Source organism: Phodopus roborovskii, unplaced genomic scaffold (genome assembly GCF_943737965.1).
Source record: "Phodopus roborovskii unplaced genomic scaffold, PHOROB, whole genome shotgun sequence".
Lineage (NCBI taxonomy): Eukaryota > Metazoa > Chordata > Mammalia > Rodentia > Cricetidae > Phodopus > Phodopus roborovskii.
In genome coordinates, this window is record NW_026126482.1 from 13,485,514 (window position 1) to 13,557,602 (window position 72,089).

The window sequence follows — 72,089 nt, forward strand, 5'->3', positions numbered from 1 at the left end:
AGCTTGGCTATCTCATACCTGCACGAAAGCCCTTCTATTTCTCGTCCCTTATGTTCCTGACACTATTTTTTTTTTTTAACTCTTACATTCCTTTTAATCCTAAACTGATTTTACTGTGACATCAGGAGTTTAAGGCCCACCTTAGAAACAAGTGCTGCCTATTTCAGAAAACAAACACTGTCCCCCCAAATAAACAAACAAAAAGTAAGACAATATAAACTACTGTATATGTTCATATTTTCTGCCTTTATTGAAACATATTCTTAATTAACACATATAAGAAAAGTAGCTGAGCAAGCCAGAGAAAGCAAGCAAGTAAGCAGGGCTACACAGAGAAACCCTGTTTTGAAAAAACCAAACAACAAAAGCAAGTCTCCCCCTGTGCCCTCCAACATGGTGACAACTCATAAAGGCTGTATCCCCAAAGTACCTGGAATGACTTGCAGCCAGCTCTACAGAGCAGAAAGTCTGTTCTTGCCAGTGGTCCTCTCTACTTGTATAACCATAAGGACCCTTGTAGACCATGTACATTTCAGGAACTTAAGAATTCTCAGTTATTTACTTCCTGGCTCTTAGACATTTTGTTGACTCCCAGAGTCTTAATAAATGTCTTCCTAGGATGCTTCAATTTGTAAGAAACTGCTGCTACTCAACAGCATATTTAAACAGTCCTCATCCTCCACCCACAGTTTTCCCTTATTCTTAGCAAATCATGTGATTGGCTGACCTTGTCATTTGCTAGTCCGTTGGCTGGGAGCATAGGGCATCATAGTGCCACATAAGACTGCACACCAGAAGTGATCTCCCTAAAGCAAGGAAGAGAATGGATGCTAATGATAAAAGACTACAAACTCCCCAGGAGGAGGATGTACAACTGTTGTGACAGCATACTGCCTACTCCTACAGTTTGCTATTCTGTGCTCTTGTTTACATCCATGAGTCATACATGCTATCCTTTGGTAATAACTCATCTAAGTACTTGAACTATCATCCTCTTCCTGACCAGATTCTTTCAAGTCTGCACAGAGATTTAGCTCAGTTATCATTCCCTAGCAAGTCTTCTCAGGTGAATCTCTCTTCTTCTCTAGAATGGACCCCTTCTCATCCACACAATCCATACACATAATGTCCATATTATATGTATACTTGTCAGTCTCCTCAAAGGCTGATGTAGCATAGGTATGTAATAAGCATTGTTTATTAAAGCATGAACCCAGTCTTGCTTCTTAAAAACCCTAAATGCAGGCATTATTCATGCCTTTGGATAGTAATAAAAAATACCAAGTCAATTTCAATTCTTTACACTTGACCAAAAATGTTTATTTTGCAAACACTGTATTGATAACTTAGTGTGAATTTTTTTTGTATTACATATTTATATAAGACCTGATTCCTGGGCTACAAGATGGTATTTTTCCTTATACTGTTTCTTGATTTTTTTGTTTTCAAAACAAGGTTTCTCTATGTAGTCTGGCTGTCCTACAACTATCTCTGTAGACCAGGCTGGCCTTGAACTCATAGGTATCTCAGAGCTTGCCTCTGCCTCTTGAGTGCTGGGACTAAAGGCAGGTGCCACCAATGCCTGGCATTGTTGATTCTTGTTAACTTTAGACAGAGTGGAGTTTGTTAACTGAGCCTATAGAATTTTATGCCTCAGGCTTATGTGCTTCCAACACTGTACAACTAATTCAAACTGGACCAGTCATTTAGTATACCTAAAACTCCTCTATGTTCTAGTTTGTCACCATTTACATCTATCAGTGTTACATGTACGGTGAAGCTAGTGATGGCATGAATAGGAATATATGTAAAGCACCTGGCACAGGGTACCACAGAGTATACCTTTTCCTAGCAAACTGGTCTGCACAAGACAGACTTATTTATATTGAGTTAATGGAACCAAAGATGAGCAGACAGATTCATCCCTCCCTTTTTGGATATGGGATTTCCTTCAGCATGGCAAAGTGCCTAGCAAAGGCATTTCTCAACTACACGAGGCCATGCTGCTGAGTTGGAGTGCATGAGATCTATAACGTGGGTGGGCTTCTAGAAAAGTCCTTTATTAAGGACATGGTGATTGATGTTCCATTTTGACCCTTGAACACAAATTGGAAGGAAGGATTCTGGAGCCCAGTCAGCCACCGTTAACTGCAGGGGGCTTGTTCTCATGCATGGGTTCGACTCCTGGGTGCAGACCTGGAGTCCCAAGAGGCTAGGATGCTGGTAAGGTTTGGAGAAAGAGCGGTTAGGCACTGCGAGAGAAGGAAGTGGCTCTGGTGTTAAGAACAAAACAGCTCTTTGAAAGTAGGAGAATTCATGTTTATCAGACAGACTAGTATACCCACTCCGGACGATGCTCTGGAGGGACAGTTTCACATACTACTTATGGGTTTTCAGCACTGGACATTCAATTGCTACAGCACTGGTGGCTTTACATTGTTGCCGAAGTGACTATTTGCAGATGCTGTTTCATGACAACCGAGCGGAATTTTCCCCTGTAGTTTAAGTATGTTTAGAGAAGCAGATACTGTAGCAGTCAGGGCATTCTTGAGCAGAGTGGATGGGTGCAGGCACAGTTGCTTCACCAGATAGCCTTGGAAACCCCTTCTTGTGACAACCCTCTACATAATTCAACTTTTCCTATTAGTACAGTTCTGGGGCACTGGTTTATATTTAAACAGTCACGGTGCAAGTCAATACTTCCTTTGTATTAATTTTGCACTTTAAAAACGACAGATGCATAGTCGGGCTTTTCTTCTCTGGGAGCTGCGATGGAGCACGTGGCTCTGTCCGAGAAGCTCCTGTGCTGTCCTCGCTGCTCCTTCCTCACCCGCGGACTCTGCATCGGCGCCGGTGGGGAGTCGCTGCCGCCACGTTGTAGGCTGGCAACCGCTCCCCGTCAGGGCCCTGAGGGTCCTCGGGCTCTCCCGGCCCAGGCCGTGGGAAGACCGCGCGACCACCCAGCCCCGAGACCGGCCTCCCAGCCGCGCGCGCAGGTTCGAAGCCCCTAGGAGCCATCCCTAGCGTCACGGGCCGCCTCAAGCCTCCATTGGCTGGCGCGTGTCACGTGCACAGAGCGACTCCGGCTATTGGCTGGCGGGCCGGGAGCGCGCAAGGCAGCGCCGGCGGCGCGGCGTCATCGGATGCCGGGCCGCGGAGTGGCCCGTGCGCGCGCCGAGGGGCGGCGTTGTGTGGCGCGCCCGGCGGGGAGTCAGTCCCGCTGCGAGTGGCGCGCCCGGCGGGGAGGCCGGGCCCGGCGAGCGGTGAGCGGTCGCGGGGCAGTGGGCAGGCCGGCGCCGCGGAACCCGAGCAGCGCTTGGGCCGGCCTCTCCGCCCGCGCCTCCCGGCTCTAGACGTTCGAGACCGACCGGCCGGCCGGCTCCAGGGCTCCGAAGCCGGAGAGTGAAGCGCGCCAAGAGGTTCGGAACCTGCAGCCAGTTAGGCGCCCGCCGAGCGGTCCCCTGACGGTTATCCTTGCGCGGCGGGTGACAGAGGGAGGCGTTTCGTAGGAGCATCCCTAGGGGCGGGGCGGGGGGGGGGGTCCCACCGGGCTGCGGGCGCCCCTCTGTCCTGCTCATTCCGGCTCTCGTGAGCAGTTGGACGCCTGATTTGTTTTAGTTGAAATCTCTTGAATAAGAAATATCGGTAACTAATTTTTCATTACAAATAACACCACGTAAGACAGTCACAAGCTGGTAGTCAGACTGCCACTTTGTGATCTCTAATTCAGACCTAATTCTGCTAGTGAATGAGTCACTTGACCAACTTTTCCCTCTGACATGCATCCTCAACATTGATGAAGATGCCCCTGTTGTGCGTGTGTGTGTGTGTGTGTGTGTGTGTGTGTGTGTGTGTAGTCTTATATAATACAAGGTTTGTGGCCTGTCACAGCGCCACAAAATAGATACACAGTACCTGTGGTATTAAATTTTAATGGAAAAGAAAATACAGTAAAGGAAGAAAGGCGGGGGGGGGGCGGGTTGAGAAACTGCTCTTTAGGGAAATAACTTATCAAATACTCCCGCAAGGGTTGTCTGTGTTAATGAACACTAGCTATCACTGAGAGCTGAAAGAACCTGAGATGCAATTATCCTTGTATGCACATGTAGACACTCACATATACCCTGCCCCTCCCTCACCTTGTACACATCAAATCTTACTTGATTGTAACAAGAAAGTGCCACTCTAGTTGTTGTTGTTTTTCTGTGAGCGAAGGCTTGGGTCACTTGCCACAGTCAGAGCTAATAACTGAAAGAAATAGGTTTTAAACAGGAATATATAGCTCCCCAAACCACTCTCCCAAGCATCACATGGTTCTGGATTGCCTGTTCAGCTGTAGCCAAGTACCCAGGAATTCTACCTGTGGCTTTTAAAAAAGCACAGATACCCAGTTATTGCCGAAAAATTAGGACCAGCCGGGGATTTGCATAAAACCCCAGAGTGATTCCCATTTGGTAACCCATAGTGCATTTTAGCTATAACTAATCCCTCACCTGATTCCAGTGCTTTCATAGCATGTGCTCTGGGGACCCAAATTTCCCATCTCAAGCACTGCTCCCATTTCTTCTTCAGGAGGACGATTTTCTTCAGAAGAAAATTGGTGGTGGAATGCAAAGGTCATGGTAGAGCATGATTGAATAGCTCTCTCCTTTTGGAGAAAGCCCTGACAGTTTGAATTTGCTTTTTATCTTGAGTCAATGTGAATCACAGTCAAACCTTATAAAGAAAAGTTTAAAAACCACAGTGTACCCATAATACCACCAGTCTAACAAAATGATGCCCATGGTCTTTATATTGCCGTATCCTTGTTAGTGATGCTCTCATATCACATAAATTATTTAGTTTCACAAAACTTAGAAAATTCTCAGAGATGAGCTTGAACTTCACAATTCCAAATTGGGGGGGGGCGGTCAGGAAGTTATTCAAATCACTGTTCTCTTAAAAGCGCATTTCAACCCGTTTTCTAAGCCCAAACCTGGCCTCTGGTCCAACACTTTTTATTTTTCCCTAGTTCTAAAGAAAGCAGTGTAGAGGGAGGCTATTGTGAATACTGCTAGAGTGAGCTTGGGAGTGCAGATTACTCTTTGAAAGACTGATTTCCAACCTTATGTGTAACTCAGAGCATTGTGATAGGGAGGGGGTATCTCCCCCCCTAAAAAAAAGTAGTTATTTTAGGTAAGGACTTTTTGAATGGCAAGTCAACATAGCCTGGTTCTGACTGCTACAAAATACTGTCTCTGGTTTGGATCTCTGAGAATGGGTAAGCATGAATCTCTAGACAAGGATTCCTGTCTGAATGCTATCATGTTTATATAGCAAGGGGAGATGTCCACCGCAGGTTAAGAGAAGACCCACAATCACAGGGAGGAAAATGTCATTTTTTAATGTCTGAGTTATTTCTGTTATAGTTCAAGTGACATTGTTCTACATATACCTGTTCCATCTTGCGATTTGAAACATTATCACCTTAAATCAGCTTGCAGAATCAGAAATCAATATTTTTCTTCAAAGATAAAGTATACAGTTAAACTTAGACAATATCAGTAATCAGAAAAGAACATAAAACATCCATCATACATTCTTATTGCTGCAGTGTGTTTTCTTCCCCTGTCTTGTCTATGTGTTATATGTAGAACTGAGAACATACTCTGTGTTGTGTATGTGTAGACTGTATTATTATTATTAATTATGTGTCTGTGTAAAAGTGTGGGTACATACATGTAACGGTACATGTATTAGATCAGAGAACAAGTTTAAGAGTTGTTTCTCTTCTTCTGTAGTGGGATCTGAGGTGAGCACGTTTTAGGGGTGGCCACTTTTACACCATTGAGCCATCTTGCCAGCCTGTGTATCATATTTTGTGACATATTTTTTAAACTGATGATACATGGTAAATAACTATGTTCTTTACTTACATGACTTCAGTTATTTTTAAGCAGCTGTTTTGTTGCTAGATTTGGGACTAGAAGAATCCTGTTAATCAGTTACTGTACAGGACAAGTTCATTTTACTGCTGACCCAGGAAAAAGAGCCTTTGCTCTTCTTTCATTAATTCCTGCCCCAACCTCACTTTCCCAGTCCCCAGGATAGCAGGGTTCTGCTGGCAGCATCCCTGAAGGAAGACTTAGTCACAAACATAGTCAACATTGTAGTTTTCTTCCAGTTTTTTCCAGATGTAGTTGGTTCTGCTAGAAATGCATGAATCTGGAAGCATCCTATTTATTTAAAAGATGATGTCCCTATAGCTAAAGCTAGTAGAAGAGATGGGATTTATAGGTAGAAAAAGAAAAGAAAGGAATGAAACCCAGATTGGTTGTTAGAGGTAGCTGCAGGTAACTTGCATGCTATTTCACACAAACTGAATTCCTTCTGATTGGCTGCTGTTAACCTCTTATTTGGAAGACTGGTTCTCTACAAACCTTCTGATAATCTAACAGCTAGAACGAGTGAACAGTTGGGCTGGGCCATTGGGCCTAGCACAGGCTAAAACAGACGTTTTGCAGTTTTTAATCTACCACCCTCATTATCTGAATTGGCTATGTATATGTTGAATATATTATCCTTTTCTCCACCCATACCTCATGCTAGGAACCAAATCTAGGGCTTGGGGCCTGTTAGACAAGTACTGTATCAGTGAGCCATACTCCCAGCCACTAAGTATTTTTAACCTATTTTAATGGTCTTGGGATGTCTACAGATATCCAGGTCATCATGAGCCTTTGAAGAAAGGTGACTAAACTAACTTTAATAAATTATTTCAATCATCTTAACAAAACAATGAACTATAAAGAAATTATACAGTGTAGAAACATAAGAGGAAAAAGCTTCTCTCTCTGCCTCTGTCTCTTTCTCTGTTCTCTCCCTCTCCTCTTATTTCCATTTCCTTAGTAAGCAACAGGTTCTGTTACAAGCTACAAGTTGTTGCTTCCTCTGTGTGAATTAGTAAGCTACAGTTAAAAGGAGAATTAATTGGCTTTTCCAAACACTAAGTGACTTTGTATCAAAGTAGTGACTTAAAAACACAAAAGTCAAAGCCACCAGTGAAAAACAGCAACCCAGAAAGCTGCCCTGAAATGTCAGCTCTGAACCATGTCTAAATTGTTTAAGTGGACAGCACCCTTCTGGAGAGTAGCGAGCCGCCTGCTTTTATACAGGTAGCCACCATACCGTCTTTGGTATATGTGGGTTCGGCAGGAGACTGGGTACCACGACACAGGGCAGGGCCAAGCCTCAAAGCCATAGCAAATGAAGAAAAATGGCCCTAGCAAGCGTTGGCAGCTCCCAGAAAGTGTTTCCTGCCTGCCCAGCCCCTGCTGTAGCCAGATTGTGGGTCTTGGGCCTGGGTTTGTGGTTGCTGCAGACCTGCTGCTACTGCTCAGCTCCAGGACCTTATTCTAGCTCCTGGTAGCGGAGGGATAGAGCTGGTCCCACGGCCTCAGGCTGAGGGTGGAGGGGAAGGAAGGTTAGCTCAGACCTCAGGATCAGCTGTTGCCCCTCAGAACTGGAGTTCAGCACACGGGAGAAGCCGGAAAGAGGTAGGCAGAGCATGGGTGTGGTCTCACTGTACAAAAGGCAGGCAGGGCATAAGTGATGTCTGTGTCTGGCTACTAACAGTCATGGACTGCTGCATGGCAAGGCCCTTTCTATGCACATTTATGTTTACCTTCTACATAGAGAGTTTTATATTTGACTGCCTTTGAAGTTTAGATTTCTCCATTGTTCATTGATTTTTCATATTTTAGTGTATTGCCAAAATAGTATGCCATAGTAAATGCTAGCACATCTCTTTCCAAACTCTTCTTACATGAAGAATTTCCTACATGCTGATTGTCCTAATTAGATAGTTTATCATTATTGTTGTAATTTCTTGAATACTTTTCATTTTTCTGTGTCTTTGAGTCAGTGGCCTGTTTGAACAAGCTTACCTTCTCTATGTCCAGTTGAACACTGTTAATCGGCTGCTGTGTCTTTCTTTCTACCCAACAGCTGAGTAAGTTTCAGTCATGAGTCTATGTCCCTAATTTGTAAAGGTGCTATTATGCCACCATCTTAGCCTGACTGACGGTGCTAGGCAGGGACTGTACAGAATAGCTAGCTTTAGTTCCGTGTTTGCTTTCCTTTGGGCAGAAGCTTTTTAAAAATAGATGATAAAGGACCACAAGGGAGGGAGGGCCTTTCTCTGTGATTATTGTGATTGTTCCTGATGCCCAGGGGAGAAGTATTCTCACTCAGATTCTTCTCTCCTACCTGATGCAAATGGTTCCAGATATGGAAAGCAGAATGCTACTCATGATTTGTGGGTTTTTAAAGGGTAAATGCCCACAATGATTTAAATTGGTGGAAACATAATGCAGAATGTTGTACTTTTAGCCTATAACCTCCCATTTCTGTTTTCTGAATGATTGTTACTTAGATCAGTGTAGACCTCCTTGACAGATAAATAAACTCCTTAAATTAATGAACACAGAAATAAAGTTGAACTATTTTTTCTCTAAAATTTAAACTTCTAAATGTTTATTTTTAGAAAATTAACTTTTCTAGGTGATATCAAATTATAGGGTAAATTATTATTTTATTGTGTAAATTAATTAAGATAAAGGGTTGAGGAGATGGCTTTGTAGGTAAAGGGCATGCTGGACAGGCATGAGGATCTGAATGTGGGTCCCTAATATCCAGGAAAGGTAGATGAGGTAGCATATGATTTTAGTAATCTTAGTACTCCTACAGCAGGATGGGAGACAAAATCAGGGTAGCTCACAGCCTGGCTAATCTGGCATAACTAGCAGTAGATAAGAGTGTCTCAAACAAGGTGGAAGGCAAGGGACTATACCTGAGCTTGCCTTCTGACCTCTACTCATGCGTTATGGTACATATGTGTCTGCACACATAGAGTTTCTTAAAAATGACGTATTTAAACACAGTAAATTCTGTATTGGACATGTGGAAACGAGTCCAATGTAGCCTGTTACAGATTACCCTTCGTTCTTGTGTAGTCTTCAGATTGTACTCAGATTTTACTTCTCTTGCTTACCCTTTGAGTATCAGCACTCACTAATCTCAGGGTGTAGTCTTTGATCCTGTTGACTAAGCACTTACTTTTTAAAGCACAAAGGCTGTTTTATTCATCCTAGCACCCTACCACCCTACATCTCATGATTTTTGTGGTACCTGTCCAGGGTTTGACTGTTTATCAGATTGAATTAGTTCACGTGTGCCTGTCACATGGTCTCTCTCTCTGAACATGTACTAGTTTGTCCATGTCCCTTTTGACCTGTGTTTGTGTATATGTTCTCCTACTTAGGAAAAATATGCGTGTACAGTGACATAATTTTATGTATCAAAAGTTGGAAAAAAGCAAAAAGCAGCCTGAGTGGCCCGAGTTTTTCCGTGCATGTGAGGGGTTATGGCTGCTGGCCAGTGATGGCAGTGTTGTACTGCTCATTCTGGTCCTGGCCTGCTCAGCTCTGCCATCAGGAGCACTTTCGTTTGGCCTCTGGTCCTTTAACCTTCTTGTCTGCTAAAGTTGTGAGCCCTTGTCTGTTTTATAGCAGTACAAGATGATCTAGGCTTATTGTAATGCTATATCCCTAAACCAGTCATTTCAGCAGGGTCCCTGGGTCCCTTTGATCTGATATGTTCATCACAATTAGAGTTTCATTGCTTTCAGGGAACTGTCTGTGACTAGTTTATATACTTGTATAAACACACATGTGATCCCTTTTATTTGTGGTTTTGCTTTCCATGGCTTCAGTTATCTGGTTAACTATAGTTTGAAAGTATGAAGTGGAAAATTCCAGAAATAAAAAAAATTTAAATTGCATGCCATTCTGAGTGACATGGTGCAGTCTTGCACCCTCCACTCCTTCCTGCCCTGGACATGAGTCACCCCTTTGTCCACTGTACCCATGCTGTGAATGCTACTCACTCATTACTCACTTAGTCATAGGCTGTCACAATGCTGTGTTCAATTATATAGCAATACACGTGTACTTTGTGTAGCAGGCTAATGGCAATATCACAATGCCTGTGCCCTTTACCTAACTTCATCTAATCATGTAGGCATTGTATCATCTCACATAGATAGAATATAATAAGATATTTTTAGACAGCTACTTAACTATTAGCAGTATACCGTTAAATTCTATTTTATCAGTTATTGTTAATATTTTATTCTGTCTATTTTATAGAGTTCTAAAGCAAGTGTGTATTTATTAAAAAGAGCAGAGGGCATCTATAGTTGTTACATGCATGGTTTCAGGCATTCACTGAGGAGCCTTAAAACATGTCCTTTCAGATAAGGCAGACTATTCTATTAAGCTTACCAGGAATTCCCCACAGTGGGGCAGACTAATGCAGACCTGGTTCACTTCTCCCTTATTTGCCTGTACCTTCCTAGTCCACAGTCTGTTGCTGCTACATACAGCATCTCTTCACTGATATTTCCTATCTTGGTGTACATGGACCAGGATTGCTAACTTGACCTCTGTAAGAAACATAACCTAGTATGTATGGATACTTCTTTTTCCTCTCATAGCTTCCATTCATTTCCAAAGGTATCTCTTTGTAACATTCTTACCATCTCTTAGTGAGGTCCTGTCCTACTTTTGGAATGCAGTCAAATTCCTTTGCCTTAGTCTGGGGTCTATGCTGCAACCCATCCCCTTCTTGGTTGAACTTTTAAAAGTCTTGGATTTAAAATAACGTTAGTAGATATTCTTTGCGTTGTGAAAATCCATTGTTCTTGATAAGCAGATAACATATTTATCATGACACTAATAGACAAAATAGTTTCTTGACCCCCAAAATAATCTGTGCTGTAACTGGTCAGCCCTCTCTCCCGAAAGCCCTTGCAGAAACTGGCCAGTTTTCTGTCTGTGTAGTTTTTGTCTTTTCTAGAAAGTCTATAAATGTATTCATATGATATACAGCCTCCTCAGACTAGAATTTTCACTTAGCACAATCCCAGAACACACGTAAAGATCAGAGACAGCTTTCTTGTAGGATTTACCCATGTTGCTCAGATAAACAGCTCTTTTATTTTGGCCACAGAACAGCATTCCTTGTACAAAGTGACATTACGGCTGCCTCTGGCTTTGTGCCATCATAAATATTGCTGCTGCGAAGATTCACGGACAGGTGTTTGAGTGGATGTAGTTTTCACATCATCTGGAAACCATTTCTGGATTTCATGCAAACACTATGTTTAGCTTTATAAGCCTCTGCTGAACTCTCTTCATTTTGTATTTATTTCACCAGCAGTAAAGAGGTGTTCGTTCCCATCTATGCCAGTGCTCGATAAAGTTATTGCTCAACTTATTTGTCCACTTTAACTTTTATATTATTATTGTAATGTAATAACATGTGCATGCCATGGCATGTATGCAGAGGCAGAGAACAACCTGAAGTCCATTTTCTTTCCACATGACAGTTCTGCCTGGATTTGTGTTGTCAGGCTTATGCAGCAAGTGCCTTTGTCTGCCAAGCCATGTCATCAGCCCAACATGTGTTTTTTTCATTTTAACATGCTAATTCATGTTTGTGGTATATCATGCTTATTTTTCTCTTCCCCTCTATTGACTGTACTGCCAAATGATTGTCTCAATGTTCCTGATGATATGTCTTTCTAGATCTTGAACCATTTTTTTTTTTTAAGTTAGCAAACAAACTGAAGCATTTCATTTTGGTGTATTCATACATACATTTGATTTTACTTTGTTCTTATTTTTTCCTTGTTTTTTATATCAAAATTTTATTTGTTATTTAAAGTTTAAACAATGCAGTAATATGTGAAGGGAATACAGTATAATATATATTTTATCTCTGTTCTGAATTGAAGTCCCTCAAAGTGTGTCATTGTTCCCCTTCTAGCCATACAAATGTTATTTTTCTATTGTTTTGCTATTTTTTCACATTATGTGAAAAGTCATTATACTACTACTTGATTTTACCTTTTAAATTTTACCAAATTTCCAAGTCATTTATGTATCGGTCTGACTAAAATGTAACTTACTTGTATTTTTACTTGAGTATTTTGTGTAATAATTTTTTTAAAAATGGTTTTTTTTTTTTTTTGCTTCTTTTTAAAAGACAAGTCCTAGCTATGTTGCTCATAATGGCCTTGAACTTGCAGTTCTCCTCTCTCAGGAGTGCTGGGATTATAGACATGTTATACATCCAGCCTCTTTTTACTTAAAAATATTCCAGTTATTAATAATTTACTTTATATAACAAATATAACAATGTTTCTAAATTAACTTGTTTGTGTAAATTGTACAAGTTGGATGCATGGCCTTTGTCACTCTGTAATTTGCAGATATTTTTTTCCCCAGTCTGCCTCCTTTTCCCATTGTCTTAATGTTTCTCACTAACAGAAGTTTGAAATTTTTTTTTCATTTATTGAAAATAGATTCTTTTCTCATGCAATATATCTTGATTACAGATATATGGTCCCTCCTTCTACTCCTCCCAGTCCATCCCCCCTCCCCTCCCTTTCCTTTCTCTCCCTTTCCCTTATCCTTTCTAGTCTAGAAATGAGTAGTCACAAAGCAAATAACAAACCGTTTCACCTGGGAATATTAGCCAGTTTATTGATTTAGTTGAGGGTATGGGGCTTGCCAGTATATTTCACGATATTATGGGAATTGGCCTAGGAATTGTAAAAGGTGTTTAATGCTGACAGCCAGGAAGCAGCCCTCCATGACAAACTCTTTAAAATGTAAATACTTGCTGTTATATATGTGTACACTGCTCACCTAGTACAGTGGTTCTGAATGTGTGAGCAACACATGAAAGCCAGCTAAAAGTAAGATTCTCAGCCTCATTACCTTCTGGGCCTGAAATGAGGGGGGGGGACACAAGCAAACTGGGTTTTTATAATACTCATCTAGTTATTTATTTGTGATACTGGAGATTGTTTAAGACAAATGCTCTATTACTGAGCCATAATCCCTAGTCTACCAGGTCATTCTGGTGGGTGTTGAAGTGGCAGGTGTCTATATTGATGAGCTAGGAAGTGTTTGTGCCTTAATTTGAGGTTGGTTCAGACCTGGATAACATGCCAGATGTAGCTACTAGTAGGAAAGAGTTGGGGAATATGAAATAGCCTCAGCTATTGCTACCAATTTACCTCATTTGTTTGTCATGAAGTATTTTCTGCAGAATATGACTTCAGCATAATTCTGTAAGTGATGAAATAGGAGGGTTCCTGAAGTGGTGTTTTTCCGTGGTGTGTGACTTGCCTCCTGGGGGCCTTGCAGTCTTCCCTAAGGTGTAGTTAAAGTGTGAGATCACAGAAGCCAGTGAAGTTAGTGGTAAACTGCCAGGTAGATTGCATTTTTTTAAAGATGGCCTTCGGCCCTTTCCCTGAGGACTATAGGAGGCTGTTTGTATCTGCATCTACATAGACCTCCAGGACAAGGAGATGTGAGTCAAATATGTAGTTGACATTTAGGGAGGGATTTTAATAGCAAGGAAATATGGGCTGGGGTGGTAAGAAAACAGATCCAATCCCTTGAGGAATTAGAAAGGACACAAATTTGTCAGACGAAAGATTTACGAGAAATTAGAGATTCAAATGTGTTCAGGAAACCTCATAAAAGATTATGATGCTATTTCTTGTATTTGCATTGTTCTATCACACAATTATATGCTCTCAGTGTTGCTGAGACAAGTAAGGCATGATTATAGTTCCTACTTTATAGATGGAAAAATGGAGTTTCATGTCTTAAGTGTTGGTAGCAGGTACCCATTACTGGCTGTCCATTCATTCACTCATCATATGCTAGGTTCTAGCATGTAGGTCCAGAAGTGCAGATGTTGGCAAAGCACATTCTCCTCAGAAACTCTGTTTTCTATGAGCTTATACTATAAAAGAGGAAAGGTAGACATAAAGAGGATAAAATAAATTATGTAGTATTCTAGAGTATTTTTATCATGATCTTATTGAGAAACATTAATAAGTGAGGATGATTTAAATTTTAAGATGGGTTTTGGGATTAGAGTGACATACTAGGCATGGTAGCATATACTTGTGATCTTAATACTTGGGAGATGTACAGAGTAGGACAGTTGTGACTACAACTAGTGAACTTACATTGACACATCACTATCACCCAAAGTTCCCAGCTCACACTAAACTTCTCTTTTGTTGTTGTGCATTCAACAGATATACATGGGGAGTTAGAATCAGGAATTGCCTTGGGTCTCAGAAGAGACTTTGTACTTATATATTAGTGTTGAGACTATGAAAAATTATGGGGACTTTTGAAGTTGTACTAAATACGTTTTGAGTTAAGATATGGCCAGGAGCCTTGGGCGGTGAACTGTGGTGGATTGAATGAGAATGTCCCCCATAGGTTCAGATGTTTGAATACAAGGTCCCTAGTTGGCAGGTGTAGGAGTTTGGCTTTCCTGGAGAAAGTATGTCACTGGAGGCAGGTCTTAGGAGTTTAAAGACTCGCACCATTTCAGATCCTCTCTCTACTTTTTGCTGAGGTTCAAGGTATGAGAAGCCTTCTGCTTCTGCTACCATGTCTAGGCTCTGCCATCAGGAACTCTTATCCCTCTGAAACCATAAATCAAGCTCTTCTATTAGTCGCCTTAGTCATGGTGTTTTATCAAAGCAATGGAAAGGAAATCAATACATTATCCCATGATCAAAATAAATGAATCTTCAGACTATGAAAAGAAATGGAGGAACTTTAAGTGCACATTTATTTATAAGCAAAAGAATCTATCGAAAAGGCTTCCTACTGTGTGAGCCTAGCATTTTGGAAAAGGCAAAACTGGAGAGTGGTATGATGTTTAGTGGTTGCCAGAAGATAGGAAAGGGATGGTCAAATAGGAAGAGCATAAGGGGAATTTTAAAAGTGTAAACTACCCTGGTACTATAAGGGTGGATTTTTCTAAACCTATTGAATGCACAACAACAAAAGAGAAGTTTAGTGTGAGCTGGGGACTTTGGGTGATAATGATGTGTCAATGTAAGTTCACTAGTTGTAGTCACAACTGTCCTACTCTGTACATAATGTTGGTCATATGAGAGGTTGTATTGGGCCCCAGGGACAGATGGGAAAATCTCTTACTTTAACTCTGTTTTCTGTGTGTCTGAAACTGCTCTAAAAACATTGTCAGGGCTAGAGAGATAGCTCAGCAGTTAAGAGTACATACTGTTCTTGCAGAGGACCAGGGTTTAGTTCCCAGAACCACATGAGAGTTTGCACCTGCCCACACTCCAGTCCCAGAGGATCCAACATCCTCATCAGGCCTCTGTGTGCTCCTGTATACATGAGGTGCAAGTATACTCAGGTGCAAACACAGTAAGTAACATTTAAAATAAACCTAAAAATAATCAAGTCCAGATGCCAGCAAGATGGTTCATGCACCAGGCACTTGCTACTAAGTTTAATCCTGGGATCCACACAATAGAAGGAGAGAACCAACACTACAAAGTTGTCCTCTCATCTCCATGTGTGTGCTGTGGCCTGTGCATACGCACTAAATAAATGTAAAAAATGAGTCTATTAAAAGTTGGGATAGTTGCTATCTCATGTAATAGGGTGTGCTAAAGATTACATGAGATAAAAATACATAAAGGAATTGGAATAGTTTCTGAATGGAGTGAGCTAATATAATTTGGTTGTTATCATGTTATGAATGAGCATAAAATGTGTTTCCATTCAAGTGCCATTATATTTACATGGCTTGGATAAATTCATTCACATTCTTGAGCGTCTATGATTATTGTCTAGAATCTTACCATACTGACAGAGTTGCCCATAAGAGTAGACACAAGACCTCACATGTCAGAACGATGGACAGTATAAATGAGTATTGTGCTCCCGCAGAACTCTGGCACTTTGGAAGTGGGGACAAGAAGGGGTCTGCCCTTCCACAGGTGCCTAGGGTGTCCCTGGTGCATTCCCAAGGTGGAGTGCTTGAGCTGGGAACATCAAGGAAAGTTTAGAGCACTTGCTCAATGCAGCACCTCACAAAGTGTCTCTAAGAAATATGCAAAACACCATTGCACCCAGAAAATAGAAGGGAAAGAGATGAGGTTCTTCAGGATCTCACAACCTAGTCTCTGTGAATTCATTATGAAGTCGAGCATAACTTCGTGACTGTTCTTCTTAACTGTGAGTAATAGTTCACTGCTGTACTCAAGTTTTAAGTAGTAGGTACTAATTAGTGAAATGTGTGACTAATTCAAACAGTTGAGTCATGGGGGGGAGTGGATTTTAGGGATAAAAGAACTGTAGGATAGAGTGAGCAAAGCACTTGTCATTGAGTCAGGAAGTGAAGTTACATAATGTGTGATCACAGTGAAATGTCAGGATTAAAATTGAAACTCCTTGTTCTGCAGCTAGGCATATGAATAAATTAGTTGTGAATGGAGCTAATGTTTTCTTAAGACTGCCTGAAGCTCAGCTGTTAGTAACTACTAGCAGGACAGACAGGTAATACAGAGAACCTCTTACAAACTATTTTAAGCAAAATGAAGTGACTATATAGTGTAGGAAGGGAATGGAAAAAATTACAGTATTGATTTGCAAAGAAAAATAACAAGCATTTGCTTTGTGTCAGGCATTGCTTTAGACATGTTTACATATGCACATACACACAATCTCTTCCTTACAACCTATGAAAATGCACATATAATCCTTATTTTGCAAGAGAAATCAAAGCTCAAACTAGTTCATATAGATGGCCAGTTGAATAATTAAGATTTAAACACAGAACTTTGACTTTATAATATATTTAAATCTTGATTTTTTTTTGATTAGCGACATTTTTTCAGAGATCTAAGATTTGAGTTTCAGAGATGAGTGGAGAGATTTCTACTCCTAACACATAAATAAGGTAGATGTATCTTCTTACCTTAACTAAAGTTTGATGAAAAATGATTGGAAAATTGGAAAGCAGGCAGCCCATGGCTTCAGTTCCTTAGAGAAGAGATATTAACATGGTGATTTTAAGGTTGCACCAGCTGCCTCTCTGGGGGCTTAGGGAGGGGACCAGGCCTTCCCAGAGATGCACAGACACTGAACTCAGTGTCTGGGGTGGGGGACTCCACCCCAGAAAGTCCTTAGAGCGTTGCTGAACTGCAGAGTTTGTACAAACCATCTGAGACCAGGGAAATACAAGAAGGCAGGGAACTTATCACAAGGGGTTCTGTTCCATCAGCTAGAGTGGGAAGGCCTCTGGACATGAAGGGGCAAATTCATGGAAAGATAAGCATTAGCAGTGCATCTAAACTAGCCGGAAGTCAAGGCCAGGGAACAGCTCCAACAAACATCTCAAAGAAAATTTACAAAGAATTCAGTTAACTCCTTTAATAAGAAAAAGTCAAGACCTGCTGGGAAAGTAACCAGGATTTCCTTGACAAAGGTGGATGAGAAGGGGCTTAAAAGGGGAGGGGGGGGCACAGATGTTTGGGCAAAGGGAAAAGCTCACATTTCTAAAGAGTGAAACTGAGGCACCAGATTCCCAGATAGGGCAGATTGACAACCACAAGGTGAGAAAGGATTCTCCATGGCGTGCTATAGGCTGAGCAGATTCAAGCAGTATTCTGTTTCTCAAATTGACTTTTTATTGCTTATCTCAGACCTGTGAGATCTGGCAGTGTAACTCAAGTAATTATACACTAATGAAAATAAAGTTAAACTTTGTTTTCTTCTACACTATTTGTTTGGTTTTGATGGAGGCTCTTTGCAGTGAGAGGGCTTAAACCCAGCCTCCAGCGTGCTGGGAAAGCACACTAGCACCAAGCTGTATCCCCTGCCAGTACCCTGTATGAAGAGATGTGTGCTGCCTGAGCTCAGCTCATAGTGCTACATAGCAGCCAAGAGTTTTGGCTGGTTGTTTGGGGTCTTTTGCTTGTTCTGGGATAGTGCCTCACTACAGAGCCTCAGATTTGAGATCATCCTGCCTGCCTCCCTTGTGTGTGACCCTTTTGAGGATACCAGTCTGAGTGCTGTTCCAGCCACACACATAATGATAATATCCAGTGACATGTAGCCAGCATACTGAGCATGTGGAGAATGGAAACTGTGCTTAAAAAGCCACTATGGTGGAAAATATTACATCCTAAAAACCAAAACCACTCCCTTTTTCTGCTGGAGTTTTTTTTTTTCTTCCCAAGGAATCAAATGTACCCAAGTATGTGATTGTGAGTAGAAAAATAGGGCACAGAAATCAGATATGTGCAGTTTTGCATTTTCATTTTTATGTGAATTTTCAGTTAAATACGGGAATTTAAAACATTAAATCTAAATGTGACAAAAGGTTTTAGCAATTTAACATTATAATAATTGTAAATAAAAATGCAAGAATTTCTTTACAATATCAGTATCTAGATTTGCCTTTAATTTTTTGGTATCTATGTATGATGTGTGTGCTGTATTTGAGAGTACAGATGTATGCATGTTAAGTCACATGTGGTGGGTAAAGGACAGCCTTGGTTATAAAAAGTTATCAATGAGATAGCTTACACTCTTTTCTTTTCTCTTTTGAGACAGGGTCTCTCTACATAGCTGTTGTAGACTCACAGTATTCCAGAAGTCAGGCTGGTCTTGAACTCACAGAGATCTGCCTACCTCTGCCTCCCCAGTGCTGGGATTAAAGGTGTGTACCACCATGCCTAACTTTAGTTTACACTTCTTTGTACTAAGGTTTAAAATAGTATGTCTGGGAGTGCAGCTCAGTGGTAGTGTACTGAGTTCAGTCATACAGAGATGGGAGAGAAAAAGAAAGGGCCACATCGTTAACAACTGCCATATTGGGCAGCAGATGTCTAACATGATTAGTTAAGTAATAAAATCTTTTTTTTTTTTTAATTTTCCAACAGACAACTATGGCTGCAGGAGTCCTGCCGCAGAATGAAAAACCATATTCCACTTTGGTGAATAGCAGTGGGTATGCTGCAAACATGGATGGTAATAATCTCTTTAGTGTAATTGTGTCTCTGTGGAAACTCATACTTAATAAAAGTTATTATGTGGAAGTATCTGAAAGAAAAAAAGCTCTATTCTTCACTTCAGAAGCCCAGGTCTAGGTGTGGTTTACAACATTTTCTTTCTGTCTCACCCTTGGCCTGGTAGAATTCCTTTACAAAACCCTGAATAATGCTCTTGGCCTTTTGAAATAGAGATGTTAGAAACAGTGTTTGTCTCCTGCATTATTATCTTAAACTGAGATTACACATTTGTTCCTACCATCAAACGCCCACTTGTGAAACAGCCATTATTCCTGTTTCCTTCAGTTACATGCAAGAGTCACTCGCAAAGCATATTCAGAAGCACTCAGGCCCCACTCTGCCAGTGTGTGTGTGTGTGTGTGTGTGTGTGTGTGTGTGTGTGTGTGTGTGTTTCGGTGGTATCCAGGCAAGAAAGCATGCCATATGCCATAACTTACACTCCGGTTGCTGAATCTGCCTCTCATCCTTTTGCAGTTATGAACTAGGAAGTAGATGACGTGATTCCACTCTGACCTTGTTGGTTGTGTTAGGCAGCTTCCCATTGCTATGGCAAAATACCAAGTTTAAAAAAAAAAAATACCGAGCCAGCGAGATGATGGATTAGTGGATAAAGGCACTTGCCACCAGGCTTGAGTATCTGAATTTGACCCCAGAACCCACCCAGTATAAAGAAAGACCAATTCCTACAAATTGTCCTGTGGGCTGCATTCTTCTGTACCCACCCACCCAACAGAAGTGAATGTGATATTAATAAAATATTAGTTAATTCAAGAGAGAAAATGGTTATATGGCTCATGGTTTCAAAGGTTTCTGTCCATAGCCAGCTCATTCCATTTGGGCCTGTGTGAAGCCAAACACCATGACAGAAATATATGGCAGACGAAACTGCTCACTGTACTGGGAGCTAAGACAGGAGAAGTCAGCATCCCAGTATTTCTGTTAGGTGTATGCACACAGTGACTAACTTACACTAGAACCCACCCCTTAAAAGTTCCACTGCCCTTCAGTGGCAGCACAGGCTGATGACCAAGCTTTAAGCATAGGATTGTATGAGGGGCATTTAAGATCCCAGCCATAACATGGCTTGCCATCACAAGTCATAGCAGGAGAGATGTTAACCGTTTCCTTGGCGTTTCAGGGATTTCTAACTGTACAAGTTCATTTGACTGCTGTTGAATAATAGACTTTCAGGGTTTCTTCTCACAGTGTGGATGAGATGATAGGAAATTAAAGCAGGAAGCTCCAACTGCAACTGTTGCCTTTCATGTAGGAAAGTAAAGGAGGAAGCTCTGACTGCAACACAGGAGAGTAAAGGAGGCTCTGACTGCAACTGTTGCATGCAGCGCTTGCTGAGAACAATCAGCTCTCAGTTCATTGTGTTTTACTGGAATCTGTCCACTCTAGGAGGGACCTCTCTCACATCAAGAGAAACAGTGTTTCCTACATGGCTGAATCCCAAAGCCTTGTAGATCCTTCATCTGTCTGCTGTGTCTGGCTTTAGAGGAACTAGTACTGGTAACTACCATTTGTGGACACTTTTAATTTTAAATTCCTTCGTTTTAGAGAGAAGCGCTAAAAACCAAATGCAGCGGTAGTGTCTATCTCATGCTTTCCTTGTGGAATATTTCCCCTCAGTATCATCCCAGGCAACAAATGTAAGAGTCATGCAAGCCTCCTTCCTTCTTCCCTTTATCAGGGTTATTTTCTAGTGGATTTTTTTTTCTAGAGGGGTTTTATTAGCTTTGAGATAGGTTAAACTCATTACACAGGAGAGAACTAGGGATCTACTTGAGAGGCTGATTTTTTTTAACCTCTCAAAAATTTTAATTGAATAATTTATTACTATTTTTCTCTCATAAGTACAGCTAGTTTTTAATTTGGAAAAAGGGTAGAAAATTTACTTACTAATTTTTAAAAATTGTATTTCATTAAAGGTAGTCAGTTATATTTTACTGTATTTTATGGTGGAGAATAGTTTTTTGTTTTGTGTTGTTCTGTTTTTTTTTGAGACAGGGTTTCACTGTATAGCTTTGGAGCCTGTCTTGGAACTAGCTCTGTAGACCAGGCTGGCCTGGAACTCACAGAAAGCTGCCTGCCTCTGCCTCCCGAGTGCTGGGACTAAAGGCGTGCACCACCAACGCCCAGTGGGTGGTGAATAGTTTTTTGAATGTAGGCTAATGAATCATAGGAAAATTTAATGTCCAGGTACATAAATAAAATACTTAACTTTTAGAGGACAAAGTTAGAAGGTTCATCAGAAACTGGCTTTATAATGATACAAACCTAGATTTAAATCTTAGTTCTACCACTACCACTTAGAAATAATAATCTGAACAATACCACTTTCATTAGGGAGAATTTCAGACCTTCACAAAAGTACAAAGAATAAAGTAAAGGTCTTTGCATGGCCATGTGTGGGCCATCCCCTCAAGTACACAGTTACCAGCTAACAATTCCTGTCACTCATTTCCTCTGCTCACTTTCCGTGTACTTACAGTAGGTGTCACTTATTCAGGAAATGTCTACCTCATTGCCATAATGAAAATACTAACTCATAGCATCATCAGCTATCTAAATAGTGTTCAGATTTCTCACTGCCTCATAGCTAGGTCCTATAAATATATATCATTTATATCAGGATCCAAAGGTGCCAAGATGTTGTCACTTTTTGTTATGCATGTAAAATCTGTGTCACTTTTGTTAATGTATATTAAGTCTGTTTTAATCTTGAATTTCACTTATATCACTTCTTATTAATAGTTTATTGGCTAAAGAAATTGGAGTTTTGGCTTTATAGAGTTTGCCACAATCTTGCCTATTATGTCTATTAGATATTTCTTATTTTTATGAATATAGAAGCAAATCAGGATGACTCTTTAGTTGCCTGGAATATTACATGAGTGGTACAATGTTCCTCCGTTAGAGTTCCATCCTCTTCCTCCTTGTGATGCTTTGAGGAAAAAAAGGATATGAGACTTAGAAGTGGGATGAAAAACATACACAAAGAGGCTGAGGAGATGGCTCTGTTGATAGAGCGCTTACTGTGCAAGCATGAGGACCTGCATTCAATCTCCAGCTCCCAACTAAAAAAAGAAAGACAAAAGAAAAAGCCTGATGTAGTGATTTACAGTTGTAGCTCCACCAGAGAGGAAGAGACAGAGGGATGCTGGGGGCTTGCTGGATGGCCTAGCCTAAGCCCAGCTTAGTCTGAATGGTGAGCTTCAGGCCTGTGTGAGACCCTGCTCAAAGAGGTGGATGATGCTCCTAAGAATGATGCTTGAGGTTGTCCTCCAGCCTGTATTACATATCCACAGACAGACACACAACATGTGCACATGCACACACATGCACACATAGTCTTCTGTTCACCTACAGATCCCATGCAAGTGTTTCCTATAATATCCTGTAGTACAAATAATAAAAACCCAGAGACATATTATGATTCAAGCTGAAGATCAGAAAAGCAAGGCTGCCAACCACTACAGAGTTCTTACCTCTACTAAGGCTGGGGCAATCCTATCCTCAGCCAACGTGGCTGGAGCCTGAATGCTGAATGAGACCCTGAGTTCCTGTCTTACATTCCTCTCTAGTGTTAAGATTAAAGGTGTGCACCACAGCCCAGCTTCTGTGGCTAACTAGTGTGATTGCTGGGATTTAAGGTGTGTACCACCACTGCCTGGCCTCTATGACTGTGGCTAGTTTTGCATTCTGATCTTCAAGGAAGCTTTATTAGGTCATAAGCAATATGTCACTATAATATCCTTTAATAGCAAAATGGTCTTCATTTTTTCCTTTCCTCCTCCTCCTCTCCCTCTTCCTCCTCCTTCTTTTTCTTCTTCTTCCTTTTTTCTTTTGGAGACAAAAGTCTTGCCATATAGCCCTGGCTGATCTCAAACTCCCTGCTTCTCAAGCTGGCCTTGAAGATCCTCCTGCCTCCTCCTCTCAAGTGATTGATTACAGGCATTTCACCATAATGTCCTGGCCTTGGAATGATTTTTAAATTTCTTTCAAGGACCTTAGACATTTTCTTAGGACCTTAGTTTATTTACTGTCATGGCTGAGTTATTATTTAGCATGTGTCTGGGTCTGGATTTTCTGCTCTCTACAATGGTACCTCTGAGGTTATGCAATTTTGTTAGAAGCCTCACAGAAGTGGCCCTCAGGTGACGACCCAAGATGTCACTTTGCTCTCTCACTGGGAATGTTAAGTTTGATCATATCAGTAAGCTCATAGCTGCCAAGATTTACCCATTATAAATTTATTCTTTCCCTACCCATAGTTAATATTTCATAAAAAGATGCTTTGAAGCTGTGTAGCATGCTGTTCATGTCACCTTTGACTCAGAGTGTTTTAGCACCCATTGATGTTTTTTCCTGAGTCGTTACTGTGATAGATACCTGTGTTTGTTAAGTGGCATTCTATTATAAGGAACAATTTCCTCATTGTTTGCTCAGTTATTTCAGTGTGGATTCATATTTTGTTCAGTGGAATCTGGTCTTCCCTTTTGTCTTGATGTTTCAGTGTTTCTATATTCCACCATTCAGAGCCTTTTTGCTGTGTCTCCTCCATCCCGGACACAGAAAGATCTTTTAGCTCATTGTCTTCCAATCCTGCCCTAGCTTTGAAAGTGGTTGTTTCTCCATTTTAGTGAGGGGTAGCCCTTTTTAAAACCTAAATCTTGGGTGGGAGAGATGGCTCAGCAATAAGAGCACTTGCTGTTCTTCCAAAGGAAGTGAATTGAGTTCCCAGCAGTCACATCAATAGACACATAATGACCTGTAACTCCAGCTCAAAGGGATCTGATGCCCTGTTATCGCCTTTTTGGCACCTGCATTTACACACACACACACACACACACACACACACACACACACACACACACACACTTAAAACAAAATAAATCCCTCCCATCCAAAAAAATCTAAATATGCCCATTGCAGTTGCCATGTTGAGGTTCCCAAGCTACCTCAGGCGAAGCTAAGGAATATACACAATATATATATTGTGTGTGTATAGCCGTTTTATATCTTATATTTAATGCTATGCCTTCTCTGTGTCTGTACCTCTCTCTCTCTCTCTCTCTCCCCTCCCTCCCTCCCTCTGTGTGTGTGTGTGTGTGTGTGTGTATTAATTATATATTGAAAACTTCAATTTGGCATTGTTGATGTCATGTCCAATCCAATATTATGCTGTCATTCTAGTTTTTACCCATTTTTATAATTATTCACTTCTTCGAGAATGAGAAACCTGCTCGTATCTCCAGTGTGCTTATGTATTTACTCAGACCTTCTTTTCTCTTTCTGTCTCCTAGCTCTGCCCACACCACCCATCTCAGCTGATTCTCCTACACAGGACTATAACCACTCAGGAAACAATCTTCCCTACCAAACTCTGCTGGATAACTCTTGTTTAGGTCTACCTAATGAATTTTCTCTTTGACGATATTTTTCTAAACTAATTGCATAGCTGTACAGATAAAATAATGCAGAGAAATCCCATTTACCATTTACCTAGTTTCCATTAATAGTAACATCACAGCATCACTAGTCAGGATCCTGGCAGCTCTACCTGCAAGATAATGCCTCTGTGTACTCCCAAGGCTCTGGCAACAGCTTATTTTCCTGTTCCTGTAACAGTTACATAAGTGAAGGCTACGTACAGTATGTATGTAATCTTTTAGGATGGGCTTTTTTTGTTTGTTTGTGTTTGTTTGTTTTTCATTTGGCACAGTTCCCTTGAGTTTCGTTCAGGTCATGTATATAACAGTAGTGTATTCCTTTTTATTTCTGAAACATGCCACAGTGCTTGTTCATTGACTTACAGGGAGGTGCCTGGGATTTTTCAGTTTGGGGCTATTATGAACAAAGATGCTCTGAATATACATGTGTAAGTTTTATGTGAAGATGAGTCTCTATTAGTAGGAAATAAATGCTTGAAGAGTTTTCCTTTTAGGTCATCTGGTAGTTACATTTTAATTTTATATACAAGTAGTAAACTGTTTTTCAAAATGGTTGTATCATTTTATTTTCTTAAAAATTATGTGTGTGTGCATGTGTGTGACTGTGTGTGTGTGTGTGTGTGTGTGTGTGTGTGTGTGTGCAGGTGCACAGAGAGGCCACAGGAGGAAGCCTTGTGTCCTGATCTGTCACTCCACATTATTCCCTGAGGTGTGCTGTCATACTGAAACTGGAGCTAGGCTGATGAGGAGCAAGCTTCCTTTCTCTGCCCTCCAACCCCATCACACTGCCCCTACACCAGATCTTTTAGGTTCTGTGGATTTGAACTCAGGTCTTCATGTTTGCACAGCAAGTGCTCTTAACCACTGAGCCACCTCCCCAGACCCCATTTTCCTTTTTTTTTAAATAAATTATTATTTCATTTATGCATGCAATGTATGTTGATCATATTTTCCATTTCTCCCTCTGATTCCGCCCAATCAAGAGTGTTTGCATTTTAACTTATTTTATAATTATTTGTCGTTGCTGTGTGTGTGTATCATGCACACGTGTGGAGAAGATGAGAGGACAGAGTGCTGACATGGGTTCTCCCCTGCTGTTCTGTGGGTGTCAGGCATGGCAGTGGCTGCCTTCACTCTCTGAGCGTCTTGAGCCCCATCTTACTTTCTTTTCGGCAAAGGTCTCTGTTTCTTCTCCTCTTTGGGTGTTGTCGTTATTTAGCTGTTGGAGATGGAGACTGACATTTCTTTGTGGCATTTTGTTTTTATGGTGCTGGGGAACAAATGTAGGCTCTTGTGCATGCTTTGTGAGCACTCTGCCACTCAACAGTAGCTCCAGTCCCTCGTTTGTATTTCTCTATTGCAGATTGCATTTAGCTTTGACCTAGTAAAGAACTGAGGGAAACTAATCCCTCATATTATTGTTATTATTATCATTTATGTATTTCTCTGTCATGCGTATATTCTCCTTTGCTTTAGTCTGTAATGTCTTGTACCCACTTTCTAATTCAATTGCTAGGTTAAAAGGAAACAACGTAAGGGGGGGAGAGTTCTTTTTAATTGATGGTTTCAGCCCACGATTGCTTGGTCCCAGCACTTGGAAAGAACATGGCATGGTGGGAATGAGTGGCAGAGGAGAGCTTTTTTTTTTTTTTTTTTTTCCTTACTGCATCAGAAAGCAGAGGAGGGAAAAGCAGAATAGAACCCTGTGTTACAGAGGCACACCCCAAGGACCTACTCCCTCCAGCTAAGCCAGCCTCCCAGCGATTCCACAACCTGGCAAGATACAGCCCCTGCTGCAGACCAAGGGGCTCAAACATGGCACATAAACTTGGCCTGACACCGTGCTTGTCGTGGGCTCGTTTTCTGTGACAACAGCTCGTATTCCTCATGAGGTTCAGTTTTCCTTCTCTGAATTGGTCTTGAGTTAAGAAGTCTTAAGAACTGGTCTGTCGCACTGTCCTGGCTTGTGTGTATGTCGTGTCTCTCTTCTGGCTCACTGATCCGTCTGTCTAACCCCAAGCAGTGCCACCCTGTGGTCACTCTAGAGCAACTCTTGCCACTCAGTTTCCCTTTTTTAGTATCATTGTAGCTGTGACCTGTGACTTCCCCAGTAAATTTTAAATAAGCGTGTATATGTCAACAACAACAAAAAACTGCTGGAGTTTGTTAAGAATTAAAGGAAATTTCCATCTTTACTATATTGACTCAATCCATAATCGTAATGACTCTCCAGTTATTTAGTCTTGATTTTCATCAGAACTTTAACTATTTCAATATATAGATCCATATATATTTTAAAAGTTTATGCTTGGCGATTTTATTTGGAGTGTTTGTGACTGATATTGTGCTTTTAGTTAGCATTTTCTCATATTATTTTATCTGCAGAAATGCAGTTAATGCTTGTGTGTTGTCCTCTATCATATAATCTTCCTTGATTGAACACACTGAGTCTGAGAAGTTTTGAGACCCCTGTGGTTTCCTGTACAAATTCTGATGTTGTCTGGAGATAAGGATAATTGAATTCTTCCTTCCCAATCTGTACACTTGTACATGTTTTTGTGTTTGTCACTGTAGTCTAGAACTCCTAAGCACAAAAGCAGTAGGAGAGAAAACAGATACCCTGATCTCTTACTGCTCTTAGGGGAGAGCATGTGATCTTCTGCCCTTCCCTGTGATGTTAGTAGGACATTTTGTGTAAATGTTTTAAGTAAGTCTCCTTTCTAGCTTGGTAGGGTTTTGTTTTTCTGTAGTGTTTCTTAAAATCAGGAATAGGTGTTGGATTCTGCCAAGTATTATTTATGTATTAACTGATAGAACCATGTAATTTTTCTTCGGAAGCTTGCTGATATAATTATATTGGAGATGTTGTGTAAGTACATGTGGTGGCTGGAAGTCACCCCTGTGTGTGTTTCCTTAGTTGTCATTTATTTTGGATATTGTTTGTTTGCTTGCTTGCTTGCTTTTGAGACAGGGCCTCTGGCTTGAAGCTTGTCCAGTAGACTAGGCTGCCTGTCTCTACTTCCTCTACTCTGGGATTACAGCTACAATGCCTAGATTTTTATGTGGGTACTGGGGAATCAACTCAAGTTCTCATGCTTGCACAGCAAGCACTTCCTTGACTGAATTCGCTCCATGGCCCTATATTGACTTTTGGTTGTCTAAACAGCCTTAGACACTTGGAATAAGTCCCATTTAGTGGTGGTGGATAATGCTAGTGTGAGGTATTGCTGGATTTGGTTTGCTAATATTTTACTGAAGATTTTTTTTGCCTAGGTACAAAAGAGGTATTAGAATATAGTTTTTCTTTTTTTTAAAAAATATCTTTTTTGTACTGTCTTTGTATCAGAAAAACTCCAGCTTTATAAAAGAGGATTGGTAAATATCCCCCTATCCATTGTCCTAGAAGGTATTTTGTATAAGATTGTTACTGTCTTCTCCAAATGTTTGGTAGCATTCTTCAGTAGTCATGTAAGCCTAGAGATTTCTTTTACAAGACCTTCTTATTTATGACCCAGGTTTCTTTATTTCTACAGGACTATCCGGGTTTTCTCATGTTAAGTCTTGGTAGTTTGCGGTCTTTAAGAAGTTGTATGTTTCTTCTAAGTTGTCAAATTTATGATCATAAAGTTGTTCTTACTAGTTTCATATCACCCTTTCAGGTATATCCAGCCTGTGACTCAGGGGCTAAATATGGCCAAGAATATCTAAGAATGTGGCCTAATACAACATTGTAAACTAAGTTTTCTTTTGTGTGTGTGTGTGTGTTGTTGTGGTTGTTTGTAACTTGATCGCACTGTTCTGGGTGGGAACTGTGAGTTTTGTATATAACACATCACACTGTCAGAAGATTGGACACAAGTGAATGAGTACAGATTCAAGTGATAGCTCATCGCTTGTGTCTTTTTTTGTGGGTTGTGTCAGCTTTTCCAGAAGCTTATCAGTTATATCAATTAATTTTTCCATAAAGCCAGTAGAAAGCTGCCACTGTTTTCCTGTTTTAAAGGTTTTATTTCCCTTCTGCCCTTATTCTTACCCTTCCAATGCTTGCTCTGTTATTTCTTTCCTTATACCTTCCTTGTGACTGTGGTAGGAGCTTGGATTAATTTGATATCTTTAATTTGAGTGCTATATATTTCCTCTATTACTGTCCCATGTAATTCTGTATGTTCCATTTTCATTTTATTCAGTTCTGTTATGTAATTTCCTTTGAGACTTTCTCTTTATCCCACAAATTAATTTATACCATTGATATGTAATTTCTAAGTCTTTAGAGTTTTTTCCTGTTGTCTTTTTGTTAGTGATTTCTAGTTCAATTCTTTTTTTTTTTTTGTTCAAAGAACATTCTAAGCTTCCAGTTCTTTTAAAAATTAATGCCAAGCCATGTTATAATTATAGTCCTTATTGAATAAATTCAATGTTACATATCTACTGATCATTTCTTCTCATTCATGTTGTGATTTTCTTAATTCTTGGTGTGACAAATGATTTGTGACAGATTTTTGAACCCTATATTTTGTTTGTTCTTATCAGCAGTCTCCCTGTGGGTATTTAGCTGCAGCTTCATGTGAGATTTGTCTGCTCAGCCTCCTACCAGCATTTGAGTAGAAGTGGAGCAGTGCCTTGCATGGTCAGGTTGCCTTTGAATCGTGTAAGATTGCCTCCTGGAGAGATGAAATAATGATCAGGCACCACTACCATCCAGGGTAGATGGGCGATGACTCATGCTTTGTTGCAGGTGTGGTTGAACCTCATTTCCCTGCTGTGCCTGTGAGTCACTTTCCCACCTCCACCACCTAGAGCTGGGGGGGGGGGCTCAGCTCCCCGCTGGATCCTGCTAACAGCAGGGGATAGGAAAGGGAATGTGTGGACCTTCTCATTGATAGAAAGTTAAGGTACAGGAGCCTCAGGTTCCCTGGGCTCCATTGACCCTGGAGGCAGCAGTGTGGACAGCCAGCTTCTTGCTTCATTGTTTAGTGTGGTTTCTACCAGAGAATGTGTAGGTCTGTCTCCATACTAGGCCTCACCAAGACCAAAGTTTGGGCAAAGTAGAGTACTCACTAGGTATAATTTGCACTGCTTTCTTTAGTCTTTAGTCTCCTTGATGCTGGGTCAGGATGGAGGCTTGCCTAAGGAACTGATGTGGGAAGGGATGACAAGCTTAGTATTGACTAGTTGTGCATCAAGCTCTCATTAGGACTCGTTGCTGCAAAGTGAGTGAAGACCCCAAAGGACCACTTGCCAGGAGAATTACACCATTGTCCACTTGTACTTGATGAGGATGGGAAAATATCTGTACCCAGCCTACCACTTCAACCCTAACAGGTAACTCAAAGTGCCACATCCTTCTTTTAAACAGGATGCAGAGAGCTAGCTGTCTGATGAATCCTCTGTGCCACTCTGATAGATTTCTTCTTGCTTGCCCTTCTGATACACCTGATTGGGTCTAGTCCACCTCCTTTTCTGTAGGGTTGGGATGTTGGAGGATGAACAGCTTCCTATTTGTCCCCACTGAAACAGGAGTAAAAGAGACTATATTAGTTGTCACCACCACCACAACCACCGTTCTCCTCCTCCTCAGCAACCACTAGTCAACTTTCTGTTTCTACACATTTCCTTTCCCCAAACATTCTGTTTTAAACAGAATCATACAATATATGGTCTAGTGATTTACTAATCTTACTTAGCTTGATGATTTCTAAGTTCATTTATGCTTCATGTATCAGTACTTATACTCTCCAGTTGTGTAGATAATACCATATTTTAACTGTATGAGTTGATGAATGTTTGAGTTATTACATATTTTGGCTGCTGTAAGTGCTGATTGTACAGAGCTATTTGTAGACTGTCTTCACTTACTTGGAGTTATAACCAGGAGTCGAATGCTGGTTCATACAGTCACTTTATTTACTTATGTAGTGAGCTGCCAGACTGTTTTCCAAAGAGGCTTCTTGTCTGTCTATTATCATAGGCACTTGGAGTTTATCTGGCTGTCCAATTATATCCATCCTGGAAGGTGTGAAGAGATTTTTTTAAATAAACATTTTGTTGATGACTGGTAGGTAATGTTGTATATCTTTTCATCTATTTATTGATCATTTCTATATCCCATTTGGGAGAAATTCCCATTCAGATTAATTGCTATTAAAAACTAACCTCTATAATTTAACTGTTTCTTCTTTCATATAGGATCTTATTACTAGCTTGGGTAACTTGCTTCCAACACAAAGAGCTTCTAGGACCTTCTAAATTGGCTTGTCACACAACAAATTCTGTTTCTGTTCATCAGAGATTGCTTGTGTTTCTACTTAAGTTAGGGAAGGTGATCTTGTAAGATTTTGTTTGTTTTTGAGACAAGGTTTCTTTGTATTGCTTTGGAGTCTATCCAGGAACTAACTCTGTAGACCAGGCTGGCCTTGAACTCACAGAGAGCCACCTGCCTCTGCCTCCTGAGTGCTGGGATTAAAGGCATGCACCACCACTTTTCTTAATTCCTTATTCTCTCTGTTCTTCCATGAATATAATTTCTGTCATCAAGTTCTCTTATTTCTGGGTTTATGTCTGCTGTTGAGTTCCACAGTAAACATATTTTGCTATTTCTGTATTTCTGTGCTTCTGAATTTTGATTTGCTTATTTTAATACTTGTCTATGTTTGAGTTTCATGGCTTTCCTGAGCTAGGACGTCTCTACAGTTGAAGTAGAGCAGGACAGTTTGGGCCTGCTTGCAGCTAGGCAGAATCAAGCTTAAGAGTAATAACAAGTAAAATGAGGTATTTTATACAAAGTGCAAAATTATACATTATCTTGGTAAGCACAGTGAAAGCAAAAAGCTGACTAGGTGGTACCAACTGAGTGCTTGGCCTTTTCCAGTTGTTCCAATAGGCTATTCAAATCCCAAGCATCCAGTGCCAGGCCTGGTCATTTTCTTGTGTCTAGGGTTTCAGCAAGGGTTATTTCCTGTTCAGTCAAACCCATATGAGGTCCAGGGGAAACAGCGATCCACTTGCTTACATTCTTTTTTATATGTATAATTTATTTCTTTTAAATTTTATTTTACATTTCAACCAGTTCTCCCTCCCCTACCTCCTCCCCAGCCCATCCCCAGTCCACTGCTCCTCATGGGTAAGTGCTCTCATGAGGAGTCAATAAAGTCTGACACAATAGGTTGGGCAGGGCCAAGTCCCTCTCCCATGCACTAAGGCTGAGCATGGCATACCATGGGCTCCAACAAGCTAGCTCATATACCAGGTTTGTATCATGGTCCCACTGGCAAGGTCCCCTCTGATAGTCCAAGCTTCACAGCTATCTCCCTAAAAAGAGGGCCTAGTTTGTTCCCATGAAGGCTCTACAGCTGTCAATCCAGAGTTCATGAGCTTGGTCCATGAGCTTGGTTCAGCTGTCTCTGTAGATTTCTCCATCATGATCTTGACCTCCCTTGCTCATGTATTCCCTTTTCCCTCTCTTCGACTGGATTCCCAGAGCTAGGCCTGGTCCTTGGTTGTGGGTCTCTGCATCTGGTCCTGTCAATTACTGGATGAAGACTCTATGATGATAGTTGGGGTAGTCACCAATCTGATCACAGGGAAGCCCACTTATATTGTTAGGTACACACATGAGCACATCCATGTTTGGCCGTGCTGTTGACTTTCCAGTTCTTTACTCCTTTCTGTGATAGGCTTACTTCCTACAAAGCAACTGCTGTTCAGCTGTTAGTTCAGAATATTTGCTGATGCTGGATCAGATCTGTATCTCAATAAGCATTAATTCTAGTTTCTCCTCAACAACAACAACAACAAAAAAAAAACTTTCCTTGAACTTGAAATGTTTTCAAATAATGTGAAGACATAATTCATATTCCTACTACATGTGATTATTTGCAGACCTCTCACTGTAATTCTGGGGTCCTTCTCTTCACAGCTAAATCTGTATAAAACCCTGCTGACTGTTGCAGCCATCTCTGTCACTTGTTCAGTCTCATGTCAGCTCTGTCATCTGCCTCTGGTGTCCACTAAAACTGTTTTGGCTGAGGTTTCTGGTGACCCATTTAAAGTAGACTCTGCAACTATCTTATTTACCAAGCAGTACAGAACACAGACTCTTGAGTTTTAATTGTTTGATATCTTTTAGAGGATTTGTTTTCATTTTGAAGCAATCTGAAGCTTGTGGGGAAAGTTAGAAGTACAACACAGAGATGTTTTTCTTGAACTATTTGGGTGTGAGTTGCAGACACGATTCTCTATCGGTCTCACAAAGACCTGCTTCATACTCCCCACATCAGCAAATTAGACTGAACCATCATGGCCTTTCTTCTGTTTCTCAATGTCACTCCAGCTTTGCAGATTGCCCTACGAGTGTTGCTGACAGTCAAAGGGCCAAGTTCTGGGTCCTGATTCTTCCACGTGCTACACAGTAGGACATGCTCCTTAACTTTGATGACCTCAGTATTTCTGACGAAGACAGGCAAGTCATGTTGTTACCGAATTCTCTCAATTTGGCTATCCTATTTCATTAGGATTACAGCCAAGAAACCGTACTACTTATTGCTATAAAAGTTGAATTTAGCTGGTCGTTGGTGGTGCATGCCTTTAATTCTAGCACTCAGGAGGCAGAGGCAAGCAGATATCTTTAAGTTCCAGGCCAACCTGTCTACAGAGCAAGTTCCAGGACAGGTTCCAAAACAATACAGCGAAACCCTGTCTTGGAAAAAATGAACTCATAAACCAATATCTGCTTGTTGTGTGTATTTGTTTCTATCCTATTATTTCCCACAAGGACTTCTTGATTGTCAGAGTTGAAGAATGCTTGTTCATATATGGATAACCATACCTACCATGTATCAACACTTGTGCTTATATTTGTGTGGGTGTATATACATATGTATACACACACACACCTACACACACACACATATAAAATCCTGGTTCTATCCATTTCGACCCAGGCTCACAGGACCCCTGAATCCTGAGTGAAGTTGTTGAACATGTTTCCTCTTTCTGCTTATTTATACTTGGTTTTTAAACATGTTAAGACTCAACTAAATAAAACTTTGCACTTTGAACATTAATTTAACTCATGAGTTATATCTCCCCCAAAAGTTTACTAAAGCAAAAATGTCAGAATAAAGGTATTGGTCTTCAAAATTTTAGTATCTTATTTTTAAAATAAAAACTGTTGATATTATTCTAAATGTCTCTAATCTCTAAGGGATTAGAGAAATTATTGTGGTGTATTAGCTAAATCATAGTCGTTGTGCTTTATTAAATACAAATTTAAGACTGAAGCAAAAGGAAGATGTATCTTATTATGATTGGAGAAAGCAAGAAAAATGTATGTGCACTGAAGGTATAAATACAAGAAAGGCTGGGTGTGGTGGTCTGTACCCTAATTCCAGTACAAGTACACAGGAGACAAAGACAGAGGAATCCCTATGGGTTATAGTCCAGCCTGTTCTACATAGTAAGTTCTAGGCCAGCAAGGACCATACACAGTCTCTAAGTAAGTAAATAAATAAACCAGGAAAACCCATAAATACATGAGCGTATTGGAGAAGGAAACCAAACTAGTATGTTGGATGGAAACTAAAGGTTGGGTGCAGTTGTAAAGCTCTCTGTGATGTAAATAAAATTTACTTTCTTACTTAAAATTCTTTGCATGTTTGGGTATTTTGCCTGCATGTATGACTTTGCACTACATGGCTGCCTGGTCCCATGGAGGGCGGGGCTACATGTGCCTGTCCAATCCATGTTTGCAGCAGGCTACACTTTCGTAGGCTCGACACAGGGTTATGCGAACATGTCCAGTCAGCTCAGTTGCGTACTGTTTTTATGTTGGAAGTTAGCCCTGTTCTAAGATTTTACAGCAGAAATTATTTTTGAGGTGGTACTTGAACCATTCCTTCTTTAGTTTAGTCTGACTAACCCCCCGCATGCTCCTCATCAAAATACTTTGGATTTTTAGTACAATAGGGGACAGAGCCACTTTTGAGTTCCCTCTGTAGACATCCTTCAGTGCATCCTTCTGTTTTCTGGAATCACTCACTGACTGGCACCTCCTCCCTGTTGCCTTAAATATTTGAGTCTGCCACCTGTGCAGGATGCTATGGGAACCAGCTGAGAGCTCTGCTGGCCACTGCACTGGTGCCACAGCAGCCCTCCCCTTGCCACCCCCCCCCCCACACACACAACTACTGTGTTTATCAGGCCGCAGTGGGCTTCCCGCATTTGCCCCCTTCACACTCTGCCTGTGCTGCCCACTCAGACGTCTTCTCAGAATCTGTCACCAGAGTAGCAAACACATAGCACTTAGGGCCGCCTGCCTTCAGGTCACTCCTTGCTCTCTGGCAGTATCTTCTATTTTTCTTCTCATATAAACCCTGTGGAGCTGCCCTGTTTCATTTTAAGGACCAAGTGGGCCTTGCCTAGACTATTTCTCAGGTCACACTTTTAGGCAGAGTAGCTGCTTGTTAAATTGCTCTGTGTGTGTGTGTGTGTGTGTGTGTGTGTGTGTGTGTGTGTGTGTGTGTGTGTAGGTGGGGGGAACCTTTTCCATTTCTGTATGATACTACAGATAAAGTAGCAATTGGAACGTCAAATTAGACTTCTGTGTCTCCGTCTTATTTCACAGAAGTACATGATGCCAGGGATGTGAGGGTGGCAATTTAACAGCATAGATCAGAGCTTGGTATGTAGCAGTAGTTAGGTTTCCATCCTCACGCCACTGAAATACCATTTGTGCAGAGAGTGCAGGAGAAAAGGCATGGGCACGGCCTGACATTAGCGAGGGAGGAGGCGGACAATAAGTGCTTTGCAGTTGTTGAGTTTCTGTTTTCTTTATATCCTTTATTCTCAAACTGCCACCTCCCCCTCATCCAGTTCCTTTAAAAATGTGATACTTTAGAGAATTTTATTCAAATGCCTCCGCTGAGACTTAGAAGCTGTTTTTCTCCCATAGCAACGGAAGGCAGAGAATTACAGTTCTGAACTTTGGAAAGGCATGGCTGCTCTTAGTTACTCTCGCTAAGTTCTTTCTAGCAGCGTATAACCAAGAATCGGGTTTTCATTTCAGAAAGTAAAAATATGAAAATGTCTTCCTCGCTCTAAAATGTCTTTATTTTTTCCATTCAAGTGTTTCTTTAGTAGTCCAATCAAGCAAATGTAGGGAAAATCAGTTTTGAAAATTGAATGATCCTTTAATAATGCTGTAGGGTCTGGCATATACTGCTACATTACAATAAACTTATTTTTTTCCTGTCCTGTTTCAAAGAAAAGTAGAATTTTCTTTTAAAATACCTGGAGACCAGGTGTGAAAAGCATAAGAAAATTTCAACTTTTAATGTGTGTACAAGGCAGTGTTTTGTCATTAAAAAAAAAAAAAAAGCATTTAAAAACTCATTACAGTATTTAGGAGTCAGATCTTTTAAGTGTATGTGAGAAACAAAATAATCTAGATGTAAGAACAAACTACTTTAAATGCATATTATTCTTCCCTGTATTTGAACAATTTGTCCAAAACACAATCCATTCATGTAGGATTTTTGCCTGTTCACATCTAAGTGGGAATCAGTAGTTTCTTTGTTGGTCACTATGGAAACAAGTCAGCCTATCCTGAAAAGCTCTTAGATCATACAGAGCGATGCCAGTGTCTCAGTGTAGCTCCTCACTGAGCAAGCCAGAGCTGGCTTCTGCCTGCCTCCAACTCTTGCGTGCCTGGAGCCAGTGTCATGCAGGTGCAGGACCCATCCCGGAGGCCTTCGGCTGTGCACCTCCTCAGTGCCTTTCTGCAGGGCCGCAGGCACTCCACCTCTGACCCAGTCCTGAGGCTGCAGCAAGCCCGCCGTGGCTCTGGCTCTGCCACCAAGCTGCTGTCCTCATCGTCTCTCCAGGTGATGGTGGCTGTGTCTTCTGTCAACCGTACAGAGGGGAATTCAACTTTTCCCGAGAGAAAAAGTAAAAACTCTTTCTTATAATCTGCTACCCTTTGTTTGTATCTAAGTGTAAGGAGTGGGAATTAGGCTGTAGTTTTGTCTGTACTTTTAGAATGCTGACAGTTAATTCTATTTATGCTTTTTACTCTGCTAATGCTAAGACTGAGTGGATATGCAAGAGGAGATAAAATGCTAGAATAATTTGTGGTGTTTTTGTTGTTGTTAAAAGTATAGCTCTGGACAAAATTCACCCCCTTGAAAAAGATGAGTGCTCTCATTTTCTTCTCATTACCACTATGATATGTAGAAATGATTGCATGTGAAAGCCTTTTTAATATTAGATGAAGGGATGTACACTGACTCACATCTACAATCCTGAGGTAAAATGAAACTGTTCCCCATGTTACCCTTCTATCTTGAACCTTACTTTCCTTGTATATTCTAGAAAATTCCGAACGCCCAACACCAAAGTACACAAAGGTGGGAGAACGTTTACGGCATGTCATCCCTGGACACATGGCATGTTCCATGGCATGTGGTGGGAGAGCATGTAAGTATGAGAACCCAGCCCGCTGGAGTGAGCAAGAGCAAGCCATTAAGGGAGTTTACTCATCCTGGTAAGTATGGCTCTGGGTCTCGCACAGTCCTGCAGAAAGAAGGAAGCAGGAATGCTTGTGAGCCAACAGGCAGGCAATATGAAGGGGCCCTTGCAACCACCCCTGGGTTTGCAAAGTAGAAATAATTATGCTCAAAGCCTTTGCATTCAGTGAAATGATATGCATGGAGTACCTTAAGTTAATGAGTAATTAATTAGATAGTTTTTAAATTCCAGAAATTGATGAAAATAGTAAAAATGTTCAGCTGTACATTTGAGAAAATTACATGGTCTTCGGATTTGTGCCATTCAACATTCACATCATTTGTCTGTTATGAAATACACTCTAGTATTCCGTGACAGAAGGGGCACAGACTGCCAGTTCAGCAGGCAACCCATAAGATGCTGGCATTGGGTCTTGTGTTTAAGCACAATTAATTCTACTCTTAAGTCATACTGCCCTTATTAGTAACAATGAGCTAGTCAGGTTTGTATTTGTGGTCTTGAAAATACTGATAATCAAATTATAATTGAGCTGGGGATAATGGTGCCTGCTTCTAGTCCCAACACACAGGAAGCAGAGGCCTGTGGATCTCTGTGAGTTCAAGGTTAGCCTGGTTTACATAGTTCCAGGATAGTCAGGGCTACACAGCAAGACCTTGTCTCAAAGTCAGAACAACAAAATCATATTTGGAACACACAATTTACTGTTTAAAAGAGTTGTACTGCTGAATTATTTTATACAGCAAGAACCCATTTACAATCAGATGTTTGCTGACCATTTATTTGACTTGCTGCCTCTACTTTTTGTGGTGGCACAGCCTGAGGTCCATTGTTGTTAGTGTTCCTGAATCATATTCGAGCCTAAGGACACTTAAGGTATGAGGAAGTAAACACTCCTGAGTGAGAGTCCCACAAGCAAATGTCCAATGTAGCATGGCTCACATGAGGCTCTCCTTGACTGTCAGCTATCCATGCAAGCCCTTCCCATCCCTGCTGCCCTCAAGTCAGGCTCCACCTCAAGCCTTTGGGGGTCTGTGTTAGGTTCTACACATTGCTCCTGAGGTGGGTATTGTCTTTTGGACACTGACCTACCAGTTTTTTTGCTACTCCTCTGAGATTCGTATGAGTCACAACTCACAATTGACTATCTTACCAGCTTCTACCAGCTTCCTGATGACAAATCTGAACAAAATAGTAAAACATTTGAAGTCAGGCCCAACTGACTCTGATCCTCCACCTTCTTCCCTTGCTAAATTACAGTGCCTCAGTATTTATAGCCACAGGCCAGGATTTGTGCTATATTTGTACATCCACATCATATTGAATTCTCACCTCAACCCTATGTATGTCTGGCATTATTACCTCATTCACACCTCAGGTAGTGTGTGTCCAATGTCAGCCACCTATTTGTCCTCCATTTAGTTGACTGACCACTTTGTCACATGGTAAAGTTCCCCTTTATGTTCACTAGAATCTCTTTAAAGTCCTTGGAGACATTGTGCCAGAATCCATAAATGACTGAAGTCTTGACATTTCTTCCCTAAGATTTAAGGAGCTACAAGGTTCTAATTGTGATGCAGAATTGAAGCCATATTTATGTAAGACCATAGAAATTGCTGAAATGATAGGGAAAAAGTTGCTAATCCTATCAGGTAGAATGCTCTGAGTTTTGTGCATCTCAGCAGTCCCATACCCATCTTCAGGGTCACTGACAGCATCCTGGCCATGGCTCGTCCGTCCTCTGAGCTGCTGGAGAAGTATCACATCATCGAGCAGTTCCTCGGGTGAGTACCTAGCATTCATGACTGTAGTGAACAAAGTCAACATGCTTTTCCTTAATTGATGATGGCATCAAGGGAAAAGGGTTTCACTTTAAAAAAAAAGAAAAACAGGCAGTGTACAGCTGATTATAAAGAAAAGTTTGAGAACAATTAATAATGTCTTACTAATGCTAAAATAAGTTTTTCAGGACTCCAGATCCTTCTAACAATCACTCTTTTTCTTTTAAGTCATGGCATAAAAACAATTATCAACCTGCAGCGCCCTGGTGAGCATGCCAGCTGTGGGAACTCTCTGGAACAAGAAAGTGGTTTCACATATCTTCCTGAAGCATTCATGGAGGCTGGCAGTAAGTTCTTTCCCACCCTGAATTATCAAGGACAATGCATAAAGACTTTTGTCCTCCAGCTCTCAGGTTAAAGAGATAATACTTTATCAATAGAATCCGTACAGCAGCGGGTCTTCTAATTTCACTTCCAATGATGCTACCTTTCTTGGATGTTGCTGTTGTGAATACAGAGTTTTCTTTTCCTCTAGGAGGGGTGGGGAGGAGACCCTGCAGTAAAAAGGCTTCTGTTCAGTTAGAACATATACCATGTCAGACATGACGACCTCGTTTTCCCTTTACAGCAGTTGTGAGACTCAGTTTAGGCTTAGAGAATTATCAGCTTGTCTGTGATCACATAGCTTAGAAATTCCAGTGAGGACTGGAAGTTGAATAAGTTTTGGCTCTACAAGAATATGTCCTCATGGCCAGCCCAGAGCTCATCACAGGAGCTTTGGAGTTGAGTTCACTCAGTGGGATATTCAAACCAGGTTGAGCAAGATGAGCATGTGGTCTGGGAATGCTCTTAAGAGGCTTATGTCTCGATTTTTTTTTTTTTTTTTGTCACCCTAAGTAGAAAACTCTGTATCTATATCTATATAAAACTCTGTATCTAGCCATTTATTAGCCTTTTAGAGAATTTCTATTCTTAAACAAGAATACATGTTGTTACCTCCACCTTAGTTTTTAATTCTATTCTGTCATAATTCTTTCCACCTGAACTTCAGCAGGAAATGTATTAGGTTAAAAGAATATGCTTGTAAAAAATTTTAAGCTTACTGGAAATATAAAAACCCTGTTAGATGGGTATATATATGGTGGCTCACACCTTTAATCTCAGCACTCAGGAAGAGGGGCAGGCAAATATGTGTGAGTTTAAGACCATTCTGATTTACATATCAAGCTCCAGGCAAGCCAGTGCTACACTGTGAGACCCTGTCTCAAGACATAAAAAATAAAAAAAATAAAAAGCCTATTACTGTGAGCCTGCTTATTCAGTGAAACCTCTGTGCCTTGTAACTTATTTTCTTCAATTGTCCTTGCAAGTATTTTTATGCATATTAAGTTTGCTTTTCTTTTTTCTCTTTCACTGTCTAGTTTATTTCTACAACTTTGGGTGGAAGGACTACGGTGTAGCATCTCTCACTGCCATCTTAGACATGGTGAAGGTGATGACATTTGCCTTACAGGAAGGAAAAGTAGCTGTCCACTGCCACGCAGGGCTTGGGCGAACAGGTAAATTTTAGGAAGTCATATTACTGTTGTGTGGGCATAATGAAATATATAGGAGAGAGATTCCCTAATTCTAAAGATAGCTAGCTCTTAGAGTCATAACAAAGTTTTAGAATTAAACTAAAGAAATAAAAGGTATCAGAAGCATAGTAAGCCTGTATAGTAATCATGTATTGATAAGGGTATTTCTGAATAATTTAGAGCTGAAAACTCGATGTGTTTAAGCATGTTACTAAAACCACTTAAATAATCAGCTTAATGGAGCACCTCATGTTAATACATAGTGTTTTGTAAATACTGTTTTTCTTTTTTCTTTTGTTTTTTGAGACAGGGTTTCTTTGTGTAACCTTGGCTGTCCTGGGACTTGCTTTGTAGACCAGGCTGACCTTGAACTCACAGAGATCCACCTGCCTCTGCTTCTTCGTGCTGGGATTAAAGACATGTACCACCACTACCACCAGGCAAAATATTGCTTTCCTTAAAGTTTTACTTTTATTTTATGTCTGTGAATGTTTACCTATACATCTGCTTGTGTACTACATGCATGCTCGGTGCCCAAGGAGGTCAGAAGAGGGCATCAGATTCCCCTAGGACTGGACCACAGACAGTTGTGAGCACCACGTAGCTGCTGGGAACCAAACTGGGATCCTCTGCAAGAGCAGCCATCTCTCCAGCCCCCAAAATACCTTTCTTACTGAAAGAACGACTGAGATAGCAAGTACTGTCCGTCCGCTGGAGCATTTTACATTTGCTATCCTTTGAAGTTGTTAGCAACAATAGGAGTCAAACTGCACTCTAAGAAAAATTAAGTAATCTGCTACATTTAGTGAGTGGCAGGATCAATATTACATCTATAGATGTCTGGCTCCATCTTTCTTGCCTTCTCTACTTTGGGATGTATAAGGATTGTGTACTTGAAGAAGACTATTGCATGTAAAGTTCTTTGTGAAAGGCAGTGGTTTTATATAAACACTCAGCAAACTTCGTTACATTGCTGGTGTGATAGCAAAAATGAAAGGCATGGGTCGATATCTTCAATGTCATGTGATTTAGTCAGACGAAACCACTCCAGTGTATATCCCCTGCCATGGGATTTCCTACCTGCCTAGAAACATCCTAGGCTAGTATTCAACTCATGTAGGTTTGGGCAACTCTAATTCCTGGGCGTTGCATGGTATACCTCTGCAGATATTTACCCTTACACTAAAGATCTGCAATGTCCCCCTGAGAAAGCTATGTTGTTTTCACTGCAAACTGGAGGACATGTAGTTCTCAGAGGTTCTGATTTTCATGTATAACTAGATGTTCACAAATTTAGGAATTATGTGTCTGTCTTTTACATTGAGGTGTTGGCTATTGTATTATAATTAATTATGAATTCTTACAATAAGTAACTAATGAAAAACAAGCCATTGTACTGTTGCAGTTGACATCCTTATTAGCATTTGCTTGTGTGAGTTACATCATGGTCTGTAGAAAAACAAATGTCACTGGAGACATGATTTGGAAGAATTGTCAGGCAGAGAAGTAGAATATACAGATGTAATAATCCCCAAAGCACAACCTTCCTAACCTAGGAAGGGCTCAGCAAGAGTGTCCTGGCAGTGGATGGCAGAGATGCCAGAGCAGGACGTTCCAAGGGCAGAGTGGGTGGTGAGTTGGATGGAAACATCAAGAGCTGTTTACCCCAAAATGCAGAAGCAGGAGTTGGCTTCCTTCCACGCTAGAGTTAGGCAGGAGGAGGCTAGACCAGACCCTCAACCTAGTTCTTAAGCCCTCCTCACCTCAGTACCCCTTCACCTGCCAGCTGTGCTCGCTCATCTCTGGAGTGTAAAACTGAGTCAGTCACAGGAAGGAACTGCCACAAAGACATGTAAAAGTCTTTGCAGTCATAAATGCTCAAGGGGCTGGGGGTTCAGGTGGTAGAATGCTTGCCAAGCATACAGGAAGTCTGGGGTTTGATAGCCAGAATGACATAAAACCAGCCTGGTGCTATACACTTGTCATTCTAGCACTTGGAAAGTAGAGGCCAGAGGATCAAGAGTTCAAGGTCATCCTTGCATGTATACAGGGTTCCAGGCCAACCTAGGTTATATGATACCCTGCATTTAAAAAGAAAAAGCAACAAAAAACGGGGAGGTGTCGTTACCATTCTTCAGATGTGCTTGTATTTATATGATTTATTAACAGTATTCACGTTTTAAGTCATCAAAGACGATACATAAACAAGTCTTTTCTCATATGAATCTTCTTTATGTTTAGGTGTTCTAATAGCGTGCTATTTAGTTTTTGCAACAAGAATGACTGCTGACCAAGCGATTATATTTGTGCGGGCAAAACGTCCCAATTCCATACAGACCAGAGGGCAACTGCTCTGTGTACGGGAGTTCACTCAGTTTCTGGCTCCACTCCGTAATATTTTCTCTTGCTGCGATCCCAAGGCACACGCTGTTACCTTAGCCCAGTACCTGATTCGCCAGCGTCATCTGCTTCATGGCTATGAGGCACGACTTCTGAAATACGTGCCAAAGATCATCCACCTAGTTTGCAAGCTGCTGCTTGACTTGGCTGAGAACAGGCCAGTAGTGATGAAGAGCATGCTAGAAGGACCAGGACTCTCTGCTGAAATCGAGAAGACTGTGTCTGAGATGGTCACAATGCAACTGGATCAAGAATTACTGAGGCAGAACAGTGATGCACCTGACCCGTTTGACCCCACTGCAGTGGTGGCTGAGTTTGAGAACCAGGATGGGAGTCTTTCTAATGAGCAAGACTTTGACCCCCTCTGGAAGAGAAGGAATGTAGAGAATCTTCAGCCCCTGACACATCTGAAAAGGCAGCTCAGCTACAGTGACTCAGACTTAAAGAGGGTCAAAGCTACCCTGGAGCAAGGGGAGACACCTTGGACAGTGCCTGCCCAGGACGTGCTGGGCCACAGTCTCCAGCATCAGAAACACATCAGCCAGTGTCTCATACCACAGTCTCCAGAGCTGGGCTTAGACAAGGAAGCACTGATTCACAGCACATTTCCCCTCTGGACCCAGTCCAAATGTGGAGGCTTAGAGGGACTCAAAGAGGATGGCTCTCCGCTTTTCTGTAGGAAGGACACTCCAAAGGAAGTACAGCGGAGCAGAACCTTCTCCGTGGGTATTTCCTGTTCGCACAATCCTGGAGAACCAGTGCCACCCAACTTTGCAGGTGTCCATATGAGTCCAGAGCAAGTCACCCACTGTCGCTGTGAGGCTCCTGGTAGGTGGATTCCAGGCTCTGTTCAGGAGGAGGGGAGGACTCCCTGCAGCCCTCTAAACTGTGACTCCAGTCTTAAGGCCCAGCTCCCACAAGGACAGGAAACCAAAGACAGCTCATACCTGTCGGAAGCAATGGCACAGGCTGGTTTTCAGTCTGAACTGAGTGCTGAAGCCAGGAGAGTCCTGGCAGCCAAAGCCCTTGCAAATTTAAAGGAGTTTGTGGAAAAGGAAGAAGTGAAAAGGAAGGTGGAAATGTGGCAGGTATTTGTATTTCATTTAATTAATTATATATATGTGCTTACATATTTATAGAATATATATATATACATATATACATATGTATGTATGTATATATATATATATATATATATATATATATATAGCACATACGCACATGTAGAAATGGTTTTGTCAGGCCAAAAATATGTAACAAAATTTTCTAAACGTCTCAGTTACAGAAGTGAGAAGATAGGAACTTGAGGTTTCCCAAATATGATGTGAACCTGATGTGGAAATGACCCAGGGCATTTGCGTAGTTCCAGTTAGATTTCTGTGTCCAAGAATCCACCTGGCATGATGTTAATGTTGGTAGCTTTCTTCTAGGGGCAGCCAGGTGAACAGAAGATGTTAGGAACTGGCCTGCAGTGTTTTTTCTGACAGAGGACCTGGAACCATAGTTTGGGAACCACTGGTCCTAGGGTTAAAAATAAAGCAATTTACTTCCCAAAGCTTCCTGTACAGGTGGTGAGTCAGGCCATCTTCCTGACCCGCTCTCTCACACACTTGCTGGCCTCATCCCACGGGATCACTTCAGGCTTAGAGGTAGCAAATGAAAATGACCCTGAAATTTGTAGATTGGTTTTATTTGGGGGGAATGACTCAGAAACCCATTTCTTGGCTCTTAGAGAGTGAAGTATTACATTTGAACTCTGTGTGTATGTGTATGTGTGTGTTTTACTCTTAGTAAGAAGACAATCTTTAGCTGTACTTCCCCCCCCCCCCCTTGGATCTGAGGACCAAATCCAGGGCCTTGTGCTTGCTAGGCAAGCATGCTACCACTGAGCTAAATCCCCAACTCCTAGCTGTACTTTCTTACCCAGGATGAGCGCCTTGTCTTGAGAAAAGAAACTGTCAGAAACAGGAAGCCGGCCCCAGCATGGGACTGACTTGGGACATTTGACTCAGAGAAATCCTGAATTGGCAGCCGTGTTCTTCTGTGGGATTCTTGAAAGATTTTCTTTTGTATTATAATATGTGTATTTGTGTGTGTGTGTGGGGGGGGTGGGGTATGTACAGAGGCATGTAGGTGCCCTCAGACCAGAAGAGAGTGTCCTGGGACTGAGTCACATTACAGCATTCATAAGACAGCCGATGCACGTGCTGGGAACTGAACTCGGGGCTTCTGCAAGCACATGCTCTTAGCTGAGAACCTCTTCAGGTCATGCTCTTAAAGTAATTGTTACTCTCGCATATTCCACCATTTATAAAGCCAAGAACCTAGAACTCCTAAAGAGGCAGGAAATTATGTGTGGAGCTCTTACCAGCTTAGTGTACAACAGAAGAGAGAACCAAATAAAAGCTCATCTGAATTAGAGCGTTTACCTAATAAAAACTCAAACATCTTTTCCTTCCAATACATTTTCCTTATTCTCCACTGTGAACTGAAAAAGACCCCTCATTCAGTCAGCAGATATTTCTCATGCATTATTGTATGTTGAGAGCTAACAAGTAAGAGGACATTTGTGTTACAAATGCCGTGGTGCCACTCCTGGGTCAGCCCTGCGTGTCCCTCGTCCAAGTGCCCATATGAGCTGAGAAGATGTAGGTGTGGGCCACCTGCTGTTAGTTCTTGAGGCAGGAACAGTTGAATCTTTGCAAGTTCAAGGCCAGCCAGGGCTACATAGAGACCCTGCCTCCAACAACAACAAAAATGTACACATTTGGTTTGAGACAAGCTGTTTCAAATCTTAGTGTTTATCTGTGAGGTGCCTACCTGTGAGGTGCTGTGAATGTTGGAAGTAAGTCCTGTGTTACCATTTCTACCACTCTGTGGTACAAGCTACACGAATTTACTGGGCAACTAAATGGATATTAACAACTATTATGTTTTTTACTTTTGAAAAGTTTTATTTGATTTACCAAAGCGTAAGTCTGACTCTTGTCAGAAATTTATTTCCTTTTTTACTTTTTAAAAAAATTATTTAATTTTTTTTCTTATTTTATATATCAATCCCAATTCCCTCTCCCTCCCATCCTCCAATGCCCTCCACAGACCCCTCATCCCCCATCCACTCCCCAGGAAGGGTGAGGCCTTCCATGAGGGATCATCAAAATCTGTCAAGTCATTTGGGGTAGGGCCTAGGCCCTCCCCCGTGTCTCTAGGCTCCTGAAGTTCATTTGTGTGTTAGGAATACATCCTGGTTCCACTGCCAGAGGTCCCAGACTGCCCAGGCCTCCTAACTGAGACCCTCTTCTGGGGGTCCAGGTCAGTTCTATGCTGGTTTCCCAGCCATCAGTCTGGGGTCCATGAGCTCCCCCTTAGATATTTCTTATTTCTTATAACTCATCTTTGTAAGGTGAAATCTTAACTTTTCATGACACTGGCAGTCTGAGTCATGAGAAATGAATCCTCCAAGCCCAAGTTCTGGTCCCTAGACCTACATAATAGAAGGAGAAAGCCAACTCCACAAAGTTATCTTCTGATCTCCACATGCACATGCTGGTGGCATACACATGTATATCACATGCACATGCATGCACACATGCACAGGCATACACACACAGGCAAACACGCTCATGTATACACACACCCACAGGCATACATGTGTGCACATGTATACACACAAACAGTCACGTACATGAGTACACACAAATAAATAAAATAATTAAAGCTCGTGCTTAACCTGTCTTCAGGTATTTGGAGTGTTCACAAGGCTTCCCGCTTGTTTTCACCCTCCCAGACTGAAGGACACCAGGTGTCTTTCTTCAACTGTAGGCCTCTCTGTAGGGTTCTAAAAGGCACTTTTAGAAAAACACACACCACATTTACCAACTTTCATGCAATTTTCTGTGTGTGCATGTGTGTGGTTAAAAGGTTTAGCTGAGATCTCAGGCTAGCTTATAAATGATCCCCTACCATTTCCTTATACGCATTCCAAATTTCTGTTTTATTTACCAGATGCCTGAGAAAGGAGACCGCCGCTTGAACCATGTCTGTGGCCTCTGAATCAGTCAGGGCTGCGTGCTTCGGTGGCCCTTTTCTCAGCAGTTAGCCTGCACTGTTTGTGGCAGGGATGAGACCAGGCTTGGAGAAGTTCCCGTGCTAGCCAGGCACCCCTGCCTAGAGGTGCAGGCCCTGAGGAAGGTCCCGATTGCACCCGAGAGCCCAGCCTTCACTCTAAGCTGCCTGTGGATCCTCTAGTTAGGCTCCTTATACTTCTCTTTTCCATATCCATCTCTCTCTCCCGCTTCTCTGCAGAAAGAATTAAATTCCCGAGAGGGAGCCTGGGAAAGAATATGTGGTGAGAGAGACCCTTTCATCTTGTGCAGTTTGATGTGGTCGTGGGTGGAGCAACTAAAAGAGCCTGTAATCACCAAAGAAGACGTGGACATGTTGGTTGATACAGAAGTGGATGCTGGTGAAGCCCTGTTTTTACTAGAGAAGGTGAAGTAGCTATTGGACAAGCTAATGAGCTAATGAGTTTAATTTAAGTCCCTCAGTATGTTTCACACACATGCCAAAAAAAAAAAAAAACAAAAAGAATGGAAATTTCATTTAGGTCTGTTTTAGTGGGTTTTCTTTTTCCCCCTAATTTTGTGTATATGGTCTCTGTATAGTTTGTGTACATGAGTGCAATGCTTGCTAAAACCACAAGAGGGCATCCGATTTCCCCAGAAGCTGAAGTTACAAGCCCTTTTGAACTACCTGGTGTGGGTTCTGGGAACTGAACTCAGGTCTTCTTCCAGAGCATCGCGTGCTCCTAAACACTGAGCCATCTCTCCAGTCCCTCAATTTAGTAGAAGAGAAATTGGGCCTGGAGATGTAGCTCGGTGGTGGAGGGCTAGCCTAGTGTGTGCAAGGCCCTGGGTGTGATCTGCAGCACTATAGACACAGAGAAATGGATGCACAACATAAGCATTTAGAAAATACAGAAATGTTGGTAAATACTGGCAACCCCAACACTCATGAGGTAGAGGTAGGATTACATATTGGAAGCCAACCTGGAATACATACTAGATTCAAGGACATCTTATAATATGCAGCAAGACTGTCTCAAAAGCAAGCTGGGGAAGTAGCTCCATGTAGGCTATTGCATAGCATGTACAAGAGCCCCACGATTGATGTCCACTCCCTAAAATGAAGATATCCATAGCCCCGGGAGACAGTGGTGACTACACTCTCAGAAATCATTTCTATAGTGTGAATCCTGGGAGAGTCGGAGTAAATCCTTCCAACCCTTGCTTCTTAACCTTTTCAGTATACATCTTAACATAGTAAATACCATTACATTTTAGATTTCATTTTGGCTTAAAAGTGTGGAATTTTGTTGGGTGTGGTAGTACACATCTTAATCCCAGTACTTGGGAGTCAAATCTCTCTGAGTCTGTGGACAGCCTGGTGCACATAGTGAGTTCTAGGCCAGCCAGGACTGCATAGTGAAACTCTATACTCCGCCCCCCCCAAACAAACCCAAACTGGCGTGAGTTTTTTCGTGAATGGATGAGCATGTCAGTGACTATGATGGGCTCATATTGCTCTTTCATGGCTTATGATATAATGAAACACCGTCTCTTCCTAGTACCTGTTTCTACTCACTGTGAACATTTTCACTAAAATGAAGGTTGGAATATACATGCCTTAGAACTTTTAGTGGGAGTGGATGTATCATAGGCACATGTATGTGTGCCTATGTCTGTATAGCTCACATTTTTATACAATAGAAAAGAATATTGGAGGCTGTAAACTGTTAGCCATCAGGAAAGGGTACTGTGGGTGTAGGAAGTGAGGGAAACCCCTCTTCGTTGCAGCGCCTATCACACAATTTAGGACTTCTAATCACATGAGGGTACAAACTTTGGAGTTCAAAATAGGCGTTGCTTTTGTGTGGGAGAACAACACCAGATGTAAGCATCTTGTTGCTCCCGAATCTTCACAAATCTGTGACTATGTCTGCCCACACAGACTTCTGTTACAGTATGTTCACAAACATGCATGCAGGAATAACCTCTCACACATGGATATCAGAGAGACATGTATTGTGTGGTGTATCTGTGTTTTCTTGTTCACATGTGTGGGCACATGTTTGTACATGCATATGAAGGCCTAATGTTGCAGTTCGATGTCTCCTTCCATGTGATTGTATTTGATGTATTTTGCTGGGCTGGTCAGCCAGCTTGTGCAAGGAATCCCACGTCTGCCTCCCTCGCTGTGTTTACAGTCCCATCATGCTCACCAAGCTTTTCACGTGGGTTCTAGAAATGTGAATGTCAGTCTTCAGGCTCACACACAGGCTCTGGACCTGCGCCATCTTCTCTGCCCAATAGACACCTTTTAAGGTGAGATTTTTTTCAGTGTCTAGAACTCTTTTCTTAAGGTATTTTCTCAGCCACTAAATTTCAAGAGATGAAGCAGGGGCTGATGGGAAGGAGATTGACCTTTTTGGGCAGCTGTGAAGAACTTGCCACTCTCACCTTGCCACGTCCATCTTGATAGTGCTTGGAGGTGAAGGGCCCCTTTTTTAGACAAGGCAAGGTAGAACAGCTTGCTGGAGGTTTCTGGCAGGTGATTAAGCAGGATTCAAACTTGGAACTTACTGGGCAAAGCTCATGCACTAAGTCATGCCAAGCTGTTTTCCCACAACCATCCCAACCCCTGTGTAAACAATTATGCGCACCAAGGACTTTTACTTTCATAAACACCTCTGTAATGATAATCTGTCTTCTCAGGCTTTTCAGATTATTCTCTTAGAATAGATTTCCAGAAGAAATGTTGGTGCTGGGTCTCAGTGAGTCACATCTGTGTATATTGTTCATGGTGATGGGTTTTCTTCCTTTGCTAGGGCAAATGGTCCCTAGCATTGCAGTCCAGTCCGTGGGCCCTTCTTACAATGTCTACCCTACTCACCTAGATCTACAGCTGCCTCCTTCCCTCTGTGTTTCTGCTGGGGGGGGCTCATCTTCCCACCTCCCCAAATAGTATCTGCAGTGAGCTGGGCATACAGTGTACTCAACTGCAGCATCCAGAAACAGCATCCAGAAAGGAAGGGTCGTTCTGTGCAATGCAGGAGAAGCATGTGGTTTAAAAATCATACCAATCCTCAGATTTATCTGATCAGACTTTGTGACAAAACAGCCAGCTCTGAGCCATCTCCTGAATGGTTTCCATCCTATATTAATGTACTAATGCTACAGCAAACACTTGGCTGAGTGCGTGATAAACAAGCCTCTGAAACTGAGCACTCAGTCATAGCCAGCAGCTCCCTCTATAATGATTTGAGTTGGTTTCTTGAGATATTTTCAATCAATTTTTTTGTATTTCTGAAAAAAACAACAGGGGCAGTACCAGACCATTCTCTGTGTGTTGCATTGTATAGTGAGCCTGCAGACCCTTCCTGTGGAGGTGGAGGAAGCTTGCCTTTCACATGCCATTAAAGCTTTCACCAAGGTGAGTTTCTGAGTCCTCACACCTGTCAGCCGTCTCTGTTAGTCAGGGGTTCTCAGGTAAAATTTCAAGCTCCTTCCCCTCAATGCCCATGAGTTTTATAAGAAGTCAGAGTTTCTCAACAGTGGTGTCAGGAAAAAGCTGACTTGTCAGGTTGTTGAAGGGTGGTGTGGGAACAGAAAGCAACAGCTAAGGATTCAGCAAGCATTTCAAGTCTTCATTCTTCATTGGAGGCAGGGGGATTTGCTTGTCCAGCCAGTTCCACCTTGTGTTTAAACAGGAATCATATAAGGAGGGTTAAACATCCAAAACTGTCAGGTCGGTACCCACAGAAACATGAAGTGAATGCTTGAGGAGAAATGCAGTTTATTTCTGACCTGTGAGCCTTGTGAATGCTACTCCCAAGACCCTGACAGACGGTAGAGCAGCATCCGGGATTCCTGGTGTGGCTGATGAAGGGGGCAGCCTTTCCCTCTTCAGAAGCTGTCTAAAAAGAAGCAGTTTGTGGCAGGGAGGAGCCTCACCCAGAATCCTGGTGCTTTCTCAGTAAAACACACCTTACTTTGGGGACAGTACAGGGCTGCTCCTGTTCCCTGTGCTGTCACCGTCACTCCTCAGCAGAGAGTCACAGGCATGGCAAAGGCCCCAAGTGTATCCAGGGCCTTCCCAGCAGAGAGGGGACCCTCAGTCTCTCTGAGGGTTTATGTGTACAAAACACTCAACAGGGCTCAGATTTTATTTAAACTCGCAGAAATCTTAAGGCGGTGGGTATTGGATTTTATATTTATATTCACATTAGAGGAAATTGAAGCCCACGGACCAGTGATTCTCAGCAGTGGGTCATAACCTCTTTGGGGGGTCACATATCAGATATTTACATTATGATTCATAATAGTGTCAAAATTACAGTTAGGAAATAGCAACGAAATAATGTTATTGTTGGGGTCCCCACATGAGGAACTGTATTAAAGGGTCTCAGCATTAGGAAGGTTGAGAACAGTCACCACAGACATTAGACAAAAGATGAAGATACATAACTACAGGTGGAAAGCTACGCTGTTCAGGCCTTCGGACTGCAGAGCAGAGTGGCCGGGGCTTCTGAACATCACACACACAGCCGGTGTGCTCCTTTGGAACAGAGGCGTCCCTTGCAACATCAGTGACTCTGATCTCACGCTCACTGCTGACTTCCTTGCTGCTAAGCTGTGTGTGTGTGTGTACAAAACTTGCAGCACTAGATTGAAGTTCAGAGTTTTCACTTTAAGGTTTGATATTGACGTGATTGATAGCTCTAACATAGTCTCCCAGTTAAAATGTATGAAGTCCATCATGTGTGTTTTAAAACTATATGCATTTCTTTATAAATCTTTGTTGTTTTTTTTCCAAATCCTTCTTTTCTTTGAGAACAGAAACTTGTTAAATAATTATATTACAGTGTCTTAAATAGATTTTTTTTTTGTCACCAGATTAGTTTTGATTCTGAAGATGGACCAATAGTTTACAACACCCTGAAGAAAATATTTAAGCACACATTGGAAGCAAAGAGAAAAATGGCAAGAGACAGCCCTAGGCCTGGCCTCTCCTGAAGCTTTCCTCTCTAGACGAGTATCCATCCCACATAAGGTAGCTTCTGTCCCCACGTGGATGTGGCATGCTGGCGCTGCCCCTCCTTGCCACCTCCATTGTCAACACTGCATCTCTTGTGCTGAGAATAATGGTTCCTTTTTGGAGTAGTTATTTATTTTAAAATATCTTTGGTCTGTGTCTTGAGAACTTGCCATAAAGTTGGTGCCACTTTATTTATTTATTGAATTAATATAGTTGTGTTGACATTTTATGTATATTTGTGTCCTTACTCTTTTTGACATTTTGGAGGGGAAAAAAAATAACCTTTCCAAAACAGTTATTTTCTTAACAGAACTCTCCCTGGAGTTTCTATCAAATAGATCATTTTAGTAGTAAAACCTTACTATGTATCCCCCCCCACAAGACATATATGTATCCCCTCCTTCAGAAATGCGACCTAAGAAAGTCACCAAGTGTCTTAAAGGGTTTTATATTTGTTACTAAGGAAACTATTAATACATTGTAAAGGACTTTTAAAAACTTTGAAGCTTTGTGGTTTTCTTTTCTTTTTCTTTTCTTTTATACAGAGGTGGCAAAGGCTTTCAGAGTGTATTATTTTTCAATGATCAATGATTCCACTTGTAGAAAGTAGCCTTGCTCTTGCCAGGCTTCCAGACAACCTCTCCCTTGGCTGTCTGAGCCGGGAGCAACGCTCAGCCCAGAAGCCTCCTTCCACTTCCCTAACCTGCTGCTGAGCCAGCTGGCTTCTTTACAGAGCAATGGGAACAGGCATGGCCAGTGAGGGCAGCTGCTAAGGAGCAGAACTGGCCTTTGTCCTCCCAGGGACTGTGCAGAAGGGACCGTGGTGCTGGAGAAGGCTCCTCGCCAGCCTGCTCTCTGGGGCTGTGGCCATTCTGCACAGGCAGCTCAGACCTGGAGCAAGTCAAGCACTGGCATCGCTGCCCCCCACCCCATCCCCCAATGTCCTTTCACAAGCCAGCTTGCCTTGGCCTCTGACACTAGCTGCTGTTTTGCTAAGAGGATTGTAATTTTTAAATTGATCACCTTTCAAATGAGAACAGATGACTGCTCAAACTTGGTCCTTTAGGTTAAACTATTAGTCAGCAATTGAAGCCTTAACTTATTTAAATGAAATTGATATAGGAGCAGCAGAACTCATGCCATAAAGAGACAAGGAGTTTCTTGATAGAGGAGATAGCCAGACCGATTCAAATTAAAGAACTTGCTTCTCAGAATGTTAGGAAAGAAGCAAGACTGAATTAGAACAACTGAAATTTCTCTAACTCATGCATTTCTGAATTACATTCTAGTATAGCAAAGACTATTTCAGTCACTAGTTTCCCCAACTCTGATGGCAAAGGCTAAGTGCAGCTTCCTCCACCCCACATTTTCTTCTTGGGAAATGAAATATAGTAATTGTTAACTAATTACCCCATGTTGAAATACCTTTTTAAGTGCCTAGCCTAGCAGCAGGAAATAGTTGCATTTTATCTCCTGTGCTATATTCTGAAATGTGATATTCAAAGAGACTGTTTGTCTTCATCTCTGTGTGCCTCGAATGGGCAAGTGATGCCTTGGGACTTCGCCACCCTCTGTCCTCAAAGCCAGCTGCGCCTGTGCATCTGGAGCACTTGTTTTAAGTTCTAGAACAGTCATGTCACCCCCACCACTGCATGTCAGAAAATCCAAGTACAGCAGCCTGGGAAGACACAATCAGGCTCTGTACAGGTGTTGTGTTTCTTTGAATAAAGGTGAAGAGAAAAACCGCTGGCCTGGTCTTGTTTCTCTGCTGTAATACTCCAGAGCATCGTGCACACTCCAGTGACATTGGTAAGGGCTTGCTCTTAACCGATTCAGTGGCTGAGTTGGCAATCCATGCTCACCTTCGCTTGGAGTGGCCATGTTGGAAAGTGGGTTCCAAGAGAAATGGTTTTTTAAAGAGCTCTAGGTGGACAAGAGTCTGCCCTTCCTGCTCTAAATGAAGAAAGAGTTCTTTGTAGTTGAAAGGATGAGATTTTCACATATGGGAGGAGTTCTAAGTTGCAAAGTCTGCCGAAGAAGAAACTGAGAGCAAGCATACCATACTGAGAACTCGCCGTGGACAGGCGCTGCCTCACCCCCCCTTAGCACCCTGAAAGCATGTAGTGTCCATTGATGATGGCACAGTCAGGCACACTCTGTGCCCACACTGCAGCCTACAAGCTCTTGACCAGGTGGACCCTCCCAGTCTAAAGTCCCCGGTGACACCAGAGCCCCCAGCGCTGTGTTCCATTAGAGTGCCTGCTGTTTTCCATAACAATGGTGATAGCAGATCTCTGGGGAAGGCTGAGCCAGCGCTAGCAGACCACACTCAAACCAAAGCAGGCACTTTCTTGCTGCTGTCAGTTTCCCTTACTTCTAGGACTTGCTAACTACCCTCTGCTCCTGCTGCAGAATTTGTTTATTTGTATAACTCAAACTCTATGTTGATTTACTTAGCCATATCTTAGCCAGCTTCCTTTCCCAGTTTTATGTGAATATGCTGTTGTTGCAGGCGTAGATATGAGTCTAGAGGGCAGATGCTGTAGTGTCCAGGATCTTGTGCTAGTTTTCAATGAACTGTCCAGATACACAGGTCGTTAGAGGAGACGAGAGGGTTTCTTGGGGAGACACAGAAGGGCCTGGAGGTGTGCCATGCCTCCCCCATGGCCTGTCTTCAAGAGGGGTAGAAGGCTGAGGAGGGCTGAGGTGATGTCCCAGTGACATTTTATGAGTCATTAACATGGAGCTCCAAATTCTATGATACGACGTGGAAGCAGTTTCATAAAGTTTTATCATTTTAAAGAACAAAGAAATTCATAAATCCAGGTATATTAGTGCTTGCGTGCGTGCGTGAGTAGGCTTGCTTATGCACATAAGTTCAGTATCTGAAGAGGCAAAGAGGCAAGAAGAGGTATTATATCCCCTGGAGCTGGGAGCTGGAGTTACAGGAGGTTGTGAGCCACTACATGGGTGCTAAAATCCAAACTCTGAAAGAGCAGTATACATTTTTAACTGTTGAGTCATCTCCCTAGGCCTGTAGCCTTTGATTTCTTGTGAGTTTTTCTTGTTTTCTCCTTTTCTTAAGACAGGGGTTGGGGAAATAGTGGTTAAAGCACTTGCCATATAAGCATGAGGGCCATAGTTCAAGTTCCCTAATATACTCATATATCAAATTCCCATATAAAGTCAGGCAGGCATGCAGGCCCACCTGTGTTTCCAGTGCTCAGAAAGGAGAGACAGGACCCATCCACATAAGCTAACTAGCCATGCTAGCTGTATCTGCTAGTTACTTCAGAGACCCTTCCTCAATCAGAGAAAGGAAAAAATTTAAAAAGCATCCAGGCTTTTGATTTCAGATTCATGTGGAGGGGCCTTTCTGTAGGGAAGCAATGATCAAATTGGCCATTCAATGTGGTTCAAGCTAATTTTATGTCCCTGTGGCTGGCAGGGGGTATCCCTGGGTTTTGGTGAGGTCTAGATTAGATGACGATTGTCCTAAACAGCATCCGACTTGTTCACAGTGTTTTCACAAATGCTAGTGACTAGTAGGAAACCTTGGTTCTTTGAGCAAGATGCATGCCTGCTCTGTGTTGTGCTCTTGCTAATAGCTTACATGGGAATTACTTAGTCCTGAGTCCCTATCCAAGCATCAAGGTGCTATGGTCCAAATGGGCCCCAGATTCATGTGTTGGGGATTAAATCCCCACTGCAGGAGTGCTGGGAGCTGAGCCTCAGGAGGGGAGGTGGTCGGGTCATGAGGTTCCATTCTCACAAACAGATCCTCATCACCACCAATCAGTCTAAAAGTCTGCTTCCTTTTCTCCTCTGTCATGTGAGTGTTCTCCCCCCAGCCCCAGGTTGAAATTGCCAAGGCACCATCTTGGTAGCAGAGGACAGCCCTCCCACACAGGGCCAGAACCTTCACTTGAATTCCCAGCCTGGACAGTGGTAATTGTTCACTACTTACCAAGAAAGTGTCACCACAGGAGTAAGGTGTTGCTATGACAAGCAAGTAAAAATGTCTAACGAGCTTGGGAGTTGGGTCCATGAGGACCTGTAATAGTTTCGATGTTGTGTGGCCATGACTAGGGCTGTAGCCCTCAACTCATTCCTAGTGGTCTCTGCACCAAAAACAGGCAATACTTGTCTCTTCACAATGTGCGAACTTACTGAATTAGCTCAACTCACAAGTGACACTGGTTTTGTTGGAAGCAATTTATAGAGCAGTCCCAGTTCCCCTTGAGAGCTGGGCATGGTTAAGCCTGGGTTCTTCTATTCTAAGTTTAATCACTAATATTAACTCTCAGATCACACATTACAAGATCATGCAATAAGTAGATATGCTATTAAAGAATTAAAGAGGCCATAGGTGTATATGAGAACCTTACTGGAAATTAGGGGAAAGGCCGTCCTTGCTACAAAGTGGCAAGGAGTTTAGCATCATGTTTGTTCTAGGAGTTTCTAGACGTCAGAACTTAGGGCTGAGGGACTAGTATTCTCAGCAGATTTCTTCTGTCAAAGAAATCTCCAAGCCCCAGTGTTCCGGGTGCTGCCTGGCTTCTCTGAGCTGCTTTTAGCAAAGCAAGAGAAGAAATTATTCACAACAGAATTTATAAGAGGGAGAGCACAGAGGTTCAAGCCAGGCAGCCTTAATAAGAAGCTCAATATGGCCAGAAGGAAGCCTTGCACTATTGATCCACATCCAGGGAGGATGTCCTAGAAGGTTTTAGAGATCTTCCACACTGCTGTGTTGTCTGGGGCCTGGGAAGGAATAATGGTTTTGAAAGGAACTGGATGCTCCAGCCTCTTACTCGCCTACTTCTCAACATCACTGATTACAGCTGCAGCAGTCCCCTTAAAAGCTTCCTCCCGGGTGGTGGCACTGTTAGGGGTGCTAGAGCATTTAGGAGGTGCGGCTTCATGGAAGGAAGTTAGGTCATTGGGGCCAGAGCTCTGGAAGCGATAATCGGGACTCAGGACCGCCTCTGCTTCCTCAGGTTTCTATCCGCATCCTGTTGACAAGGTGAACAGATCCCCCACCCCCACCCGGGGACTGTGCTGCAACAGACCCAGCGAATGGGGCCGAGCCCCCGCAGATGGAACCTTTGAACTGTCGCTGTTGGGTCCATAAATCCTTGTTTCTGTCAGATATTTTTTTTTTCCCAGCAATGGAATGCTGACAGCAGCGTTACTTTAAAAATTCCCAAGTATCTTATTTAAGAAAAGACAGCTGGATTCTCATAGCTAGCTGACTTTTCATGCAATCTGTTACAGTGTCACATGGCACGCTACATCTGGAAAGTTCCACAGTACATTCATGAGAACGAAAAGTGCATACAGTATCTTAGTATTCTGAAAAGAGTTTTACCTTCACAGATAACCTTGAAGGAGTCTGAAGTCCTAGATATGGAGCTTGGGAGATAGCTCAGTTTATTGCTTGATCTGCAAGGCCTGAGTTCATTTTCTGAACCTATGTCAAAAGGCTAGGCATGGTAGTGGTGTGTGCTTTTAATCCGAGTGCTGGGGAGGCAGGGATGGAGAGCCCTGGGTCTCAATGACTAGCTGACTTAGCTTAGTCAGTGACTTCCAAGCCAGGAACAGACTGTCTCAGACAAAAGAAAAAAGGTGGACAGTGACGAAAGATTAATACCAGATATTGTCCTCTGGTCTTCATATGTATGCACAACATGGCACTCACACTCACACACACACACCATGCATAAGGTAAGGTAACTTTAAAAAACTCTTATCTGGTGAAATAAGACTTAAAACTATACATATTTTTTAAATCGCTCCACTTATATAAGAAAAAAACCCATTCAACTAACGGTGAGCAATGGTCTAGAAAAATGATCAGATTTTGAAGAGAAAATGAAAGATTTTGGATAACTGGACAAAAAGGTCAGTATTTAAATGAAGCCTGTTAGCCATAAATTTGCTGCAAGCCTCCTGGGGCAGGAAGTGAGCATCTTGTTAGGCTTTTGATTTTGTTTTGTTTGTTTGTTTGTTTTGTTTTGTTTTTTGTTTTTGTTTTGTTTTGTGTTTTTTTTTTTTTTGGTTGTTTTGTTTTTTGTGCACACAGGGGCCTTCTGTAATCCCGGCTCTTGGAGAGGTGGAGGCAGGAGGTCCCTAGAGCAAATGGGCTAGTGTGTGGCTAGTCAGAACAGAAAGCTCTGGGTTCAGGAAGATCCCCTGCCTCAATAAGTAAGGTGGAGTGATCCTATATAACCTCAAACCCTAACACACATGCACACACACATGCACAAATTCCACACACATACATATGCAAAAAGGACATTATAAATTCCTGAAGATACTATATCTGAGTCATGGAAACTGTATTGGAGACAGTGTGTAGATATCCAAACAATGGGAAACCACAGGACTAAGGACTTATTTCCTTCAGTAAACAAATCACAAGAGAAAATCTGAAAGGGATCTGGGGATTGAAAAGCGCTTGGGTGGACCTGGTTTTGGTCCTGACATGAATGAATTATCATAAAATGGTGACGGCAGTGCCCACTGGAGATCTGGTGATGCTAGGGAGCATTGCAGTTTTCGTCTTTAAACTACGTACTTGTCACCTTCAGTAAGGGGATGGGGCATGGGCATGTGAAGGTCAGGTGAGTTGCAGGAGTCTTCCTTTCTACCACATGGCATGCAAAGGTCAAACTCCAGTCGTCAGGCTTGGTATCAGGCACTTTTACCTGCTGAGCCATCATCTCACTGACCCAAAGCTCATATACATTTTAAGTATTTTATTTTTGCAAGTATGTCTGTGTACCTGAGCACACGTTTATCCTCTGCATACATGCAGGTACCTACGGAGGCCAGAAGAATGTGTCAGATCTGGAGCTGGGGTTACAGATGGTTGGGAGACATCTGGTGTGGATTCTGGGAACCAAACCCAGGTCCTCTGAAAGCGCCACAAATACTCTTGACCACTGACACTCCTCTCTAGTCTCAAAATTCATATATGTCAGAAATATCAACAGAGGTATTTCCTTACTGTTTGTTTGTTTTTTGAGACAGAGTCTCATTATGTAGTCCTGTCTCTCCTGGAGCTTGCTATGTAGACCAGGCTGGCCTTGAACTCACAGAGATCCTCATGCCTGCTGGATGCTGGGATCAAAGGTATGTGTCACTACTCCCAGCCTTAGTTATTTAATTACAAATGGCAAATGCCTTCAATTTTAGCTGGACTGGTGGCACGAGTCTTTAATCCCTGCACTTTAGAGGCCGAAGCAGGTGGATCTCTGTGAGTTCAAGGCCAGAAGCCTGTGCTACAGAGTGAGATCTTCTCTCTCTGAAAAAAACAGAATTCAGTTTTCCCCCCCCCCTGTGGATTTTTTTTTTTTTTAGTTAACTAGCTAGCTAGCTAGTTAGTTAGTTAGTTTTTAAAGCAGAGTCTCCTGTAGCCCAGGCTCACTTCAAACTCATGTGAGGTAAGGGTTACCTCAATCCTCCTGCCTCCACTGCCTCAGAGCTGGGATTGCAGGCAGATGCCATCACTCCTAACCAATATCTTCAACTGAAGGGAATTGCCTAGTAAATTAAAAAGTGTCTGTGTGGTCTGGAGAGATGCGTCACTGGTTAAGAGCACTTACTGCTCTTGGCAGAGGACTTGAATTCAGTGAGCAGCTTATAACTGCCTGTAATCCCAGCTGCAGGGGAGTCTGGCACCCTCCTCTGGCCTCTGTAGGCACTGCAGCCATGTGTACAAATCTGTACACACACACACACACACACACACACACACACACACACACACACACGTATTTGGTGATCATTTTTAAAAAAGTGTTCCTGTTGGCAAGATGAAACAAAAATGAGCAAAAATGAACTATTTGGAAGTACGGTGGTACAGAGATGTTTATATATGTGTGAAAGTTTTCATAATATAAAGCTTTAAAAGGCAGCATGTGGGCTGGAGAGATGGCTCAGAGGTTAGGAGCTCTTCCAGGGGACTTGGATTTAATTCCCAGCACTCACAGAGCAGTTCACAACCATTCCTAAACGTTCATTATTCCAGTCCCAGGGAATCTAATACTCTCTGCAGGACTCTGGACACCAGGCACACACATGCACAGACATAGAAGCAGGAAAACATCCATACACATAACATAAAATAATGCTTTTTAAAGGCATGATTATCACATACTTTTTAAAACTTAAAACGATATACAACCTTTTCCAACCAAAACAGAGCAATGGAGACCAGGTGTACATCCTTGAAATAATCAGACACATGTGAACACAGGCACATAGACATGCTCTCATGCGTGTACACACACCTACACATGCGCGCGCACACATGCACATAGAGCATTAAGCAGAGAGAAAGCAGTATATCAAAATCAGTTCTCTCCCATCTTCCTTCTTCCTCCTCCCTCCTCATCTTTCTTACCCGCTTTGTTTCTCCTTCTTTTCCTGGTTTTTAGATTTTTCTCCATCTATAGCCTAACCCTCCATTATATTTTCAAACATTAGCAATCCAGACTTGAAAGGTAAGATGCTCAGCTCAGGGGCATCAACAGCCTGTTGTGTAAGTGCCGGGGCAGCTGCAACAAATTGTCAAACCTGGTGACTTACGGGACTGAACGCTCTCAGTTCAGAAATCTGAGCAGCAGTTAGAAGGGCTGCAGTCCCCTGGCACCCAAGAGCCCTTGCTGTTTGGTTTGTTGCTGAAACGTTCATTAGCTCCAGTCTGACTCCTTAGCCACAACCCCTCTTCACCCTGGTCTCTTCCTCTCCTCCTCATATATGAGCTTTATAACTTTAGGGCCATCTGGATAACCCAGAATGATGCTCTCAAGATACTTCATTTTATCTGTAGAGCCTCATCCAAGTCCTGGAGATGAGGTTAAAGATGGTATGTAAGGATCATGGTTCACTTTACTCAGACTGTAAACGGAAGCCACGAGAGACTGCAACACAAATAAGACAGCTATTAGCTAAGTGAAAGACACACCTTATTTATAAGTGGGAAGAGTCAAGATTACCAAATTCTTACACTCTCACCGATTTATATCCCGATGTAGTGCTAAGCAAAATTCAGCAGCCTTTCCTTACAGAAGTCATAAATACTGATTTTAAAATGTGTACGGAGAGGCAAAAGACCCGAGACAGCGTACACCACTTTGACAAACAGCCCCTAGCATGGCCTCTTAAGTGATCCTTCCAGAATGCTACTGTGTGGTCCTGAGATAGAACGTGCTCTTCCCTGTTTATAAATGCTATTTATTTTAGATAGAACAAACACACAATACTTGGCAATTTGGTAAAGTGTTGTGTGTGTGTGTGGGGGGGGGGGGTACCAGGGATCCAGCCCAGAGCCTGATCTTTTAAGGAACTACATCTCTAACCCCAATTCAGTGAGTTTTTAGATATGTACACACCCTCAAAACCAACACCAGTCAGCATATCGGATGTCTCTAGGACCCTACGTGTCTCCCGAAGCACATTGGTAAAACCTCCCTCCCAGACCAGGCAGTCACAGAGCTGCCTTCTGTTGCTAGGATGGCTGTGTACTCTCTGGAGTTTTATGTATGTGGAGTCAGACAAAATTTCTCTTTTTCTGTCAGTTTCCATCTCAGCATCATTCAGCTGAAGTTCATCCCTGTTATTGTAGGTACCTGTGGTCTATTCCTTTTATTGCTGAATAATATTGTCCCCAGTAGATATTCCACGTTGGTTTAGTTTTTGAAAATAGAGTCTCTCTATATAGCCCTGGACGCCCTAAAGCTCACTATGTAGGCCAGGCTGGCCTTGAACTGTCATAAATCCACCTACCTCACCCTCCTAAGTGCTGGGGTTAAAAGTGTGTGCCACCATGACCAGCTTTTTCCACAATGGTTTATCCACTCACCTGCTCATGACATTGTTGCCAGATGTCAAGTCTTTGTAGATACATGCTTTGTTTTCTTCTTGGATAGATATCTGGGGGTAGCTGGATCACACAGTGGTTCCATATTTAAGTGTTCTGATGTCTTATAAAATTGTGTTCCAGAGTGATTGAGCCGTTGTGTTACCCACTGGCAATACCTAGTATGGTGAATCCTTTTTCAAAAAAAAAAAACAAAACCATTTGCCATCCCCACTTCCCTCCCCCGTGTGTATGCATGTGGAGGATAGAAGTTGATGCTTTATTGGTTAATGAATGAAGCCCTTTGGCCAATAGGAAAGCAAGATAGGTGGGACTAGGAGATAAGAGGATTCTGGGAGATGTAGTAAGAGATTCAAGATATAAAGACTTGAGAGAGCAGAGGTCCAAACCCTCTCTCCGGTAAGATAAGACCACGCAGAAACACTTAGATTAATAATAATGAGTTAATATTTAAGACAGAGCTAGCCAATAAGAAACGCTAGTAACAGGCCAATGGCTTTATATCTAATACAGCGCCTCTGTGTTATTTGGGGCTGACATGGCTGGGGGACCATGCTGGCAGGAAAACTGCTCATAACACTCTCCCTTTTATTTTTTTTTTTTCACTCTTTATTTTTGGGTTTTCAAGACAGGGTTTCTCTGTATAATAGTCTTGGCTGTCCTGGAAATCACTCTGTAGACCAGGCTGGCCTTGAACTCACAGAGATCTGTTTGTCTCTGCCTCCCAGATGCTGGGATTAAAGGCATGTTCTACCACCACCCAGCTCCCCTGTATTTTTTTAAGATAGTGTAGGTCTGTGGCTGAAGCCGAAGCTCAGCAATGTGGCTAGACTGGTTGGCCTCTGGGTCACCAGAGTCTACTGCCTCTACCTCCAAGCACTGGGGTCACATGATGCCAGGTCTGGGTTGTTTAAATGAGAGTGCTAGATGATCTGAACTTGAGTTCCTATGCTTTCATGGCAAGTGTTTTCCTGACTGAGCCATCGCCTCCTGTCATTTTTTAAAGTTAAAAAGAAGTAGACCTTCTTACTGAGCTCTGATGCCTGTCGACTGAACTTCCAGTGGACTTCTGTAAGTTTCTGTATTTTGGCAATAGGAGGCTTGGGTTATTCCACTTTATACTCTAAAATGTCTTTAAAGAAATTGAAACTTATTTCTTAAGTTTTTTCTCCCCCTTGAGAATTTCTGAAAGATTGAATTTGGAAAAAAACAGCCTGTGTTGTACCAACCGTCTTATATCCTCCCTTGGTCCTGTCGCCAAATATTACTCAGTGAGAGAAAACCATCATTTTTCTAGACTCTGACTAATGCTTCTTTTTTTTTTCTTGGTTTTTCTGGCCACCACACATTCAGCACACAGCCTCTCTTGCCAGATGTTTGGCTTCCTGCTTTCTATATTTAAAACACACAGAGGAGATGTAGCTGTGATAACCACATCATTTTTCATTTTCTTCTTTGGGTCAATGATTTAAAACACTGGCATCATTTTAATTTGAAGGCACAAGGATGCCGACCTCACTTACGAAGGGGTACAGGCAAACTTCTTCTACAGGGCTGGGACTGAGGTCAGGCCAAGGCCTGAGGCCTCCTCTGCAGGAATTCTGACACGAGGCCTCCTGGCTATGGGCCAGAAACTGAGTCATGGAGAAAAGCTGCCTGAAAAATAAACCTTTGGGCTAATGAGAACCGCTGCTTTAGAAGGGCCTTTGTCAGAGCTGCAAAGAGAGGTCTGAAGCAGCGCCCGCCTCACTGGAAATAACCCTGGAGGGGCCTCTTCCCAACCCCTCTTAAGGTTAGGAACACAGAAATGTTTTCTACCCTTGAGCAGCCCACAGTGAAGGAGGGGTGAACTTGGGAACAGGCAGCAGCCCTAAGCAGGCTGGGCCTTTACCATGGGACACGCCAAGCCGAGTCTGGCGAAGAAAGGCAAAACCACAGAGGGGCCAGCTGTGCTCACCAGGCAAAAGGACCCACTTTCTGGACATGGGGACACTAAATGTGAGCTCTTTGTTCCTTTGTTCTGAGCATACCAGATAATTCTCTATCCCAAACAATTCAGATTCTAACTAAGCCAAACCGTCCCAGTGTGCTCCACCATGCTCCTGTAGGCTGGTGGAATCCCTTTGTCTGCCCAGACAGAGCCAAGGCTCGAGACGATGAGTGTGCACCTAGATGTTGGTTCCTATCCTTGCCTCGACCCTCCTGTTGCTCACCTGGGCTCAGGCAAAGACCTCTAGCAGAGTAGGAAAGTACACTATCTTTTCATTGAAAGTCTAGAGTCCTTTTTGGAGACCAGCCTCCCTAAAGGATAGATGTCTGTGCTCTGCCCAACAAAAGGTGAAAGCAAAACCTTGACCTCAAGATGTCCTTGTTCCACGACAGACAGAGAATTACAGAGATGAGCTGGTTTATGTGAGGCTTCATGGCTGCTAGGCAAGCACTCTGCCAACCGAGCTAAGTGCCCAGCCTTCCTTCCGCTTCCCTCCATGCAGCTGCACATATAGGCTGAATTCTCTGCACATCGCCTCCCCACTTCAAGTCTCAGCGTCTTTCCAGAATCCCCAGAAATTTACCAAAGCAGACTCCAGCCAGAGCCCAGTTCATCCCCAGCAGTCAGATCCACTGTCCTGCTCCCTTGAACTGGCGGAAGACTTGGCAGAGCTTCTGAAGTGAAAGGAAATCAGTGCCAGTTTCAGGTGGTCGTCCTGAGGGGTGGGGCAGCGCCCATGGAACACTGAATTCAGTGCTCCACATCCGACACAAACCGTCAAGATCCGGCATTGCGATGCTTTTCTTTCTCCCCCGACGGGTAGTAGGCACTCATCCATACATCTCTTTTCCTTCATCTCCAGGCCTTTGGAGGTTTTTTAGGGTTGGGGGTGAAATTAACCTGGAGTTAAAGAACAGAGCCCCGGAGGAGGTGACAGAGTTAGTCCTTGATAATGGCTTGTGTGTCAATGGGTCAATCGGAGGCCTGAATGACACCTTTAAAGAACTGGGGTTTCTTAGTACGGCCACAGTGGAATGAAGCCCCTTGGCTGGGCTTCCCAGCTTAAACAAACGTGAAAAGTTGGAACTTAGTGACAATATAATATCTGGAGGCTTGGAAGTCCTGGCAGAGAAATGTCCAAATCTTACCCACCTCATTGTGTGTGGAAACAAAGTCAAAGACCTCAGTACAGTGCAGGCTCTTCAAAGCCTTAAAAATGTGAAAAGTCTTGACTTGTTTAACTGCGAGATCACAAACCTGGAGGATTACAGAGAAAGTATCTTTGAACTGCTGCAGCAAATCACCGTACTTGGATTTGATCAGGAGGACAATGAGACACCAGACTCATAAGAGGAGAACACGGGGGATGGAGAGGAAGAGGAGTAAAAAGATGAAGCTGGTCCACCTGAAGGATATGAAGAGGAGGAAGAGGAAAGAGGAGGAAGAGGAAGAAGAAAGAGAGGAACAGGAAGAAGAGGAGGAAGAGGGTTCCCACTAAAGGGACTGCAAGGCAGCTCTCCTCTGGCCCTACCTTGCTTCACAGGAGGCTGAGGACAAAGGATACAGAGGTCATCTTGCATCCCGTTGCCGCATTCTAGGACCAGAGTGATCAAAGGCCTCAGGGAGTCTGGGAACACACTGAGGCAGGTGGGGTGGGCAATAAGTGGTTGACTATGCAGACATGAACCTGGGCTTCTCCCAGGATCCGTGTTTTGGTAAAAGGGATCATTCTTACTGCCACTGTGGGCTTGGGTCTTTGAGGCAAGTGTCCACCCTTGGTCCTGACCATTAGCCTTTGAAAACTCTCTTCTGGACTTGCAAACCTTCATGGGACCTCATGGCAGGTCACATGTGCCTCTGCTCCACACGAATGACTGCTCTTCTGGAATATGTACTTTCTCCCGTCTCATTTGCGTGTCCAAACATGACCTGTCCTTCAAGTTCAGCTCAAACACCAAGTTGTCCATTAAGCCTGTGAACCAGCCAAGAGTGAACAAAAGAACTGGCAAGGCTTAAGCTAAAAAGATGTGGTTCTTTCCTTACAGAAAGTTTCTAGCAAGGAGTCTCCAGAGTTCTCCCTCAGCTCACTGACTCTCTGCCATGGTTGGGATAACAATCTCTGCAAATCTTGCTTGACTTCATTTTCCTCTTCCTCCTCTTCTTCTTCCTCTTCTTTTCTTCTTTTTAATGATTTATTTTTACTTTACGTGCATTGGTGCTTTGCCTGCATTTACATCTGTGTGAGAGTGTTAAATCACCCCATGCTGGATTACAGACAGGTATGAGCTGCCATATGGTGATATTTTGTTTATGATCTAGCAAATAAAGCTTGCCTGAAGATCAGAGTGCAGAGCTAGCCACACTAGTTAGCCATGGAAGCCAGGCAGTGGTGGGACACACCTCTAATCCCAGCATTTAGGAGACAGAGGCAGATGAATCTCTGTGACTCCAAGGCCAGCCTAGGCTAAGGAAATTGATCCAGTCTAAAAGAGAAACAGTCAAGCAGTGGTGGTACACACCTTTACTCCCAGTACTTGGAGGTAGAGACAGGAAGGGTTATGGCTGGGCAGAGAGAGGAATATAAGAGCGGAGGAGACAGGAGCTCAAGGCAGTCTGAGCCAGCAGTCTGAGGATGCAGTCTGAGGACAAGATTGTCCCTTTGGTCTGAGCATTGGTAGAGGTGAGAACTCTCTTGTGGCTGGCCACTTTGCTTCTTTGATCTTTCAGCTTTCACCCCCTGATAACTGACTCTGAGCACATTGTTTACTATTTTATAAGATGAGTAAGGCATGTCTCAGTCCCTATAATCCATTTCCCTCATCTCCTGATATTTTTTGTATAGTGTGAATGTTTTGCCTGCATGTATATCTGGGTACCATCCATGTATGTGCCTGTAGAGGCCAGAAGAGAGCATTGAGTATTGTATAATTAAAGTTACAAATGGTTGTGAGCCTCTATGAAGTGCTGGGAGTAGAACCTGGGTCCTCTGGAAGAGCAGCCAGTGTTCTTAACTGCTGAGTCATCTCTCCAGCTCCTGTAGTATATATTTTAAGGATTAATTTTTGCATACATTTGCCAAGAGAGCAAACGTTTCTCAATCACATCTATATGTGTGCAAATACACACACTAAAAACTAGATGGTTATTTTGAAATAAACTTTTGGTTCTAGTGGACAGTGATATCAATAGAATGACCAGGGAAGAGGCCCTGGGGCTGTCGTCTGGGCCAAGAGGGCTATCTGTGAGTTGGCAGGATGCACTGGGATTTCTGGAAGCAGAAGTTGAGAATTTGGGTTGCAAGATACCTAAGTCACCCAGTATTGTCCATAAGAGGGCCCATGTGGGGCTGGAGTGGACAGGTGCTGAGTGTAAGTGGCTTGAAGAGGGCACAGCTGGGGAAGTCTGCATCTGCAGGATCTGGTGGCTGGAAGCTGGTGAGACCCTGGGACATCAGGACCAACTTGGAAAGAAAATCCGGGCGGGCAATATCTGTGTTAACCTCTGTATATCTTCCTTCCATACTAGACAATGCCTGTTGAAATGGGGTCTATTGTATTACTTCTTCTTCTAGCCAGGCTGAGGTAACACGACCTGGATTTACTCTGCTTTTGGAAACAATAACAAAAACAAAACATACCAAATAACACTTTTAAAGGCACTGGCTCTGTGTTCACTGGAGACAGAAAACAAACAAGGGGAAAGCAGTTATCTACCTTGTCACCTTGAGAGAATTCTCTAGCCTTGGTACTGACACTTGTCACTGACAGATTTCTGGAGTAGTAGAGACAGGACCGAGAGTCTGGGGAAACACAGGAAGGGTCTGGAGAGAAGCGAGGGCACAGACAGATGGGCTCTGTCACAGGTATGTGAGGAGAGCGAGCGCACAGAAGACGGGCAGGCCTACAGCGATGCCGTGCCCACCAGGGAGCACACGGAGTGATGCTTGTCCTCGGAGCAAAGCTCAGAAGCCATAAGCCCTTGGAAGCATTTCCCGGGGTCTTCAGTAATGGAAATAATCAGCCCTATGCTGACCACTGCTCTGTCCCCAACAGACCATTTCTAAGTTACTTAACTGCGTCCCAGGACAAAATGTAAGGTTTATAGGAATGCAAAAATGCCCAGCATCCAACAAAGTAAAATTTACTGTCTGGCATCTATCAAAGATAATCAGGCAAGCAACAAAGTAGGAAAACATGAGGACAATAACCACAGGCTCACAGCCAAGTCAGAACAGACAGATGGTGGAATTTGTAGGCAAAGACATTGAGAATTATAACTAGGGGCTGGGGAGCTAGCTCCTCGGACAAAGGCACTAGCTGCTGAGCTTTACCCGCTGAGTGGTCAGAACCCATATGATGGAGCGAACAGACACCGTAACTTTTCCTCAGTCCTCCGAATGTGCTCATGGCATACAGGTGCTCTCACACACACATACACACAACAAATAGACAAAACATAATACAATAAAAAAGTATTACAATTACTCTGTGTAAATTTCCAAAGAGCTGGAGACAGGAGAGATAAACATCTAGGCGGTGGGCTGGAGAGATGCTTGTAAAGTGGACGAAGTGCTCACTGTGAAGCATGAGGACCAAAAGTTCAGATCCCCAGCACCCACATAAAAGCTGGGTGTGGCATATGCCTGAAACTCCAATGCTGGGAGTAGGGCGGAGGCAGGCAGCTCCTAGCGCTCAGTGGTCACCCGGTAGACTGGAGTAGTTCGATGATGTATACCTCAAGCTCTGAGCAGCTACTAAAATAGCCAAAGAGTCACAGCCATTAAAACTGCGAAGGAGTTGAATCATAAAAAAATAAATATCTGATTAACCCTAAGGAAGATTTTAATAAGGAAAAAGGATCAAAGAGACATAGGATGTATCAAAACAAATGGCAAGGCAAAAGAAATCAAACCTAGCCAGCTCAGTAATCACATGAACCCCAAATCATCTATATTCCTATTAAAATGGCATTTGTCAGATGAATCATAAGTCAAGGCCTAAGTATCAAACACACATCTCAGGAAGGACCCAAGAGATGGCTCAGTGGGTGAGGGTGGTCACTGTGCCAGCCTGATAACGCAAATGCCACCGCCGGGAAGGGGCAAGGAGAGAAATAACGGCACAGAGCTGCCTCGTAACGGACATGCGTGCACTGGTAACTGCAGCCCTAGTACTGAGTACTACTACTACCAACAACAACAAAATAAACAATAACTTACATTTTAAAACATTTTAAAAATAAACTAAATGCAAACAGATTACAGTTTAGATTAAATTCTGTGGAGGGTGCAAACTATAAAATTTTCTTTCATGAAGAAATGAGTAAGCATAATAGCCATTTACCTAGTAAAGTGGATTTTTCAGTTAATTTCCCCCCCTGTAGCTGGGTGTGGCAGCATAGGCCTTTAATTCCAGCACTTGGGAGGCAGAGATAGTTAGAGCTCTGTAAATTTTAGGTTAACCTGGTCTACATAGCAAGTTCCAGGCCAGCCTGAACTACATAATGAGACTATGTCCAAAAAAAAAAAAAAAAAAAAAAAAAAAAAAATTCGAAATGAAAATCAGGGAAGAGTTTCACTGGTGAAGTCTACCAAACATTTAGGAAGAAGGAATACCTAGCACGCACGTGCGCGCGCGCACACACACACACACACACACACACACACACACATAAACACACACAAGTCCAGAAGGATGAAGTCATGGTTTTATTTCCTAACTTAGTCTGTAAGACCAGCATTAAGTTTTCAATGTACAGCTTTTGAGGAGACATAAACATTAAGAGATTGCAGCTTCCTTTCAGAAACGATGTGTTTACCAAACCTGACCATTTTAGGATTTATGCAGGCTTTGATATGTAGGAATGATTGATCAAACCATTATCCACTGGGGATAAACTCAGGCTCCAGCTCTCCCCTCTGTTCTCTCTCTAAAGTGATGCTGAAAGCTCCAACCTTCCAGCTGTGGCTTTCTGATGACTAGCCCTTACTCTGGAGACATACAGTGGCTGTGATGGCTAGCTTCTTGTCACCTTGATCAAGCTAAAGTCATCTAAGAGGAGGGAGCCTCAATGAAGAAAATGCCTCCATAAGATCAAGCAGTAGGCAAACCTCTTAATTAGTGATCAATGGGGGAGGACCCAGCCCACGGTGGGTGGAGCCATCCCTGGGTTGGTGGTCCTGAGTTCTATTAATGATGAACAGTAGTACTGTGGAAGTGTGAGTCAATAAACCCTTTCCTCCCAAACTTGCTTTTGTCTTAGTAACAGAAACCCTAAGGCAGGAGCCCACCAAGACTCATCTCATAGCTCAGTCAGGTTTAATGGAACGACACTTCTTATAAATAACAAAAGATGCCTCAGTCACACAGAGGACCCCAAAGATTTTAGGAGCTCTGGACCAGGAACTAGGGAGAAAGATCAAACATGTATTTCTCATTATCCCACAGAAAAACGTGATAAAAGGCATTTAGGAAAACCAATAAGAAATTTCACACTTACTCTTAAAACACTGAATTCATTGGTCTAAGAGCAGAAAGGAGGCTGGGATGCTGACGCCCATCACTACCAGGCATCATTTCACTAAAGGTCTGGCCAATGCAATCAGGCAGGAAAAAGAAATAGAATAATGTAATGTGAGAAGTCAGAACTAAAAGGGTCTTCAACGACATCATTTCTGAAAAAAAAAAAAAACAAGCAAGGAACAACAACAATAACAACAACAAAACCCCAATCTGATCAAACCAAAGTAAGTTTTGTTTGGTTTGTCAAGCTAGGGATCAAATCCATTGGCTTGCATACACCAGGCATCCCTTGTGCCACATTCTAGCCCTCTCTTAGCTTTACAAATTTGAGATGGTCTCATTCAGTTGCTCTTACTAGCCTTGAACTCACTCTGTCCTAGGCAGGAATTGATTTCCTCTTTCAGCACTCTTGAGTAACTAAGACCACAGGCCTGCATCTCTAGGACTGGCTTAAGTGGTTGTTTGCTTATTTTATAATAAACGCTGTGCTCTGGAAACAATAGAACTATTTGGATGAATGGATAAACGAGTTGCCATCTACAAGAACCTATTATTAATCTGAAAATTTCTGGGTACAAGAAGCTAGACAAAAGAGAATGGGGTTCCCATTAGTATAAATTCCTGAAGCTGTGAAGTAACATTTAATTAGAGAAAGAACAAGGGTGGGTGCCCGGGGAGGGGGTGTTGAGAATGGGTGGGAAGGAAGAAGTTATAAACAGGGTGCTGGAGAGGCAGCTCTGCAGCTAAGAGCTCTGGCAGAACTAGGAGGTGCTTTTATTTTTCCGAGTGGGTATAGCCTTGTTAGAGGAAGTATATCACTGTGGGGTGGGCTTTGAGGGTCTCCTTTGCTTATGATTTCCTCAGTGTCACAAGCCATTTCTTGTTGCCTTCATGATGTCAGACTCTCAGCTACTTCTCCAGCACCATGTCTACCTGCACACTGCCTTGTGCCACTACGATGATGATGGGCTGAACCTCTGAACTGTAAGCCAGCCATCCCAATGAAATGTTTTCTGTGTAAGGGTTGTGGTTGTGGGTCTCTTCACAGCAATAGAAACTCTAAAACACCTGGGTTTGATTCACAGTCCCAGTCACACCCTGGACTTGGTTCCTTGACCCACGCTGTGGCTCACAACTCCAGTTCCAGGGTATCTTACTCCTATTTTCTGACTCCCGTGGGCCTCAAGCACACATGTGGTACACATACATACTTGTAGGCAAACACATACGATTTTTTTAAAGGGTGTGGGAACATTTTTTTGGGAAAGATTGGTATGTCTGTTGACAAGTTTGATTATGATGATGGTTTCAAAGCCCTGGCTGTCCTGGAACTCACTCTGTAGACCAGGCTGGCCTCAAACTCATAGAAACCCACCTTCCTCTGCCTCCTGAGTGCTGGGATTAAAGGTGTGCTCCACCACTGCCTGGCACAAATGAGTTTTAAAACAGGAGCTTTAAAACTGTTGGCTTTCACGCATCATTTCTACTCAATAGGGCAGTTGTTAAAAAAAAAAAAAAAAAAAAAAAAAAGGATGAGGAGAATCAGGCTTACTGAACTTGAACAAATATATATATTTGTATATATTTGTACAAATATAAATTGTATATAAAGTGTAGCCAGCCTGCCTTCCTCCTTTCCTCCCCCTCTCCCTTCCTTTCCTCCCTTTCTTCCCTCCCCCTCCCTCCCTCCCTCCTTTCCTTCCTGTGTGGGCCTATCAGGTCATATATTCTATAATGGCAATTCAGTACACACATGAGCAAGACCGAGTTCCTGCTCAAGACAGTTTAGGCCCTCACCATGTTCACTCTGAGTACTGACATCAGTGCCAAACCCTGCTGCTGGGCTTCCTCTCGTCTCTGGCCTGACCGCAGTGGTAGCTCTCACGA

The 72,089-nt window shown here is 42.5% G+C and overlaps 1 protein-coding gene and 1 pseudogene across 3 annotated transcripts; both read left to right on the forward strand.

The window, feature by feature from the left end:
- The first annotated feature begins 3,270 nt into the window (after window positions 1-3,270).
- Window positions 3,271-52,310, forward strand: Ptpdc1 (protein tyrosine phosphatase domain containing 1). Of its 3 annotated transcripts, XM_051194320.1 has the most exons (10): window positions 3,271-3,419; window positions 18,845-18,932; window positions 36,799-36,970; window positions 38,655-38,735; window positions 38,961-39,079; window positions 40,154-40,291; window positions 42,551-43,797; window positions 47,015-47,200; window positions 50,090-50,200; window positions 51,664-52,310. In XM_051194320.1, the coding sequence occupies exons 2-10, from the start codon at window positions 18,851-18,853 to the stop codon at window positions 51,781-51,783; spliced, it is 2,256 nt and encodes a 751-aa protein (XP_051050277.1). In that variant the 5' UTR covers window positions 3,271-3,419; window positions 18,845-18,850; the 3' UTR covers window positions 51,784-52,310. The 3 variants fall into 3 exon arrangements, with proteins under 3 accessions (XP_051050277.1, XP_051050278.1, XP_051050276.1); XM_051194321.1 differs by lacking the exon at window positions 18,845-18,932 and having other exon boundaries at window positions 3,308-3,419; XM_051194319.1 differs by lacking the exons at window positions 3,271-3,419; window positions 18,845-18,932 and adding an exon at window positions 35,835-36,375.
- An 11,273-nt stretch (window positions 52,311-63,583) lies between these two features.
- Window positions 63,584-65,179, forward strand: LOC127229424 (acidic leucine-rich nuclear phosphoprotein 32 family member E-like; annotated as a pseudogene).
- The last annotated feature ends 6,910 nt before the right edge of the window (window positions 65,180-72,089 follow it).

Excerpts from the sequence above, each read along its gene's own strand:
- Ptpdc1 (XM_051194319.1), top strand. The coding sequence starts at position 36,150 with ATGCAGGTGCAGGACCCATCCCGGAGGCCTTCGGCTGTGCACCTCCTC. Across the intron at positions 36,971-38,654 it reads AAGGGAGTTTACTCATCCTG|GGTCACTGACAGCATCCTGG; the intron begins GTAAGTATGGCT and ends ACCCATCTTCAG. Across the intron at positions 40,292-42,550 it reads CGCAGGGCTTGGGCGAACAG|GTGTTCTAATAGCGTGCTAT; the intron begins GTAAATTTTAGG and ends CTTTATGTTTAG.